At 43.4% G+C, this 63565-nt stretch overlaps 4 protein-coding genes and 1 long non-coding RNA gene across 6 annotated transcripts; 2 read left to right on the top strand and 3 right to left on the bottom strand.

Moving 5' to 3' along the window:
- The first annotated feature begins 11528 nt into the window (after positions 1-11528).
- LOC131331313 (subtilisin-like protease SBT1.7) lies at positions 11529-14466 on the top strand. Its single transcript, XM_058365198.1, has one exon. It carries the CDS (start codon positions 11855-11857, stop codon positions 14156-14158), a length of 2304 nt encoding a protein of 767 aa, XP_058221181.1. The 5' UTR covers positions 11529-11854; the 3' UTR covers positions 14159-14466.
- A 36-nt stretch (positions 14467-14502) lies between these two features.
- LOC131331316 (uncharacterized) lies at positions 14503-16779 on the bottom strand. The gene is made up of 2 exons (XR_009201349.1): positions 16400-16779; positions 14503-14813 (listed from the first exon to the last, which is right to left on the bottom strand). It is a non-coding gene; the product is annotated as an uncharacterized LOC131331316 (long non-coding RNA).
- A 2566-nt stretch (positions 16780-19345) lies between these two features.
- On the bottom strand, positions 19346-20710 carry LOC131331310 (cytochrome b5-like). The gene is made up of 2 exons (XM_058365195.1): positions 20352-20710; positions 19346-19888 (listed from the first exon to the last, which is right to left on the bottom strand). Exons 1-2 carry the CDS (start codon positions 20433-20435, stop codon positions 19529-19531), a joined length of 444 nt encoding a protein of 147 aa, XP_058221178.1. The 5' UTR covers positions 20436-20710; the 3' UTR covers positions 19346-19528.
- A 31114-nt stretch (positions 20711-51824) lies between these two features.
- Positions 51825-56620, bottom strand: LOC131331312 (protein TRIGALACTOSYLDIACYLGLYCEROL 5, chloroplastic). 2 transcript variants are annotated; one of them, XM_058365197.1, is made up of 5 exons: positions 56412-56620; positions 56211-56280; positions 56058-56102; positions 52354-52386; positions 51825-52185 (listed from the first exon to the last, which is right to left on the bottom strand). In XM_058365197.1, the coding sequence occupies exons 2-5, from the start codon at positions 56248-56250 to the stop codon at positions 52007-52009; spliced, it is 297 nt and encodes a 98-aa protein (XP_058221180.1). In that variant the 5' UTR covers positions 56251-56280; positions 56412-56620; the 3' UTR covers positions 51825-52006. The 2 variants fall into 2 exon arrangements, with proteins under 2 accessions (XP_058221180.1, XP_058221179.1); XM_058365196.1 differs by having other exon boundaries at positions 56211-56275; positions 56412-56613.
- A 177-nt stretch (positions 56621-56797) lies between these two features.
- LOC131331309 (uncharacterized) lies at positions 56798-61876 on the top strand. Its single transcript, XM_058365194.1, has 2 exons — positions 56798-57018; positions 61245-61876. Exon 2 carries the CDS (start codon positions 61346-61348, stop codon positions 61721-61723), a length of 378 nt encoding a protein of 125 aa, XP_058221177.1. The 5' UTR covers positions 56798-57018; positions 61245-61345; the 3' UTR covers positions 61724-61876.
- Positions 61877-63565: the final 1689 nt, after the last annotated feature.

Raw genomic sequence — 63565 nt, 5'->3', positions numbered from 1 at the left:
AGATAATTTTATTGAAACTTCAAAATTGAGTCTGGCTCATTATTACATCACAACCTCCATAAGAGCACTTTCATTACAAAAGAGAGGGAAACTAGGGTTTCTAACTACAGCTCCGCTTGCTCCTCCATTCTAACCAGCTCTTCAGCTCCAAAAGCTTTCAAGGTGTAGAGGTCACCATGTTCATCTATAAGATCTGACACATTATACCGGCGTTGCCACCAATACAATATGTCAGGGTCACCAAAGGTAACACCGTGAGCAACGAAAGCTCAATAGAGTAAACCATACCCACTAACCCTTAACTTACAAACATTAGATCATAATATTAATGATTTCCACGAAGTACATGCATGTCTAACAAAAACAGTTAACAATGACACATCCGCATTTACTATTCAAACTATCGTTGGTGTCCATGATTTTCTGAGTTTCTCCTACGCGACTTATCGTAGACCGTGTCACCATTCATATACCAAATCAACATTTGCAAAATCATTTTCAACATACCCAACCTCGGTTCCGCCGTTCCGAGTTCCCGAATATTCTCACAATGGTTCCGCCACACTGCGTTCCCATTGGCTCCTCTCCGCGGATAACCAAGCCATACCTCACCCTGGTTCCGCCACTCTGGGTTCCCATGGGAACGCACACAACCTCACAATGGTTTCACTATTCCGGATTCCCATTGGAACACACGCAAAACTCACACCACACAATGGGCTACCACGTCCGGCCGCATTGCGGTTTCCAAAATATTTCACCCTTTTCAAACACGTCTTTTCATTAACCACACCCTAAGTGCCATGTTTCTACTTTCTCGATTTTCGTGTCTCGTTTTCATTCATAGACTCCGCGGTAAGACTTTTTACAAAAGTAAACATAAATCATTCATTGTAATTTTGAAACTAAACTAACAAGTTCATCCAACTCTATATTGTTACTCATGCTCAATTCCATACTTAAATATCACAATACGAATACTCCTAATCGAACGATAAGGTCTTAACTATCGAAAACCTTTCTTTTCTCCTTTTTGAGAAGTTTTAAACAACATATGTTTATTCGGAGTTAAAAGTTGATTATTTCAACATGCTCATACTTCCATTAGCAAAAATAAGTTTGTTAACTACCATGCATTTCAAACATTATTATCTACTTAAGGAAATAGTTAAGGATATTCTACTTGTATTTAGAGATAGGTGGTAAGAGTATCCTACCGTTCTTCTTAACGGCGGTAGTAACGGCTATGGAAGGTGAGTCGGCTATCGGACGGAGTAATTTCATACGGTGATTTTCCGGTAGTTTCGAAAGAGAAAAGTTTCTCTCGAAACTAGATCTTGACTAATACTACTAAAACTTTTGGATCAAAAGGGTGGTTGAGTGGCAGTTTAGTGGCGGCCTAAGATGAATTTCTTGAAGAAGTTAGAAAGAACTTCAAGAACACCTAAGAACAAGAAAAAACAAAGTAAGAACACTAGATTTTCTAGAGAGAAGTTGGAGGATTTGAAGGTGTGAGTTGAATGGTGCATGGAGGGTGCTATTTATAGCCAAACTAACTTCTATTATCCAATGAATAAAATTTTTCCTAGCAAATATTGTCTAATGGTTAAAAGGGTAATTATGAAAGGTATGGTCTTGTCTAATCAAGCTTTTCATGCATGCCAAGACTTGTCAATCCAACTTAGGTGTAAGAATAGGTAATTATAAAGATTTTCTAAGATTTAAAGGCAATCCTAGGTAATTATAACCTAGGTTGGTAAGTCTTGCAAGTAAGAAGGAAATGATGGCTAGACTAATGTGTAGTCTTCCCATGTTTAGTCATTCATAGGTATAGGTTTGCAGTCAAATTCTAGGGTAATGAGAGCTAGGTTTAGGATGATTAAAGGCTAGGATTCTATGCTAGAAATTGACTAGAAATGGGTTGTCAAGTCATAAATAGGCTTAAGGCTAAAAACTAGGTGTGCATGCATGGCATGGCTAGTCTTGCTTCTTTTGGACTTAAAATGATGGCTATGACTTGTCTAGTCAAGTTATACACACTTTGGCAAGTCAAAGGTTTATTATCCAAGGAATAATAATTCCCTTAACATTTATTGTCCAATGGATAAGGGAATATTGGTGATAATTAGGGTTTGAAATGACTTGTCATGGGAGTAAAATGATTACTCCTATGGTCTAATGGTTCAATAGGGTTCGGAGGGGTTTATAAGGCTCAAAAATAGTCAAAAAAATCCAATTAGGGTTAGGGTAATGTAACTAGGTGAATCGGTGGTCCGGTTCCTTCAACTAATCGGTTGGAAACCAACTTTACTTGCCATATAAGATTTCTAGTCAAGAAATATAATTTTAGAGGACTAAAATCTAATTATGACGGATTATAGAAATAAAAATAAATAAATTTTAAAAGAAATCCAAGTAATTAAAATAAAATTTAAATATTTAACGAAATTTTTATTTACCAAAAATCAGGGTCGTTACACACACACACACTCTGTGTGTGTGTGTGTGTGTGTGTCTATATATATATATATATATATATATATCTGAATTTGCTATGTAAGATTGTAATAGAGCTCAATGAAAATCTAGATGGACATCATATTGGATTTTTTCTCTCTATTTCTCTGGCACGACTGTTGGATCTGGCACGGCTGTCGGACGTTTCTCTTGTTTGATTCATGCGAATCTGCAATTTCTTGCTAGTGTTTGGGCATTGTATTGTTCTCCTGTTGCCACTACTTTATCACTGTGCTGCGAACTTTTTTCCCCCCTTATATCTATGTTGAGCAAGAGCGGACCATAATCTCGGCTATTTTCTTTGACGTTCAAAAGAGTAGACTGTGTCTAGAAAAGACAGTGTGACTATGTCTAGTGTTGGGGCTCTCATCTTCCAAGATTCGGACCTACATTGCCTTCTCGTGGTTTTCTTCTTCTCCTCTCTATCGGACTCATCGTTCTTCTTCTTCTCGACAGTTTTTGATCATGATGTGGCTGACAATTTAACAAATGCAATTAGGACGTTGAGGAAGCTGTGTAAGGGAGGCGAAGGAAATGTAGTTTTGCGTCGGGATCGTAGGCCTAATTCACTCTTCGACCACTATCGGTATTAGGTCATGGAGGGCTGCAACTCTACTTTGGTCTTGTAAACTTATAAGATTGAAACTTACTGTGGTATTTTTTTTATTTTTCGTAACTTTTTGTTTACCTTTTCGTCATAATTTTTAAGATTAATCGTTCATCTTGATGAAACGAATTGGAAAAGTATAAAAATATGAATCGATATTGAAAAAATTTAAATAAGACGGTACTTTAGACAAATAAGACAGCTGTTTAATACTTTTTCCATCTTTAGTGAATTTTTTTTTGCTTTCGGTCATAATTTTATTCTTTTTGGACTTTTCTCATCGAGACGGATGATTAATCGAATAAATATCATGCAAATCTAACAAAAATTTCAAAAAAAACCAACAAAACACACTAAAAAAAAAAGAAAATTAATTTTATATAGCCTCGTTATCAGCTCCTTAGAGCATGTACACCAAACTAGGTTTACATGCATTTAAGCTACTTTACCTAGTCAAAACACGAAAGTGGACACCAGATTCGGTAAAGACCTCGGTAATTGAAGCGGGGAAATTGATTTGGTGTTTGTCGACCAGACAGTGAATTGGGCTGCGTTGGTTTGTATGTGGTTGCCGGATTTGAGGAGAGAGAGTTCTGAGCGTTTTCCGTTGATGGGTTTGTCGCGATTGGCTGTCCAAACGACGGTGAGATTGCCGTCGGATGTGGGTTCAGTGAACCAAATGGAAAAGCAATAGGAGTTTTTGCCGATGGAGTGGAAGCCGGCAGAGAAGATTCCGTTTAGGGAAAATAGGACGTCGAATACCGAGAGGGATAAGGATGTGAGCAAGGTATGGGGAGAAGAAATTGAAAACAGAGGTAGTGATGATAGGAGAAGGGAAATGAGGAGGATTGGAATTGGGGTATCCATTGTCAAGGTGTACTATAGTAGTTGTAGGAATTGTGGGTGCTGTATGTGGATTTGTTCGTTTTCTTGGGATGGCGGTTGCAAAAATACATAGAGATAGTATAAACCGTTGGGGACGTTGACTCTTGGATTCTGAATATTATCAAACTTCACAACCTCAACAGACACATGAATCTTATAGAGATAGTATAAACCGTTGGGGACGTTGACTCTTGGATTCTGAATATTATCAAACTTCACAACCTCAACAGACACATGAATCTTAAGAAATACTGTCACTATCAATCAACAGGCTTTGGGGAGGGGATTGGTGGGACCCATGCGGGGTTTATTTTGAGTAACAATTATTGTAAGTATCCCGAGAAGTTACTCCAAAAATTATCCCAAAAGTGAAATTGATAATCGAAATTCACTTTGATGTACGAGACCCAAACATCCAAATGAATCTGAACCACTAATTTCTTTTTCAAAGACATTTTCGGAATACCTAGCATTATTGTTTGAGTAATCGGTCATGTTGTTGAACTAGTCATGTTGATCGTGAATGTGAAAAATCAAGATGATTAGATAGTCATGGTGATATGGTTAAATTTTATCCTTGTATTTTCATGAAATATTTCTGCAAATTTACCATGAAAATGGATGGTTTCAACCTCATTTTCAATTTGGAGAGAGAGAGAGAGAGAGAGAGAGAGTGTGTGTGTGTGTGTGTGTGTGTTCCCATAACAAATAAGGAAAAGAAAATCCAGACAGAAAAGGAAAAAGAAAAATGATTTAATAAATAAGGGCATAATTGGCCATTCTATGAATTACAGGATGAGAACACAATTATTTTAAACTCATTAGGATAAGGACATTAATAAGTTCCCCAAATAGAATGATTATTTAATTTTTCTTAAATAGGAGGAGTATATACCAAGAAAAAAATTCATGTTATCAAAAATCAGTTCAGTCAAATATGAAGAAAAATTGAAAACAATCTTCTACTTTGGAAAATTTAACCCTCACGCAAGGGGGGAGTTTGAATCGGACTTTTACCAATGTGAAATTACCACTGATCTATTCGGCCTGCGAACCTCATTTTGATTTTGTTCGCACTTCATTGACAATACTCAACAGATCTAACTTTTGTACGCTATTCATTAAATGTATAGCAAAAAGTGGTGCGAGCTACGAATATACTCATTCAACACAGTAGCGAAACACTCATTCAACACAGTAGCGAAACAACGTAAAATTTGTGTCTTTAGTTACTGTTACTTTCTTGAATGTTTTTTCATGCGTTGTGTATTTGTTCGTTTGACCTTTAAAAATTCCGAACGATATGATTTTTTATAATATATCAATTATAAGCATATCTAGACTTACAAAATGAACGACTTAGATCGCCGAGGGAGACCGTGATAAAAAAAATTTCTTATCCCGTGAGGGTAACGTGAAAGGATTTAGATTCCATAAATTTACATATGATGGCATCTATTTTACAATTTTTTTTTCTATGGTTGCAACTTTAGTTTACAGATTCTGCTTTCTAGATTTGTTTTCAAGTAAAATAATTTTTTCCATTTGACAGTATTCGAAACTGATTTTCAGGGAAAAAACGAGTCATTAAAGATAGGACAAATTTTCGTAGTCGTCCCTCTAGTTTTACAGTTGTCTCAATTTCATCCCTCTAATTTTAATTGTCTCAATTTCATCCCTATAGTTTGTTTTACGTTTCAAATTGGTAAAATAGTTAACACCGTTAATGAAACTAACGGAAAAAATATGATTAAAAAAATTAAATGCTCCAATTTTCAATCCGGTTGAACCAGTGCGAAGATCTTATTTTTTTGATCATTTTATCCTAGATGGTCGTAATAAATTTTTGGCTCTAAGACCTTTCAACGAGTACCCGAACACTCCTTATTTAGTTTCAAGGTTCTCTTAGGGTGCTTATTGAAAGGCCTTAAAGCCAAAAATCTATTATGACCATTTAAGATAAAATGATCAGGAAAATAAGATCTTCGTACCAGTTCAACCGAATTGAAAATTGAAGCACTTAATTTTTAATCATATTTTTTCCGTTAGTTTCATTAACGGTGTTGATAGGGCTATCCACCAAACCGACCCACCCGACCCGACCCGGAAAATGACACAATGGACGGTTCTGATCGGATGGATCGGTCGGATTCGGGTCCAAAAACCTGAAAATTTCTGGGCGTCGGTCTGGTGTCAGATGCATAGGATAAAATCCCATTCCACCCGACCCGACCGAATTAAATATATAAAAGGGCAAAAAAAAAACCCCTAACTTCATTTCATTTCTTTCTCCCAGTCGACAGCAACCGCAGCACCGATGCTTTACATCCCAACAAACGACTCTCTCTCTCTCTCTGTGGCCATGGGAGAACGAAAAGTGGAAAGCAGAACAGAAGAAGTTACCACTATAGCAAGGAGAGACTTTGACGCACTGGGTGGTATCTCTCTCTAGATCTGGCTATCTCTCTGCTGACAGTGGTTCTCCTCTCTCTCCCCGTCGATCCGGCTGTCTGTGTTGTGTAATATTTTTGTATGTGGCTTTCACCGATCACTGTAATCGGTTGACCATTTGTGTCCACAATTGTGTGTAATGGGTTTTGTGCGACGATTTGTTCCACCATTGTGTAATGGGTTTTCGATTTGTGTGTGATTCGTGACTCTCTCTCTCTCTCCATTTTTTACTCCATATCTATGATTTTGAGGGATTTTAGTATTTTACTGTGAATTTGTGTTTTTGATTTACAACCCGACCGAACCAATCAACACTTGGTTCGGTTTGAACCCGACTAGGGTTTCGGTCGGGCTCGGGTGACCCTTCGAACAATCCGACAAAAATTGGGTTGGGTCCAACCCGACTCGAATCCGACCAAACCCGACCAGTGCACAGCCCTAGGTGTTAACGATTTTACCAATTTGGAATGTAAAACAAATTACAGGGACGAAATTGAGACAATTGAAACTAGAGGGATGAAATTGAGACAACCATAAAACTAGAAGGACGACTACGAAAATTTGCCCATAAAAATATACCAAGAAAAAACGCGCATCTTCTACTTTTCAAAATTTAGCCCCCACGCAAGCGGCAGTGTGAATAGGAATTTTACCAACCACTAATGTGAAAGAACCACTGATCTATTCGGCTTGTGATCCCCCAATTTGATTTGGTTCGCGCTTCATTGACTGTACGCAACCGTCGATGTAACTGTTGGAAATTGACTAGAATTCTTAAATTGACTAGGATTCCTATTCCTATTCGGTTTAGGTTTATTTAGTGCTTTCCTATAAATAGGGACCTTGGGGGTTCCTACGGTTCTGGTCTTTTGTTTCAAGGGCTTAGATATTAGAGTTTTGTTCATCTGTTAGGGTTCCACCAAGGGTTTGTGTCTCTTTTTTGGGTTCCACCAGAGATTTGTCCCTAGATATCTGTTTGGTGCTTCAAGTAGAGTTACGGGTATAGCCGGCTCTTTGTTTCTCTCCCCGTTTATAGTGAATCCTCTTGCTCTTTTCCCCGTGGAGTACGTTCTTACTTTGTGCTTGAACGGAACCATGTATATCCTTGTGTTCTTGTTTATCGCTTGTTGATTTGTTATATTCTCAATTTCGTTTTTCGGCACAACAAATTGGTATCAGAGCTCCGGGTTTTAATCCGAGGCTTTTATTTTCCGCTACGTATTGTGCAATTGGTGATCGTTTCAATGGCAACTCGTTTTGAAATTGCGAAGTTCGATGGGCAGAGCACTAGTTTCAGTTTATAGCGTATTAAGATGAATGCTTTGCTTGTTCAACAAGGATTACACAAGACTTTGTTGGGGAAATCGAAGAAGCCTGCTGATATGCAGGATAGTGTGTTTGAGGATCTCGATGCGAAAGCGCTCAGTTCTATTCAGTTGTGTTTAGCTGATGATGTGCTTCGCGAGGTCGGGGAGGAGGATACGACTGCCGATATTTGGTTGAAGTTGGAAAGCATCTATATGACGAAGTCTCTTACCAACTGGTTGTATTTGAAGAAGAGCCTTTATACGTTTCGTATGAGGGAAGTTACGCCCGTAAAAGACCATCTAGATGAGTTAAATCGAATTATTATGGATTTAAAAAATATTGATGTTGTGATTGATGCTGAAGATCAAGCCCTTATTGTGTTATGTTCTTTGCCTGTGTCTTATGAGCATTTTGTTACTACCCTTTACGGGAGAGATACGATTTCCATGGAGGATGTTAAATCTAGTTTATATTCAAAGGAATTAAGGAAAAAAGTATCCGGTGAAAATGAGGTTTATGCTGATGGATTGGTGGAGCAAGGAAGACCTTTTGAGAGGGATAATGGCAATAGAGGGGTTTCTGGCTCTCGTTCCACAAATTAGGAAGTAAAGTGTTTTTACTGTAGGAAATACGGGCACATGGTGAGAAATTGTCCTAGGTTGAAAAATAAGGACAATTTTGAAGAGAAGGTTGTTGCTGGTATTGTTGAAGAGGATTCCGACGATTCACTTATGGTTCTTTCTGTGAGTGTCGGTGATGTCTGTTCGAATACCGAATGGATTCTAGACTCCGGATGTTCTTACCACATGTGTCCGAATGAGAATTGGTTCGATACTTATGAATTGGTCAGCTGTGGTACAATTCTTATGGGGAATAATATGCCCTATAGAATTGTTGGGATTGGAACAGTTAAAGTCAGAATGCATGATGGATTTGTGAGGACGTTGTTTGGTGTTCGACATATATCAGATTTGAAGAGGAACCTTATCTCTGTGGGTACTCTTGACTCTTTGGGTTGGAAGCATACCGCTGAAGGTGGAGTTTTGAGGGTTTTGAAGGGTGCTCGTGTTTTAATGAAGGGTCGGAAATCGAATAACCTCTATGTGTTTGATGGTAGTACAATTGTGGGTGCTACATCTTTGGGTTCTTCATCGGTGAATTCGAGGTTGACTCAGTGTTGGGTTTTTAACTCTGTGGTGGAGTCGGTAATTAACTCCGTGTGGAGTTTGAGCAGATCTTCGTGTGTATCCGGAAGGGATGCGTTGGGTGAGAGGTGCCTGTTGGAAGATAGAGGCTCAATTTGGAGGCATGTGCGGCTGGGTTTCCAGAGTCGCATTTACAAGGTCAAGCAGGTGTGCTTGAGTCTTACTCGTTTGTGCCGTTGGTGATGGCCCCGTGGGGGGCTTTTGGGGGAGATGAGCGATTAAAGGAAAGGATTGCCTATAGTGTTAAGTTTGATGAAATTCAAGTCAAGGTGGAGATTTGTTGGAAATTGACTAGAATTCCTAAATTGACTAGGATTCCTATTCCTATTCGGTTTAGGTTTATTTAGTGCTTTCTTATAAATAGTGACCTTGGGGGTTCCTAGGGTTATGGTCTTTTGTTCAATGGCTTAGATATTAGGGTTTTGTTCATCTCTTAGGATTCCACCAAGGGTTTGTGTCTCCCTTTTGGATTCCACCAGAGATTTGTCCCTAGATATCTGTTTGGTGCTTCAAGTAGAGTTACGGGTATAGCCAGCTCTTTGTTTCTCTTCCCGTTTATAGTGAATTCTCTTGCTCTTTTTCCCATGGAGTACATTCTTACTTTGTGCTTGAACGGAACCACGTACATCCTTGTGTTCTTGTTTATCGCTTGTTGATTTGTTATATTCTCAATTTCGTTTTTTGGCACAACAATAACTTTTGTACACTATTCATTAAATAGATAATGAAATTTGGTGCAAACTGCAGATGTACTCATTCAACACAGTAAGGAATTGAAACAAAATTTTGTGTGTCTAGAGTCATCAATTAGTACTTTTCTTGAATGTTTTTCGTGCATTGTGTGCTTGTTCGTTGTTGACCTTTATCGTCAACAGGAACTACTGCCACCTGAGGAGTTGATGAGAAGCCGACCGCTTAGGGCTCATTGAATTTTTTTTCTTCCAAATTATAGGCCCGACTTAGGTGTTTATATATTGACGTTAGATTTATCCAATGGTATTTGAGAAATGTGTAGCAGAGCAAAACTTAAAATTTACCTCCCTATGGTTTGGGATTTATTAGCTCATCACCTTCCTAACTTTTGGAATGACCTATTTGACTCTCCTCAAGGTCATTGCACCTCGAGTCTTGACTGGTGGGAAGAATTGAAGTCGTCTTCGACTTGACCTCGTTCCACATTCCAAAATAAGTACTTCAAAAATAATGACCTATTTTCATGCTTAAAAATAATAGATTTACGAAAATAATTTTTTCACTTTTTTTTTTTTTTGCAGGATTTGAAAGATCTCATCGAGATCTCTCAAACAAAATCCATATAGCATATTTTTTTATTTCAATAAACTTATTATTTTTAAGCTCAAAAATTGCAAATAAGTACGGAAACGAAGAGAGATGAGGATGTGGGTAACGTATCATGTGGTGATGAGATTGAAAACAGAGGTGGTAGAGATGATAGGAGTAGGGAAATGAGGATTAGAATTGTTTTTCTCAGACAGAGATCAAGCACTACACTTTTTTTTTTTTTGGCTAAGCATCAGGCACCACACATGCAGTAGGGTGAACATCAACCACAACCAGTTGCCCGGGAAAGGATTTGGTGGGACCCCCCGCGTGGGATTGGCGGATGTCACTGTGGAGTAATAAAGTACGAGAACAACAAAATTCAATTGTTCACTTGTGGCCGACTTAATTTCAAAACAGAAAAGGTAAAAGGAAAAAAAAAAAAAGACTTTTGGAGGACTAATGAGTGACCACCATTCTAATACCCTGTTTGGATCAATCCTTAAATATCCCATCTTGCAAAAGAAAATTCAGACCGCAAAAATCTTATTCAAACAAGGTTCAACGAGACAGTTTGGGTTTCTGGATTGAAGAGGACGTTTTTGAATTCAAGGCCAGAACTAAACCATGTTAACTCCAAGTACCCTTGGCTGGTGGGAAGAGAATATTGCACATAGATAGATGTATTCCATCCGGCTCACCAGGGAAACCATATTTTTCCGCCCCACCAGTCAATTATGGACAACTCAGTAGTTAGTGGGTACATTTCACTGACACCACCTGGATTCTAAAATACACCCATTACTCTCCAAAATTACAATATACTACTCCCTCCGTCCCAATTTGTTTGTTCAATTGTCGAAATTCGTATCTTTCAAAAATATACTTATATTTTACATTTTATAATTTTTTTTTATGATTTTGAAGATTTTATATAATAAAACTAATTGAGATCTATCAAATAGGATCCATATTGCATAATAAAAACATTACAAATTAAAAATTATAGACAATTTTTTTAAAGGTCAAACGCTCTCAAAAATTCAAAAAGGGGACAAACAAATCAGGACGGTGGGAGTACCTTACATTATAGTAACTCTTTGTAACCAAACAAAAGTTCATGACATCAGCTTACACGGACTTGTTAATAATTTTTGGAGTGAATTTGGGCCAATAATAATGCCACCCCCTTTTTTTTTATCAATGCCACTCCTTTTGTCTTTTAGTCAGGTGAATTTACTAATTTACCCCTCAATGCAATAAACTTGCACAAAATGCATGGACTATTGTGTAAATTCATACACTATAAGACAAAAAGGGAAGTGACATTGGTAAAAAAGGAAGTGGCATTATCATTCCCCATTTGTAAGCTAGTGAAGAGCAAAAATTATTTTCCTTTTTTGTTTTCTAATTACTCTTATTGAAACAAATTCAAAAAATCAAGATGTGAAGTTTAAAAAATATCCAAGTCTCTCTCTGGTCCTATGTGGAACTTAAAAGAGGTTTTCCTAAATATAGCCACAAAAACATTCCTAGAGAAAACAGAGCCAGCCCAATTTTTCAGTGTTTTTGGCCACAGGGCTTCAGAGGCATTCTAAACATGAAACCTTTTTCGAGGTTCGGGCCACTGTTACTACTGATACTTCTTCTGATTGCAATCACCTACCGTTCATTCGCGGTTGCAGAAAAAAAGACTTACATCGTTCACATGGACAAATCCACCATGCCAACGAGTTTCACCGATCACTTCGAATGGTACGACTCAGCTTTAAAAACTGTTTCAGATTCCGGCAACATGCTTTATGCCTATACCGATGTAATCCACGGCTTCTCCGCGAGGCTCACAGCTGACGAAGCCAAGTCGCTCGAATCCCATCTTGGGGTTCTTTCACTCCTAGAAGAAGTGAAATACGAGCTTCACACTACCCGAACGCCACAGTTCCTTGGACTCGATGCAAGCCAATCACTCTTCCCAGATTCTACCACGGCTAGTGATGTTGTTGTCGGGGTTTTAGACACGGGTGTTTGGCCCGAGTCTAAAAGCTTCGACGACACGGAGCTCGGGCAGGTGCCTAATAGCTGGAAAGGCGAGTGCGAAGCTGGTAATAACTTCAACACGTCGCACTGTAACAGGAAACTAATCGGGGCAAGGTTCTTTTCCAAAGGGTATGAAGGAGCTTTTGGGCCGATTGTTGCGAAAACCGAATCCAAATCACCGAGGGATGACAATGGGCATGGTACGCACACGTCGACTACAGCAGCGGGGTCTGCTGTAGCAGAAGCTAGCCTATTTGGCTATGCTGCGGGTACAGCGAGAGGGATGGCTAGGCATGCCCGTGTAGCCACGTATAAAATATGCTGGCAAGGCGGTTGTTTCAGCTCCGACATAGTGGCCGCGATGGACGCGGCTGTTAAAGACGGCGTAAATGTACTGTCTATGTCCATTGGTGGCTCGGTTACCGATTACGATAGAGACAGCATCGCCATCGGAGCATTCGGGGCGATGACGAAAGGAATCTTAGTATCATGCTCAGCCGGAAACGGAGGGCCGGGTCCCATGACTCTGTCCAACGTTGCGCCGTGGATAACCACCGTGGGTGCTGGAACACTCGACCGCAAATTCCCAGCTTATGCTATGCTTGGCAGTGGGAAAAATTTATCTGGCGTTTCACTTTACAGTGGAAAGCCATTGTCTGATTCTTCCTTGGTGCCACTTGTGTATGCCGCAAATGTGAGCAACTCCTCTTATGGAAATCTATGCATGACTGGCAGTTTGATTCCTGCAAAAGTTTCTGGGAAAATTGTGGTCTGTGATAGAGGATTGAATTTTAGGGTGCAAAAAGGAGTGGTGGTAAAAGATGCCGGTGGCATAGGGATGATCTTAACAAATACTGATTCCTATGGAGAAGAATTGGTGGCCGACGCACATCTCATACCCACAGTAGCTGTAGGTCAATTGACAGGTGACGCGATAAAGAAATACATACTTTCAGATACTAAACCAACAGCCACAATCACGTTTGCAGGCACCCAGTTGGGTGTCCAACCATCACCAGTCGTGGCAGCTTTCAGTTCTCGAGGTCCGAACCCAATAACGCCAGACATACTCAAACCGGATTTAATAGCCCCCGGTGTTAATATCCTAGCAGGTTGGACTGGTGCAGCTGGACCTACGGGGTTGCAGGAAGACACTCGGCAGGTGAGCTTCAACGTCGTTTCCGGGACATCGATGTCGTGCCCCCACGTGAGTGGCCTCGCGGCGCTAGTCAAGGGAGTCCACCAAGATTGGAGCCCGGCCGCTGTAAAGTCTGCACTGATGACCACAACCTACACCACCTACAAAGACGGCAAAACAATAAAAGATATCGCAACTGGACGTCCATCAACGCCGTTTGATTATGGTGCTGGGCACGTGAATCCGGTAGCGGCCCTTGACCCGGGCCTTGTATATGACGCCGGAGTTGATGATTACCTAGGTTTCCTGTGTGCCTTAAACTACACTTCGGCCAGAATTAAGACCATCTCACAGCAAGATTATACATGCGAATCAGGGAAGAAATACAGCTTGGGAGATTTTAATTACCCGTCTTTTGTTGTTCCTCTACAGACAGCCTCAGGCCAAGGCGGTGGTAGCAGTGCAGCAACCGCGGTGAAGTACACGAGAACATTGACTAATGTTGGTACTCCGGCAACATACAAGGCTTCCGTGTCTTCTAAGACAAGGGCAGTGAAGATAACAGTAGAGCCGGAATCACTAACTTTTAGCAAAACTAATGAGAAGAAGACTTTTACAGTTACATTCAGTGCAAGCTCAATGCCATCAGGCACAAATGAATTTGCTCGTATGGAATGGTCAGATGGAAAGAACACAGTTGGAAGTCCAATAGCTATCAGCTGGACATGATCATAGTAACACCCAAGTGATAAGGCTGTAAATCATTGGAGGTGAAGTTCCTCAAGTTGAAAAGGCTAAAGAGTTCCTCTGTTCAAGAAGAACCAGTTTATGTATGACTATTGTGTTTCTTGTTTTAACATTCTTATGAGGGTTCTACCAGATGTCATGCAGATATGACTTAATGTTGCAGGAAGAAATAGGATGCAGGGGAGGGGTCAAAATAATTCTGTAAAAGATGTATATGTGATTGGAATGTGGTATAGATAATAAAAAATCCATATCCTTTTCCTAGTTCTAATGCTATGTTCTGTTTTTTCATCATTAGCGAAGTTAAAATTTCCATTTCCTTTTCCTTTTCCTAGTTCTGATGCTATGTTCTGTTTCTAAGAAACAAACTTTACATGGAGGACTATTGGCCAAACTTAATATGTATTCTAACGCAAATACTTGTTTCACACCCTTCCAAAAAGTTCCTATACAGACAAGGTATTAATTATGTGGTTTGTTACAAACTCTCAAGTTCTAGAGAAACTAACTTACAGTAAAAGGTGTTACTGGAAGATGTCGAACGAGTAAATGCTGCCATGTTTGAACAATGAAGCAAGATGTCAATGGAACTCTCACATATCTTGATGATACACCCCTTAGGTGTCAAAGAAAGTACCTGAACAAATCAAACCAATGATAACCAGGGTTATCACAATGACAGAGTCATTAAACTGTATGGCATAAAAAAAATGCTCAAACTAGCTGCCATTATTTTTTAGTAAATGAAAGGAAAATGAAAGATTTTTTTAGCAGAATCCAAACTAGAAACTGTTTACAGACGTAAACAGGAAGCTATTTATCCACCAAGTAGGTGGGGATAAGATAGCTCAGGTCTGTTGAGTTAAGTGGTTGAAGGAGATGCTACTCTTTAGCAAGAAGCCCAAACAAAGGCCATATACGCGGCCTATGCCAGGGTTTGCATCAACACTACTGTAACACCCTTAGTTCATTACTAATCCAGGCCCACAAAACCGAACACATAATGCATAACCTCTAACAAATTGACAATATTGTTGGAGTTCATCCCACATTGGTTAATTATCTTCTCCAAAATTAGTATATGAGCTTAGGCGGCCTCTCCATTCATTGTCAATTGGTTTCGAGTTGGATGCTTTAACATGGTATCAGAGCTAGGTTTTCGAAGGCTTTTGGACAAGACCATATGTCATTGATGGTTGGTTCCCTCTTTGTTGGCCGTTAATAGTTGATTGATGTCGTATGTGTTGAATAGTTTGTTTACCTCACCATATGCGAGTAAGGGATCGCACGTGCGGGGAAGTATTGGAGCTTGTCCCATATTGGTTAAATATAACCTCCAAACCTAATATATGAATCTAAGCAGCCTCTCCACTCATTACCGATTGGTCTTGAGTTGGATGCTTTAACATGATATCAGAGCTAGAGTTTCAGAGAATTTGTTCCCCTTGTTTGTGCCATAGGTGCGCCGTTGATTGTTGTGATCCACGTGTTATGGATCCTTTGTTTACCTCTTCACGTGCGAGTCGGGGGTCGCACGTGCGGGGGAGTTTTGGAGTTTGTCTCACATTGATTAATTATCTTCTCCAAAACTAGTATATGAACCTGAGTGGCCTCTCCACTCATTGCCAATTGGTTTCGAGTTGGATGCTTTAACAACTACCAAGCAGGATGCATGAAATTGATCCAAATTAATCTAGACAAATGTATTGTCAACAACACTGATATTGAGCTATTAAATTTCTTGCTAAATATCCAAGACAACAACAATATCAGTCCCCCTTGGTTCAGTACGATCATGCTCCAATGTACTTGCTCAAAATCAATTCACGAAGAGCATCTTCAGCCCTTATTCTTTCCGTTCTTTTAATTGACTCATAACCAAATTCTGAGTATACTTAGCGGAAAGCGTGGACAAGGCCGAGCGCGTTCAATCATTGCTCCAGAGTGCCCGCTCAAAATTTTACCAAATCAAGGGAACCAGGAAACTACTGTGTGTTATTACTACGCTCATTCCTTTCCTCCAAAATCCCCTCTTCCACCAACCACTTTAAATACCCCATTTCCAACCCTTCCTAACCTCCGTCTTATTTCTCCCAAAAAAAATTCTCTTTCTCTGTGTGTGTGTGTGTGTTAAGGAAGAAAGAAACAGAAACCCGATGAGGACAAGCTGTAATGCCTGCAGAGTCCTCCAGAAAGGATGCAGCGACGAATGCAGTCTCAGACCCTGCCTTCACTGGATCAAATCCTCCGATTCTCAATCTAATGCCACCATCTTCCTCGCCAAATTCTACGGCCGCGCCAGCCTCTTCAACCTCATCAATGCCGGCCCCCACCACCTCCGCCCTGGTACGTATGTATATGACCATTTATTAAGTTCAAATCATCTGTATCGAAAATGCTATACTCTGTTTCTTTACAATTTCAGTCATAGAATCACAAAAAAGATTTAAGGGTTGTTTGCTTTTGATAATTTACGACTCTGCCATTAATGTAGCTTTTACTCACATTTGTGCTTACATTCGGATTTGTCCATTGAAGTACTTCATACCAAATTGCCCTTACCCAAATTTTTATTGAATTAGAGTAAAAAATTGAGTAAAAGCTTCATTTGATATGAAACAATCCAATGGAAAAGCTCAAATCTAAGCATAACACTAGTGTAAGTAGTTCATTAACAGCATATTTGTATATTTGTGAAGAAGGAAATGCCCTAGTAAAATATTGAGTCTTTTTTGAAATGGAGTAAAAGTTTGAGTAGAACTCAATTTGATATAGAAGTAGGTTTTAAGCGGCATATGCTAGGGTTTGCATCAACTAACTATTGTAATACCCTTAGTTCCTCACTAATCAGGGCTTAGAAAAGTAAGAAAACCCAACACATAATGCATAACCTCCAACAACTTTGAAATTAGTACGCAGGATTCATGAAACTGATCCAAAATAATCTTGACAAAGGTATTGTCAATAGGCCTGCAAACGAACCCAGCCGCTCGCGAGCGGCTGGTGACTCGGCTCGCTAATAGCTCGTTCGAGCTCGGTTCATCAAGCAAATGAACGAGCTCGAGCCAACATTTTCAGCTCGTTTCATAAACGAGCCGAGCTCGAGCCACTTGATGCTCGGCTCGTTGAGCTCGCGAGCTGCCATATACAGTACATACATATACCAAACGAGCCATTCGAGCCGAGCTCGAGCTTACATATACATATATATTGGTGTGTGTGTGTGTGTGTGTGTGTGTGTGTGTGTGTATAACCATACATGTACCGAACGAGCCATTCGAGCCGAGCCGAGCCGAGCTCAAGCTTTTGAATATATGTTCGAGCCAAGTTCGAGCCCACATATTTCAGCTCAATTCGAGCTCGAGCCAAGCTGAAAACTAAGGCGAGCCGAGCTCGAGCAAGGCAAAACTCGGCTTGACTCGGCTCGTTTGCAGCCCTAATTGTCAACAACACTGATAGTGAGCTATGAAAATTTCCAGCTTTAATAGGAAATAAGAAATATGTTTGATTTGGTTTCCAAGGGGAACAATAGTGGAAGATTAATTGGCAGTATACAATAAACCATATACTTTTTGAATATTGTCTCTACGTAAATTATGGGTGGTCTACATAAATTAAGGAATGGACATCAGTTATCTAACACTAGCGGATGCTAGTGCCTAATGGCACGTTGAAATGTATCATAATCTCAACTTAAATAAATTGACCAGCTCTACAGGATAGTTGTAATATCTACCAAACGTCAGTTACCATTTTGAGATATTTTTCTATTTGATCATATAAGACAACATTATTTTACATAGAGATATATTGCCTAAAAAATGAGAATAGAAAGAGATAAATTTATTCTTAGTATCTTTTAAAACAAAATGATCCGATGGCTACAAATTTAACATGAAGTGATCTAACGGTTGTAGATGTTGCTCTGATTTATATGCCTAGACATTTTTAACAAAAATCGCACTGTTTTGTAATATAATTTTTCAAATGCAACTCTAATAGGTTACTTGACCTTTCTCAATATATAAATGCCGCGTGTCGCAACCATAAGACTCCTCATTGGTGCCACGTTTTTTTAACCGTAGGCCTCCTCACGAATTATGACTTTGCTTTAATATATAGTTTAGATATAGATTTCAAGGACTTTCAACTCCAAACAGACATGGCTTTTACGTAAATTCCTTTCATCTCACCGGAGGAAAAGTAAGGTTCGTCATATTTGGCGGATACTCATGATAGACAGAATGCTCATTGGACAATAATATAGATTACAAGCTTGAATAAGTTCTTTGATGTTCAAAAGAGTAGACCCTGTCTAGAAAAGACAGTAGTGTGATTATGTGTATATGCAGGTATTAGATTTGTTTTTGGTGAGTGAAGGCAAGTATTTGTTTTTTGGGGCTCTCATCTTCCAAGATTGGGACATACATTGCCTTCTCGTGGTTTTCTTCTTCTCCTCTCTATCGGACTCATCATCGACGGTTTTTTATCATGATGTGGCTGAAACAATTTAACAAATGGCCAGACATTGAGGAAGCTGTTTACGTAAGGGAGGTGAAGGAAATGTCTGTCTTGCGTCGGAATCGTATGCTTAATTCACTCTACGACCACTATCGGTATTAGGTCATGGAGGGCTGCAACTCATCATCAGCTCCTTATCGCGATATAAATGTCAGACTACAATGTTAAAGTTAGCTAGTTTTTGGTTACTTTTTGGTTGAAACCTAGTCAAAATACTTTTACTGAAAAAACCAGAAATCGAACACCCCAAATGACTGCGAACAAATAGATGCACTTTTGCCTGGTTGATACAGAATTTGCATAATATAAGAGATTTCCCCCTTTGGTATGAAGTAGAAGTTTGTAAGGGGAAATGAAAATTTCCCTCTTCTTCCTCTGATAAGTGTATAGTTTTGTATTTGGAATGTTAGATTTTATTGAGCAATTTTCTCAGAAAAGGGAAAATGACTGATTACCTCATCCGGCTTCTCTGCAATTAACTGCAGAGAAGATTCTGCGGTTCAATCTGAACCGTTCATTTTGAAAATCAATGGTTCAACCTTGTTGAATGTATTATTGGTAAAAGTCTTTTAGTACCGGTGAAAGATTGAAAATAAATCTGGACCATTAAAAACATCATGCGACGGTTGCGATTACTTAAACTGCACCTTTGCTGTCCAAAACTGGACTACAGACTAGCGAGATTCCATTTCATTTATCTTACTAAATCTTTTCTTCCCCTGGAGGATTCATACAGACAATAAACGCGAAATAACAGATTATTAAACCGATCACATGATCAGATACTAATTGAAGACCATAGCTACCATTCTAAAATATGAGATCTCAAAATCAAGATCCGATCTGGGTTGCTCCGGTCAGGTACCGGTACCCGAAGAAGGATCCGGCGACAAGCAGGGGCACAAAGAACTCGACAAAAGCCTTGTATTTGGGCACCGGATCGTCCTTGATCACAAACGCTTTCATCTCTTTAGCCTTGTTGGATTCCTTAGAAGCAGCTACTTCGGACTCGCCGCCTCCGCTGGGGCTGTAACCTTGGAGGACCCCTACCTGGTATTTGAGGAGCATTTCCTTTGCAGCCTTGCTGTGGCCAATTTCATCAAACTCCTTGGTTGCGTCTTTCCCGGCCGACTCGATCAACACCTCCTCTCCTCCCGGGTGTTCTTCCAGAAACTTGGTCACGTCCACCACCTGCAATTTTCACTCGAATTTGTACGAAGTTAGCGTCTTTCAAGTGCAAGTGCAGTTTAGAACAGGGGAGAAAGAAAACACAACCGAGGTGTAGTGAAGTTATAGCAAAAGGTGCGGGGTGAAAGTCCATCCCTCTTAACGCGCGGTCGTGAGTTAAAAACCAGCTCACGATAATAATTCTCGTGAATCAGATGCTGGGTGTGCCGGAATACTTATCGGGACTGGGTGTTGTGGTGACGCCCGATGGGGACCATGATGCTGGTCGCCCTTTCCTAACCGTGTTTTTTTATTGCAGGACAAAAAATAACCAGGAGTAAAAATGGATGGACCGACACGCCCGAGTGGATCTGATCAATTAATCCATTTTGAATTCTGGGCAGTGTTGTAGTAGAATATTTAACATGGCTGATTTGGAATTAAAGATGAAACAGGAGCAAATCCCCAAGGGGAATCAATTACGTACCCTGCCATTGATGACGAACCAGCAATCCTTCTTGGACTTGTGTTGGGCAACCTGGGAAAGGGTGAAAATTCTTCCTTTCTCCATTTTTGGTTAGTTGTGTGTGTGTGTGTCTGGAGAGAGAGAGAGAGAGAGAGAGAGAGAGAGAGAGAGAGAGTTGAATTGGGAGTCTAGAGGAAATTAGTCCATGCAAAGAGTATTTACCGTCCTAATATATAGAGCTATACATACTCTATATAGATGGGAAAGAAAAGACAGATGGGAAATTGAGGGATCCAATGCCCATAAAGGTAGGACTAAGATCCAGTCATTTCCAAAATGGGTAACCTTCACTTACACCCCCTATGGTTTGGTCGATACCCGGATGAATCTTCTAAATTTTACTAGTTTGTAGCACATAACTTCCCTGTGATTATGTATTATGCACATTTTCAGTTAAAGTTAATACTCCCTCCGTCCCACTTTTGTTGCACCTGTTTCTTTTTTGGGACGTCCCAAAAAAATTTCTATATCTCACAATCTAAAATGTTTTTAATGATTTCGAAAACTTGGTTTAAAAAAATAAATTGAGATTTATCAAATAAGATTCATATTGAATATATAAAATATTATAAATTGTGAGATATAAACAATTTTTTGGGACGTCCCAAAAAGGAAACAGGCGAAACAAAGTGGGACGGAGGGAGTAGAAAATTTGATCCGAACTGTTTATATTATACAAGTTGACGAGTACTATATTCGTACCAAAATTCAAGTTGATTCGACAATGAGAACTTCATGGTGAAATATAATTTATTAGGAAGGTTTAATTTTTCATTTTCAATTTTTTTTATTTTAATGTTCTCTAAGAGTTGTCTATGTCTTGATCGGTCAGATTTTTTATAGAGATATTCTACTTTTTGATTAATACATTATAAATGGCTCGAATTAAATTTTTAATATATTGGTTAGATTCAAAGAACATGATGATTGAATGGAGATGATGAAGACATTTATGTCCAATTTCTTAAAAGTGTGAAATTAGACGGAATTTGGTGCTGGATGCAATCTACCACAAAGTACAATGTGGATTATGTACAACAAATTGAATACAAGAGATGATTTCGCACATAGACCAAACTACATAAGGTTTAAGTAAAGTTTTCCCTTTTAAATTATGTGGTTATGATATGTTATGAGGTAAAGTAAACCCATTACATCTCATCTAAGTTCGTTTTTTTTAAGTTTTAATGTGTCTATCATCAATGAAAAAGATCGTGCATGAGTTCAATCTTACAAAGCTCAGAACAGAAATGAACTGCTGGATTTGATCGCTCATTTCTCTTTTACCAAATATTATTTGACCAGATGTTTATCGATGTTCAATTAACCTACTTTTTTGTATGAATGAAACGTATTAATTTTTTCTACAAAATAACGGCTTGAATTGTGAAATACAAACGGGATTAATTTGATTTTTGCATATTTGATTTCTTTAATTTCTGTCAGATATGTCCTAATCTTTATCGATGTCTGATTAATTTAATTTTATTCATGAATGAAATCACATTAATTTATATAAAATAAACGGTTTGAATCGTGAAATAAAAACACTATTAATTTGGTTTTACAAATTTGATTTGTCCTAAAAAGTAGTTGAATGCAATTCTTACCCCTTGATAAAAAAAAATTTAAAAAAGGGGAAAAGAGAGCTGCACTATCATTTTTTGGGGGGTAAATTTATCATCACTTCTCCTATGAACCCGGCTTCTTTTATAGTTTGAGTTTGGATTGCAGAAAGTATTTTCTTAGAGGGCGCCGCTATTCGCAGCCTTTTATTTTCTCCCATAGCCCACTACATTTCGGTAAATGGTTGTTGAAAATCATAAATAACATTTCGGTAAATTGCTGTTGAAAACAAGATTATATTTCGGTAACTACCTGTTGAAAATATGTTCAACTTTCGGTAAACAACTGCCGAACATACATTTTCGATAAATAGCTGTCGAAAAAAATATAATATTTCGGTAATTGGATGCTGAAAATATATCTCAATTTCGGTAACTAACTGTCGAGTATAATTGAAAATTTTTAACGGGCTATGGAAGAAAATAGAGGGCTGCAAATAGCGGCGCCCTTCTTAAACCTTACCTTGTTGACGATCAAAAATTTTCATAGATTAAATTATTGATTATCGAGACGGACGAATGAGATTAGACCGGACTGTTTCTGTCCGAATCCGAATAGCAAGCTGGATTATCTCCTAAGTTTGTTACATCTCCATTGACTGTGTGGTTGAGAGGAGGAAAGGCAGTAGCTCCCGCATGGCACGCGCTTCCCACCACACTAATTGAGTTCGGTTTGAAGGTTAGGTAGGACGATTTTCGTATCAAATAAATGCTACATCAAATTTGAAACTTATTTGTCAATGCGATTTCGTTTAATAATTGAGCTGTTCGAGCTAATTTACGCTCAACTCGACTAATTCTACGGAATCGATCTCACCGCCTGCTAGCCAAAGGAGGTTGGCCACTAAGCCAACCCCTCGAGATTGACATTTTTTTTTTCCTTTTATGGTAAGGTAATTCGGTTAGTCACCTACTGGTGTTCAAACAACGTCATATATTTATACAAGGCAATGTAAAGATCGTTTTCTAAAATTTGAACGGTTGGATCATTACTGTCATATCTCAATCTCTTTCATTTTTACATCACAAGAGAGTTGGTCAAAACTTTTATTCTTTTTAACAAGAAAAAAATACCACAACAAAATTTAACTATAGGAATATAAACATAATTTTCGCTCACACTTTTGAGGGCCATACACATTAACAAAAGTGGACTCCTATCAAACATTGTCACTTTCAAATTATAGTTCTGGCTCTACCGGTGCTTATTTTTTTGGCTAACTAAACCGCTTGGGATTCAAGTATATGAAAAACCATATATAAAATACACACGAATAAAAAATAAATAAATAAATAAAAAAACCTCACCCTTCTAGTTTCTTCCATCTTCCACCTCGAACCTAACTCAAAATCACCCAACCAATCAACAACCTCTTTTGCCATTCCCTCTACCGACCAGTAGCCACTTTCATGCTCACCAAACAACTAAACAAAGGAAAAACAGCTGTTGTAAAGACAGAAACAGTCTCTATCTCAAGGAAGAAGACAATCCAACAAGACCCAAATTAATCCAAAAAATATGAATCCCAAACCTTCCTCGGCTTAGTACTTTATATGAACGTAAATTCAGTTACGCGTCATGCGATGGATCAGAGGTGATAGTTTAATACTATTTGTATGTTGTTTTCTTTATTAACTTGTTACCACGTGCCGAACATACTTGTGTATGGATTTGTGCACGAACTTTTGTGTCGGTAACATGGGTGAAAATCGTTTCAAGCAGGGGTGAAAAGAAAATAATTGTCTTGTCCGTATAATCTTTGAGTCTAAGTTTCCATTAGTATCTAAATGGGCTAAACTACATAAAAATACGGATTTCGAGATAAGTCATGCTCGTCACATCATTTTTTGGTGAAAATCTCTTAAATTATACACTTTTTTTTTTTGGTAAGAAAACCACCTTTTTTTTTTTGAACGGCAAAAACAAATTTTATTAATCTCTTAAATTGTTACAAAGATTAAAAGGACAAGAAAATCACCTTAAAATTATAGAGTGCGTTCGCAGATCCCATGTGATTGTGTGATAGTTGAGGAAACACATTGTGGGATTCGGAAACCCTGTAGTGCTGAACTGGAGGAATTTGTTTTAAATTCGGACTGTTGATTACTAAGATGAACGACTAGAATGATGCACTACAATCCTGTAGGGCAGCCCCTGCACAATCCCTTGATCCCACATTGTGAAGGTGTCTTTTGGGTAGGCAATGCATTGAATAACCTTAACCTATACAAGAATTTGAATAATTGCCTTAACTCTTCTTTGCTTCAGTTTTTTACACCAATCTCAATCCGCAGGTTCTCGTGGCCGAAAAAATCTTCAATGCAACCGTTATTTGTAACGTCTTCTCACATGATGTGGACCCCCTTTGTATGTGTAGGTCTCACAGTGAGATAGGCGTTACAAATAGCAGTTGCATTGAAAATTCTCTGTGTGGCCACTGCTTCCTTACAAATACAAAAACCAATAATGATAGAGTCTTCATGGTGAAATGGAATTGTGAACTAGATCCGACAGAACTTTATTATTGATTGATTGAGAGAAAGAATTACAGGAAGAATTGTAAAAGGAAAGAGTTACAGAAGAAGAAGAGAGAAGAAGAAAAGAAATGAGCAACATCAACTCCCCTTTACTCCTAGGCCACTTTCCCCCTTATAACCGACTGACGGATTAACCAACTCTTCTCCATCCGACACAACTCACAATTACAATATTACACATAAAGCCCTGAATACAAGCTACAATTACAATTAACCCCCTGTGCTTATCAATCCCACCCCCTTAAAAACAACCTTGTCCTCAAGGTTGGAAATGAGGAAAACGCTGCTGGAAATCATACCAATTTTCCCATGTTGCATCTTCCGGAATGGAATTAGACCACTGAACCAAGACTTCGGTAGAAGGTCTGTTATTTCGTTTGACCAATTTTCTGTCCAATGTAGCCAAGGGCTATAACTGTATTCGGCCATCCTCCCCAATTAGTGGAAGCTCAGACTGTATCACAGCATCATTTCCCAACTTTTTCTTGAGAAGAGAAACATGAAAAACAGGATGGATTTTGGAATGAGGAGGGAGCTCAAGTTTATAGGCAACATAACCAACCTTTTACACACCTGATATGGACCAAAATACATAGGGGCCAGCTTAGCATTCCTGCGAAAAGCTACAATCACTTGTCTGAAAGGTTAAAGCTTGAGGTACACCCAATCACCTACTTCAAATGCCCTTTCTGATCTGTGTTGATCCGCAATTTGTTTCATTCTATGCTGTGAAGAAGCTAAGTATTCTTTGAGCAATTTGAGAATGATAGCTCTATCCTGTAACATGGCATCTACTGCTGCAACTGCAGTGCCCCCAACAACATAATGCATTAGATTTGGTGGGTTTTGACCATACAAAGCTTCATAAGGAGTGATCCCAGTGGAAACATGAAAGGTTGTGTTATACCACCATTCAGGTAAGGGAAGCCATTTAGTCCAAGCTGTAGGTCTATCACTAGTTAGACACCTCAAAAAATTCTCTACACACCTGTTAACCACCTCAGTTTGCCCATCTGATTATGGATGATAAGCTGTACTCATACACAAAGTAGTATCCTGTAAACGAAACAACTCCTGCCAAAAAGTGCTAACAAAGACTGTATCCCTATCTGATACAATGGACTGTGGCATACCATGGAGCTTGAAGATGTTGTCTAAGAATACTTGTGCCACAATGGCAGCAGTGTATGGATGAGTGAGTGGCAGAAAATGGGCATACTTGCTAAGCCTATCTACTACCACAAAGATCACAGTTTTGTTACTAGAACTAGGCAAGCCTTCAATAAAGTCCATAGAGATGTCACTCCAAAGTCTTTCTGGAATGGGTAAGGGTTGAAGTAGACCAGGAGAGGCCATAGTCTCATTTTTTGTGTCTTTGGCAAATACCACAACTTGCCACATATTGCAGCACAGCCTGTTTCATTCCCTTCCAAAAGAAAGCTTGTTTCAACCTCTGATAGGTCCTCTCACCCCCACAGTGACCCCCAACTGGACTTGCATGGTGCTCATGGATCAATTTGAGTATGAATTGGACATCATTTCCTACCACCAATTTGGATTTAAAGTAGAGCATCTGATGCTGCCATGAAAAAGAAGGATGGCTGGCAGGATCATGCTGTAAGTCGTGGATGAGTTGCTGGAGTTCTTGATCTTGTACCCAACTAGCTTGAAGTTCCTTTACCCATTGACATAGAACCACAGTCATAGTTGCAAGAGTCCCTTGGTTTGATGTTACCAACTGAACCTCTTCCTTTACTCTTGAAAGAGCATCTGCTGCCACATTAGTTTTACCAGATTCGTAGACAATTTCATAGTCAAAACCCATGAGTTTTGATAACCACTTTTGTTGCATAGGAGTGGTGACTCATTGTTCCAAAAGAAATTTGAGACTTTGGTGGTCAGTCTTGATAACAAATTGCCCTCCCAATAAATAGTGTCTCCATTTGGTAATGGACATCACTACTGCCAAAAGCTCTTTTTCATAAGTGGAAAGTCCCAACCTAGCAGGAGACAATGCGTTGCTGTAATAAGCTATAGGCCTACCCTCCTGTATTAGGACTGCTCCCACTCCTGTTCCTAAAGCATCACATTCGAGTACAAAGGGTTTGATGTAGTCGGGTAATGTCAAAACTGGTGAAGAGAAAGGGGATACACTGTGTCTAAGTACTCCAGTTGCCATCATTTCCTTGACTAACTTCTCAATCTCATTTTTCTAAATATAAGGATATCTATAAGGTCTGATATTGGGGGGTGGAGCACCAGGAGTAAGAGGAATCTGGTGGTCATGGGATCTAAAAAGAGGAAGACCTTTAGGTTCCATAAAAACATCATCAAAAATATGCAAAAGCTGAAGCAAATCTGGATGTACCTCCTTAGAAGGCACAACTTGGATACTGCATAATCGAGCCAACATTCTTGGAGATTGTTTGTTTAGTAAATGCTGCATCTTCTTAGCATCCACAAGTCTCACATCTGTAGCAAGATCCCAAGTAAGAGAAAGCTTTTTTCCAAAAACTGAAAACTGCATCTGTAGGTTCTTGAAGTCCCAAAGTACTAGCCCTAGCGTGGACAACCATTGTACCCCCAACACCATGTCACAACCCCCTAAAGGCAATAATTGCACCTCAGACGTAAAATCAGTACTCTGCATGGTCCACTAGAGGTTTTTAACCAAAGCTTTACTACTAATTTTAGTGCCATCTGCCACAATAATGGTTAAAGGATTGGTTGGTTGGATTTGAACTCCTACCCTTTTAGCCACCCTTGGATCCAAGAAATTGTGTGTGCTTCCAGAATCAACAAGTATATTGACCTCCGTTTTCTTGATAACCCCTTTTAATTCTCATAGTTTTATACGATTGAATACCTGATATGGCATGTACTGAGATATGGAACTCCTCTGAACTGTCATCAAGAGCCATTTCTTGTTGGGCTTCTACAAATTCCTCATCATCATCCTCAATGTCAATCATAAACAACTGTTTTTTCTTGCACACATGGCCTCCAAAATACTTTTCATTGCAACCAAAACACAACCCTTTTGCCCTTCTATCATCAAAGTCCTTAGGAGTCATCCTTTTTGACAACCCCACCTGATTCTGCAGTCTTAGAACTTAAAGCTTGAGATGTTTGTGGGGTAGTGGGAAAAGAGAGAACTGGTTTCATTAGGGCCCTAGTTTTCTTATTTAAAGCCTCAACTGTATCTTCTTGAAGTCGTGCCAAACCCATAGCTTGGGATATGAAACTTTGTTGGAACATCTGAACTCCACCTTTTATTTCTTCTTTCAACCCACTGACAAAGCAACTGATAAAAAATTCCTCTGTGAGGCCTGTAGTCTTATTCGTTAGCTCTTCAAACTTTTCTTGGTAAGTTTTGACAGAGGACCACTGTCTAAGTTTGGTTAACTGCCCCATAGCATCCTCAAAAGCACTATCCCCAAATCAAAAGAGCAAAACCCTAGAAAATTCCCTCCAAGTACATAGGGTGTGGGATTTCTCAAACCACTGATACCAGTGCATAACCTTATCCTCCATGTGTAGAGAAGCTAAACGTAATTTATGGGTTTCGTCTATGGCGTTTGACTCAAAAATTTCTCACATTTGTAAATCCAAGCCTCGTGGTCTTCCCCAAAGAATTTAGGAAAATCTAATTTTGGTTGAAACAGACGAACATGGCCCGGATTCTGATTAGGATTTGGAAGTAGTGGAGAAGAAGAAGTCGAAGATACCTTTTCTTGAATCTTTTCATACTTCAAGTTCAGAGTGGTGATCAGATTCTTGAGCCCATCCATCGTGTCTTTGAACCCATCCATAGCTGTCGCTTGACGATCCGTAACATCTGTCAGTCGTTGAATGGAGTCATTGGTTGCATCTGTCAACTTTCGAATAGATTCTTCCAAACATTTAGTCTCCTGCGCACGAGTTTCGGCCATGATTTCGATTGCCCACAGTCAGAGGAGCAAGGCTCTGATACCACTGATAGAGTCTTCGTAGTGAAATGGAATTGTGAACTAGATCCAACAGAACTTTATTATTGATTGATTGAGAGAAAGAATTACAGGAAGAATTGTAAAGGCACAGAGTTACAGAAGAAGAAGAGAGAAGAAGAAAAGAAATGAGCAACATCAACTCCCCTTACTCCTACGCCTCCTTCCCCCTTATAACCGACTGACGGATTATCCAACTCCTCTCCAACCGACACAACTCACAATTACAATATTACACATAAAGCCCTGAATACAAGCTACAATTACAATTAACCCCCTGTTGTAGACACCCCATTCTGGACTGTCCAGATAACGTTATTTGTCGATCTTTTATTTCCCCAATGATGATCTTAGTCGAAAACAATGTAAGGACAAAGGTGTGGTTAAGCTTTGAGCGTCCAGAACCTCACTCAAAACCCCTTTCAAACCCTTCAAACCAGAGCCAAACAGCCCCAGCAAAACGCAATTGGCATACGCCAGCGTCCAGAAGGCGTACGCCAGTCATCTGCCATGTGTCAGTCATCGACCAATGGCCCATCTTTTACTGGCGCACGCCAGTTAATAATGGCGCACGCCAGTCAAACCCAGTCAAATCAACTTTATGCAGCAACTTGGGCGGGACTTTTGTGCCACCCTGACGTCGGCTACAGCGTCCCTGATGATTACTTTCGGCAGAGACGTTCCCTCTCTCTCCTACACCCCCCATCAAGGCAAGTCCCATGCATTTAATGCATGGGAGGCTCCAACCTTGTCTTAACCAGCCAAACAGGCCTTAGCACCAGACTGATCTCAGTCACTCCCCCTCTATAAATACCCCCCTTGCATTCATTTGCAAGGGGTTAGTCTTTTTAAGAAGCATAGAGTTCCCTTCTCCTCTCTTCTTGCTCTCTTCTTCTATTGAAAGAGAAAAGAAGGAAGTCCACTTCCATACACCCACTGATGTTCAGTCACCATACAACCTCCATCTTCAATCTCTAAAGCTCAATACAACCACCAAACCTCAATACCAAGAGGTATACCACCTTTACGTTCTTTTCTGTTTTCGACCCCTGAGGGGAGCCGTTGAGGCCCAGGCTAGTAAGTAATACTAGTCCTGGCCTCAAACTGGTAAAATATGACGATCGTATCGGATCGAACATGGCGCACGCCAGTAACCTATGCCGTACGCCAGTTTTGGCAGTACGAGCACAACTGGCGTGGGGATCATGGATCGTCATTCTTTTGTTCTGTTTTTCTGTCAATCACTCTTGCATGCTAAATAACCAGTTTACCGCTTTCCGTATATTTAGAACTGTTTAGATGTAGTAGTTAATACTCGCTTCTTATCTGCTTAAAAGGCCTCTGAGATCCTTCTGGTCACGTTCCAAAGCCCAGATGATGTAAAAGTCAAGCACTGGATCAGGATCAAACCTGCGTACGGCAGTTAAAGCTAGGATCCAGTGGCTGGCTCTTGCATCTTAGTTCAGTCTTGGCCTCTTTTCTGTCCCCACTCTGTTTAGGGGGTTTCTTGTCTATGTTCGTGGCTTCAAGCCGTCTCATCTGTCTGTAAATGTATATATCCTGCTTATTTAACTGCATGGTTTGTCCTGGGTGTGCGCTGGTCCTTTTCCAGAGCCCAGAGGGTTACAAACAAGGACTGTGAAACCAGATGAGTGGAGTACGCCAGTCTCCCTGTGGCGTGCGCAGGTCGTATCAACATGCGGTGGCTCGGCCAGTGCATGCTGGTAGAACTTGCTCACGCCCTTGCGGGGCAACGTACTGCAATTTGTTCAGTTTGCTCAGTGCTTGTTCTCAATCTATATTTTAGCATTGCAATCAAGCCATCCATAAGCATTTTGCCATATAAACTGCAACTTGTTAAAGTTTTAACCCCCGTTAACTGTTCCCCCGCCCTACCTGGCTAAAAAATGATCAAATGAGAGAAAAATGCAAGCGCTTTTACAAAATGCCCGAGTAGAGACCGATCTCCGGATTGGGCGAGAGGGGTGCCATAAAACCCTTCCCCTCTCGTAACCTGGCTCCCGAACCTCAGATATCGAAGGTGACGACGGACCGGTCTACAAGCCTTTTCAAAATCAAACAAACGTGGCAAACGTTTTTCGAGTTCAGTTCCTTGGGTGCTTTCACCGCTAAAACCCGAGTGGCGACTCTGAATCGAGGCGTTTCGCCGCGCTTTTTCTAACAAAAAGGGCCGCACCCGATTTTCACAAATTAGAAATTTCCCGGGGCGCGTGCCCACAGTGGCGACTCTGCTGGGGATCTATTGCGTTGATTGATATTTGGCGATTAATACATAATTGAACAATTTTCAAAAAGCTTGTCAAAACAGTACGCTCCGCGCTACTGAAGAACGGAATGGTAACATAACAGGATCTCAGCATCCGACCAATCCGAACTGGGGCTTTTGCTATTGTTCTCTTGTGTAGTTTTCTCCAAATATCAATTAACGAAAGTGAGCCAAGCTTCAAAAGGCATTTGTTTTCAAAAGCGTTGCGTTTTTCTCTCATTTGATCATTCTTCGGCATTCTCCGTTCGTATCGATGGTTGATCAGCCCCGTTGAGGTGTTTTGGGTAACCGGCACAGTTTACTGGAGCCCGGGGTCCTCGAACGCCCAACAACCTTGGACGATGATGAGTCGTACTACCGTTCGACCATTGCTTTGCTCTACGCGTTGCAATGGGAGGTATATCGCGGCTCTAGTCAGAGGAACCCCTTTAAGCCAAAACCGGCCTCTACAGCGTTTACAAAGCACTAGAACCTTTCAACATAAGACAGGAACCCGCAGGGTAGGATTACTTGTTTCTAACCCCATGTCCTGTTTATGTGTTACCGCTTTTCCTATCGCATGCTTGTGCATACATCCATGATCGTTTTGCGTAGGAGCATGCTAGGGCGGCTTTTAGGATGTCTTTTGTCGAGTCTGTCTTGCGCCCACTCGGCGTTTGCCTTGGACCGATGACGAGTCGTGCATCTCGATGTTGCACGTTACCAGAATTTTCAAATCCTTAATCAATGAGACTTCGGGAAATCGATACTTCCTAAGTCCTTGTCTAAATCCCCATCGAGGTTTCAAACCGAAAACTAGGAACAACGGAGAGAATGGCATGATGCTTACACCACTCGGGTTAAAAGTGCTAATCACTTACACCAGGCTCCGGCACAGTGCTGCTTACGCCATTTCGGTTACGGTATCATGCCATCTACACCGAGTTGTTCCAAAATCAAACTTTGAAACTTCGAGAAGGGAGAAAGTCAAAGACTTAGGCTGTTTTGGCATCTCTTAGTAACATTCGATTCAATCAAGGATGCACCGTCGAAAAGAAAATCCGAGGATTCCATGGCAACTGTCCGAGTGGCGTAAAGCAGACTCCCCCTAGTTCTAGAGTCTAGGAGGACACCGACGACGTTGGCATGATCATTTTTCAATTCCCGTCTATTCTTTCAAATAAAATGACTGCAGGCTGTCACTGAGCTCTTATACTTTGCCGTCTAGTCATGCCGATGTCAAAGCAGAATTCCGAAATCAAGAGCCAAACCTACTTGGGACCGTCCGTCGAGTCTGTTTGAGGATCTGATTTAGGGGTTCGTCTTTCAGTCAACCGCAACGGAAGCTCTGGCCTGCACTGTGTCACGAGAGGACTCACCACCGACTACTCCGTATGAGTCCCCTCCGTCTACTCCATCTCCGCCAGCATCTCCCAAACTTGTTAAAACAGAAGTACTAACCATGGCGGATGTCCCACCTCCGAATCTTGCAACCGCCCTAGCCGATCTACAGCGCAACCTGGCCATCATGCAACAAAGAGCCGACCAGGCCGACGCCTCTATGGCCAATCTTCAAACCCTAATCGAGGAGCGACTTCCCCTGGTAGCAGGAGGGGAAGGAGGTGAAAGGCGTGAACAGGGAGCCGCCGGCCAGGAGGAACCGCTGGTTGAGAATCCCGCTCCAAGCCCAGAAGTGGCAGCTTTGGTCGCCAAAATGGCCAAGTTGGAAGAAGCCGTCGCCAAATCTGAAAGAAAAGGGTCGGGAGTACTAGACATGGACCGCCTCTGCCCATTTCCGAATGCCCGGCTGCCCGATCGGTTCAAAATGCCCGACTTTGCAAAGTTCGACGGTACTGGAGACCCGAAAACTCACTTGCTGGCCTATCATGGAGCCATGAAGCTGCATGGCGTCGAGGAGGATGCCATGGCTCAGCTATTTCCACAAACTCTTGCCGGTCCCGCCTTCCAATGGTTCCTGTCGCTCGACATCTCCAAGAGACGGACATGGGAGGACATTGGCACGGCCTTCAATGCTCAGTATAGCTACAACGCCCAACTCAAAATGACCACTCGGGAGTTGGAATCCACCAAGATGACTGCAAAGGAGTCCTTTGCAGACTTTATCCAAAGATGGAGAGCCAAGGCCGCTCTCATGCCCGACCGCCCAAGCGAGAAGGATCAGATCCGCATCATCTCCCGTAACCTGCAGCCCGACTTCGCCAAAAACCTCGTGTTGGTTCAGGGTGCAAACTTCGAAACCTTCTATGACTCCGGGCTGGCCATCGAAGAAGCCCTTCAAACCGGCGTTCTGCCTAGGAGTGACAATTCCTCCTCCACCTCAGCCTCAAAATCAAAGCCCCGTGCGTACACCGGGAACAGCACTGCTTTGTTCGGTGGCAACAGCTACGCCAACGCGAACTCTGCCAACAACCCCTCTACCCAAAACTCTAACCACATTGCCGACATTAACCAAGTTCAAACCCCTCAAAGACCCCGAAATCGCAATCAACCCCGTAACTTCGCCAACTTCGAGGCGCCTCTCTCCTCGGTGTTGGAAAAGCTAATCAAAACCGGACATCTCAGGCCTCTAGCCCCAACTCCACTTCCTCAAAATCCACCCCCTAGCCATAACCCCAACGCTTTTTGTGCGTATCACCAAATGCCCGGCCATTACACCGATTCCTGCTATCGCCTCCGTCATGCGATACAGGATTTGGTGGACAATGGCACCCTTCCAACTCCACCCACAAAGCCCAATGTCATCTCTAACTCCTTGCCCAAACATGACCCTAACCCTCAAGTGAACCAGATAAACCTCAGCTCCACCATATTCAACCCCACTGACCATATTACCTCAACCTTCAACCCAAGACCAGTTGTACCCTTCCCCTCCGAACCAAGCATTAACATGATGGCGGCCGGATGGGCCATGGAGGACAGAGCCAAGGAATGGGAAGAGCTTTGCAGTGATTGGACTGAACAGTATAACATGGGGTTCCCCGCGCACCCTCAGGTCAATCAAATATGGCTAGACCAGTGGCAGGTAGAATGGAACGCGGCACAGGCTGACCCTCTGGATGGTCTCTCTTTGTTCGCGCTCTTTTACCAGCTTGAATTAAACCCAGTCGAAGTAGAAGCCGAGGAATACGTGTGGGATCCACAGCCTGGTGGATGGCAATTGGGTCAAGGTCTCGAGACTGATGTGGACCAAAACGACTTCGATGAGAAGTACTGGGACCAGTTCCAAGAGGGGGAGGTTGTGCCCGATGTTCGTCGCCCACTAGGCGCCATGTTACCCTTGGTAAATGCTATTGCTGACACGCTCGACCGTCGCATCCATGAATTCGATCCTACTCTCGACTTCGTCTCTGTGGAACAGCCTTGCCCTATTGTTTCTGCTCCCGGGGACGACTGCTCAATCATGGTTCTAGATGCGCTCCCGGCCGACCTCTGGGACGCGGAAGAAACCGTTAAGACCTCACCGCCAGCTGATATTTGGGACGTCGACAACATTGTCGACCTAAACATGGGAAACGAAGTGTGGACCGTCAATGCTGCTCTCGTCGATGGAGGATTTTGGGACGTTCCGTTCGTCACTAACCCGGGAGCGCCATTTGAAGAAGAGGCTGCACAGGATCCCGCCTTTTGGGAAGGCCTAGTGATGGAGGACTTGGAATGGGACACCGCTCTGGGGACAGACTCGGCTGCAACGATGGCATCAACAGACAGAGGGAAGCGCAAGCTGGAAGAAGTACCGGCCGATCTGTGGGATTCTGTTGACTCATCATCTTGGTGGGACGTGGCCAATGTCACTAGGAGCGGCCGAGTGTTTCAGCCCTCCAACCTCCAGGCTGGGAGCTCGTCCAATCCGCCCGATCAGAAAGCCACTGTTCCCACTGCTCAGAGAACTGATCCGCTCTTTCCAAATGGGGTTCCAGAAGAAGACGCCATTTTGAAACAGCTCGAACGGATTCCGGCTGCTGTCTCTATCTGGGGCCTAATTTCGTCATCAAAAGAGCATCGAGAGAAGCTATCCTCCGCGTTGGCCCGGCTCACGGTACCGATTGACATCACTCCCGAGGCCATGATCGCCCTCGTGCTGCCACTCCTCTCCAAGCACTCTGTCACTTTCACTGAAAGGGATCTGCCCGTTGAAGGAACTGCTCACAACCGCCCGCTGCACATCACCGTCAAGTGCCGGGGACATTGGGTGCCAACCGTGCTAATTGACAACGGCTCGGCCATCAACGTTTGCCCGATGAGGGTTGCCTATCGTTTGGGATTCTCAAAGAGTGACCTAACGCCCTCCAATCTGGCCGTCAAGGCATACGACAACACACGCCGCATGGTGGAAGGAACTCTAATGCTGAAACTGGATGCTGAGAGTTTCGAAATGGATGTAAAGTTCCACATGGTCGACGTCCCCGCCACCTTTAACCTGCTGCTGGGCAGGCCTTGGCTTCATAGCGCCGACATTATGGCTGTACCTTCAACCCTGCACCAGAAAGTCATGCTGGGGCTGCCTACCGGAACCTTAACAATCTGCGCGGACTCTGGGATCCGCCCGCTCACGGATGACGGCACACCTGTTTTGGGCATTATGCACGGGGAAGAAGACTCAGACTTCGGGGGTTTCTCTTTCGACACGTTTGGCTCCGTCCTCGCCATTGCCATGGATGACGACTTCACCATAAGCTCAACTGTCCTCGAAATGATGAGGAAGATGTCATTCATGACGGGCCTAGGACTCGGGGTCAACCAACAAGGGATCGCTGAGTTCCTTGTCTTTCCTTCCAACAAAGGTCGTTTTGGTCTCGGTTACACTCCACCGGCCAAAGACGCCGAAAGGAGGAAAGACACGGGAAAACCTCGAACCCTTTTTGGTAACCCCGACAGCTACTTCGTGCGAGAGGGAGGAGGCTCTGCTTATTCGGGACAGATAGAGCCGTTTTGGGATCCGGAGACTTCCACCTGGCTGCCGGGATTTGAAATATTTGCTACGGACACCTGGTCCGATGAGGAGACGGCCGAAGAAAAACTGGCCAAACAGGAGTTCGAGAAGCAGCTGGGTCAGACCAAGGGAGAGTTTGACTGGCTGAAGGCTTTTGATCAAGGGGATTTGGAGATGCTGTTCTCCCAGGTAGGTTTGGTTGGCAAGGGCGAAGAAGCTGAAGTGCTGATGCTCGGGCCCGACTCCTTAGATGCTCTCAAGGATCCTACTTCTCTCATCGTGAAGGCACAGGGAAGTCTCAATAACTGCATTTTCACTCCGCGTCTAACATGCATTGACGATGAGTCTGAGTCTGACACGGAGTCTGTCAAGTCTAAGTCTAGCTCAGAGTCGGAGCTTGTGCCTCTTGGCCCTCCACGTCGTAGCTTTTACTTCGAGTTCGAGTCTGCTGTACTTGGCAACCCTGTGGGGTTTTATGAAATGCATGACCCTACTTCTGACTACTTTGCTAACTTCTATATAAACTGTGTCGACCCTGACGATGAAGGAACAGACTTCGACGGGGACATCCCGGCTGAGTTGCGTTCCCTCATCGAAAAGGAAGACGAAAGGCGTGCTCAGCCTCTAAAAGAAGAAGTAATTTTTGTAAATTTGAAAGACGAGGACGACCCCCGCATGATGCAAATCGGTGCAAATCTGTCCCCGGAAAATCATGCCGGAACGATCGAGCTCCTCAAGGAATTTCCCGAGGTTTTCACGTGGTCTCACAAGGATATGCCCGGCATCGACCCTGAAATAGTGCAGCATCGGATCCCGTTGGAGCCTGGGGCTGTCCCCGTCAAACAGAAGCTCCGCAGGATGAGGCCGGATTGGGTCCAGAAGATCAAGGAAGAGGTTACAAAGCAGATTGATGCAGGATTCATAAGGGTTGCAGAGTACCCTAAATGGGTGGCCAACATCGTGCCTGTTCCTAAGAAGGATGGAAAGATCCGAGTCTGCGTCGACTTCCGGGACTTAAACAAGGCAAGCCCCAAAGACAGTTTTCCCTTGCCACACATTGACGTGCTTGTGGACAACACGGCGGGGCATGCCTTGCTCTCTTTTGTCGACGGATTCTCCGGATACAACCAGATCTCTGTGGCACCCGAGGATCAAGAGAAAACAACGTTTGTCACGGAATGGGGCACTTACTGCTATGTAAAAATGCCGTTTGGACTGAAGAACGCCGGGTGCACGTTCCAACGGGCTCAAACGACCTTGTTTCACGATTTTATCCATAAGACTGTCGAGATCTACGTCGATGACATGATCGTGAAGGCAAAGGAGGAAAAAGACTATCTTCCGACACTCAGGCAATTTCTCGAAAGGCTCCGCAAATACAATGTGCGCCTGAACCCGCAAAAGTGCACGTTTGGGGTCACGTCTGGAAAAATGTTGGGGTTTCTGATCACCGCGAGGGGAATTGAAGTGGATCCTTCCAAGATCAAAGCAATTCTTGAGATGGAGCCGCCCAAGTCGGAAAAAGGTGTGCGAAGTTTTCTAGGGAAGGTCCAGTTCATCAGCAGGTTTATCTCCAAGTTGACTCTAACCTGCGGGCCGTTATTCCATTTGCTCAAAAAGGGGGTCCCATTCGAATGGACGGAGAAATGCCAGACCGCTTTCGAGTCTATTCAGAGGTATTTGCAGAGCCCACCGGTACTGATGCCGCCAACGCCAGGTCGACCTTTGATTCTCTATCTGTCCGTTTCTTCAACAGCCATGGGATGTCTGCTAGCACAGGAAGGAAGTAATGGGGTCGAGAAGGCTGTGTACTACCTGAGCAAGAAGATGGTTGGATCTGAGGAGCGCTATACCCCTCTGGAAAAGACGTGTTGGGCGCTAGTTTGGGCTACAAGAAAGCTTAGACACTACATGCTAGCCTATTCGGTGAGACTGATTTCTCGGATGGATCCTATCAAGTACCTGTTCGAGAAGCCTGCGCTCACCCATAAGCTAGCACGTTGGTTGCTTCTGCTAGCTGAGTTCGAACTCCAACATGTCACGAGGAAGTCTGTAAAGGGGCGCGCTGTGGCCGAATTTCTAGCCGATCACCCGATCGACGGCCCGGAAGACGTGAATTTCACATTCCCCGACGAAGAGGTCTTAACAATGGTCGAGGAAGTATGGACGCTCTATTTTGATGGGGCTGCTAACCAGAGGGGGTTTGGGATTGGAGTGTTGTTGATCACGCCCGCCGGGGCTCACATTCCGCTCGCCTTCAAGCTGAATTTCGATGTCACCAACAATCAAGCCGAGTATGAGGCCTGCATCGTCGGAATGGAAGCTGCTATCGCTTTAGGAGTCGAGAAGTTAGAAGTAATTGGCGATTCGAACTTGGTGGTTTCCCAAGCCAATGGAGATTGGAAGGTTCGTGAAGAAAAGCTGAAGCCTTATCACCAAGATTTGGAAGAACTGATTCCTCGCTTCAATAAGGTGACTTTCACCCATGTCCCACGATTGAAGAATCAGTTCGCCGATGCTTTGGCGACTTTGGCTTCAATGATCGAACTTCCAATAGGTGTTAAGTTGCGGCCAATTGTGATTGAACAGAGGGACCTGCCCGCTTACGAGTATATCAACGCCATTGATGATGTCGATGATGGCCTACCATGGTACCATGACATTTGGAGCTTTATGGAGCGCGGGGAGTTTCCTACTGAGGCCACGAAGAAGGACCGGATTGCCTTACAGAGGCTGGCTTCTCAGTACATCATCTGTGGGGGGAAGCTGTATCGAAGGTCGCACTGCGAAATGCACAAGCTCTGTGTCAACGGCGTCGAGGCAACAAAGATAATGGAGGAGGTCCACGAAGGAGTCTGCAGACCTCACATGAGCGGCGTCATGCTCGCTAGGAAAATCCTCAGGCAGGGTTATTACTGGTCTACAATGGAGGCGCAGTGCATCGACTATGTCCGGCGCTGTTATAAATGTCAAATCCACGCGAACTTGCAGCATGTCCCTCAGTCTAAGCTGTATGGCATGACTTCACCGTGGCCGTTCTCTGTTTGGGGCATCGATGTTATCGGGATGATCAGGCCATCTGCTTCAAATGGCCATAAGTTCATACTAGTAGCGATAGACTATTTCACCAAATGGGTCGAGGCTGAGTCTTACAAGACACTGACAACGGTTCAGGTTGCTCAGTTCATTCGAAAGAACATCATTTACCGGTACGGGGTTCCTCAGGCATTCGTATCCGATAACGGAAGTCATTTCAAGGGGAGGGTTCTGGAGCTCTTCGAGGAATTCGGCATCGAGATCCACCATTCAACGACCTATCGCCCGCAAACAAATGGGGCGGTCGAAGCTGCGAACAAGAATGTCGAGATGATCATCAAGAAGACTGCCGAGTCTGCACGGGATTGGCACGAGCAGCTGCCTCTCGCCCTCTGGGGATACCGGACGTCTATCCGTACTTCAACTGGTGCAACTCCTTTCTCTTTAGTCTATGGGATGGAGGCAGTACTTCCCATCGAGCTTGAGGTGCCGTCGCTGAGAATCATGGTCGAAAGCGGTCTTGAGGAATCTGACTGGTTAAGCGGAAGGTTTATTGAGTTGATGTTGTTTGATGAGAGAAGACTCCGGGCTTTGTATCATGTTCAGGGTTATCAGCGTCGAGTTGCTCGAGCATTCAACAAAAAGGTGAGGTCCAGGGGCTTGGTCGAAGGAGACATGGTCACAAAGGAGATCCGGGTTCCAGTATTTGATCCCCGCGGGAAATTCAGGCCGAAGCGAGCCGGGCCATACATCATCAAGACCATCCTATCCGGGGGTGCTGCTAAGCTCATCGACCTCGACGGCAATGAATTCAACACCCTGGTCAACCTGGATCAGCTCAAACGTTATTTTCCCTGAGAGATGCTCGTTGGATCGAAAACCACAAGGGTGGGCGATTCCAAGCAAAAGTTAGAGCAGCCTGCTAGACCGAAAACCTAAGGAGGCGGTTCTAGGCAAAAATAAATAGGCAAAAGTCGAAAGCTCGCTAGACCGAAAACCTGAAAAGGCGGTGCTAGGCAAAAGTTAGAGCGTAAAAGAAGAGGTAAAATACACGAGCGAACCTTGGCCTGAACTACGTTCTGACCTGATTCCCTGGAAAAAGGGATACGTAGGCAATCTCACCTTGAGATTCGGTCACATTCCATCAAAATTTCGATCCAGGTTTGACATTTTTGGGTCCACATCGCAGTTTGAGGAGGTCGATCACAAGTCAAAGGCAGCACTGAAGCGAATCAAAAAGGGGGAAACCCGTTGTCTTTCAACTTTATTGAAAATTACTACTTCTAATACATAAGCTGAGCATAAAAGCCTTTAAAAGAAAAAAAAAACAGTTGGAGCATGAAAAACAGAACAAAATGCTTAAGAAGCCTAACGGCTCGCAGTTTATTCTAAGCATAGCAAAGTGGCCCGGAGTCAGTCAATATTTTCTCTTGCATTCACCTTTGCTCTCAGCCACTGTCTGTAGCGGCTCCTCAACCCTGTTGAAAAATCCGGCATCTCAGCCTGAAGGGCTCTAAGGCCCCAGCGCCGTTGGTAACCATTGAGTGTTTGAGCGTTGAAATTCGGGACACGGAAATCCCCAATGCTGATGCGGTGGTTCTCTTGAGAAGCACCCAACTGTCGAAGAACACGGCCGGGGATGTAGAAAGTGAAGCTCGACAGGCCCGCGATCACCACCCTGTCGAACCCATCGGAGCGGATGGCCATGTCCGGGAGATCCAACCAGGGGCACCTCCAGGCAACCTCGTCAGGCTGCAGTTGCCGCATGAACTCGTACCAGCCTTCTGTGTCCATGTCAGGGTAGCGCATCTCCCTCTGATGAATCCTCTTCGGAAAGAGATTCCAACCCGCCACCGAAGGGTGCAGTAGATTCAATTTGTCCGACAGTCACAACTGCATGAGAGGAAAAGACAAGTAAGAAGCCAGATAAAACCTGAGCGAAAAGACAAGTAAGGAGCTAGGGAGCAGCCTAAGCCGAGCGTCGAGGTAAAATGAGAACGTGAGAAAAATCGGAAAAAGGTGAGCTGAGTGAGATTACCTGAAGCAAAAGAGGGCTGCCGCTGAAGACGGCCGACTGGCCCGTATACACCAAGTCCAAACCCAAGAGAGTTTCGGCCAAGACCAAAGGGACCACATTCCTTCGCGCCCCCATCTGTGCAGCAACGCTCACAAGCGAAGGGCTGACCTGCCCGTGGGCCGGCACGAGCAAATAGGCGGCCAGCAAGCAAATTACCAAGGCGAAGCGGCGGCGCGCCTGGGCGTCATCACTATCCAAGTCGCCGTCCGGGCTGTACATTTCGATCAACCGCAGGGTATTCATATGGCCGCCCTCGAGGATAGTATTCGCCAAGCCCCGGGAAATGTTGAGTGAACTGGCCAACAGTTTAAGCATGCTCGCTTGGTAGAGCGGAACTACAAGCGTAGGGGACGAGAAGGTCCGAAGGTACGCCTGAAATTCCTCGACAGTCGGGCACATCTCGTCGTCGCCAAAGCGAAAGACATGGACGTCCGGGTCCCAGAATCTGAGAGCAGCCTGCAAGAGCGCTGGGCGGAGTGGCACATGTCGAAGAAAGCGGAACGAGGCGAGGCCGTGGTATTGAAAATTGAGCCAGTCAACGCTTAGAAATTGCGCTAACCAGGGCCTAAGTAAGGTGGGGAGGGGGTTATCCATGGCAAATGTTGAAGTATACTGGGGAAAAGGGGAAGCAATGCAGTCCTGAAGACTACAGAACTTATGCCTCTGCTTTATAGGCCTTGGCCTTGCCCTTTCATCACCATTAAGCCACCAAGGCTTCATGCTAGCTTCCAAACCTCCCCTGTGCAAAGGACACTGCCTCCTGAAAACCCAGAAACCGTGTGCAAACCGTGTGGGAGTAAAAACAAAGTGGCCCCTGAAAAAGGACAGTTGGTCAGTCAAGTGGATCTGGCGTTCAAGAACCTGGCGTACGCCAGTTTATAACTGGCGTGTCCGTGTCCCCCACTTACTGGCGTACGGGCCTCAACTTCTGGCGTGCGCCAGTAGGTTTCACCAGAAACCAGTTTGCAGCAGCTACTGCCTCCGCATGTTCGTTTTTGATTCCGGGGTTGGTTTTTGCCATTTGAGGATTCATACAAGTCACAAACATCATTTAAGGCTATGGCAGCGCGTCGGATTCTAAAAGCCATGCCTGATGAAGATTTTGGACCCCCGGTGGCCCGTTTCAAGCTAAAATCAAGGATACGGGAGGTCAAGACTCATTTCCGGGGCTTTCGCCAAATTTTGTCATACCATACATGTCACATAGGTCTTGTGTGACTGTGTGGGGGTGTCGGTTTCAGTCCGGGACCATATCGAGTCATCTTTGGCGTCTTATGTCCATTTTTGCGACATTTTTAGCTTTTTCTTAGTATTTCTCTTGCACCGGGGCAAGTTCACCGGCTTTAATGGCTCGTGCAAGTCATTGTACATCTATGTCACCTTTCAAAAGGGTCAGTTTCTTTCCCCGGGGAGAATCTTGGAGTTTGGCCTACCGGCGCCCAAAACTCCCGTATCCCCCGCGTGTCTGGGATACGTGTCGTATCCTAGGACTTTTCTGTCCATCTTTTCTTCGAGCTAAGTCAATTATGTGCGTATTCAAGTGTCTGTTGTCGACTCAAAAAATTCATCAATGCATGTTAGATATTAGCGGATGTTTTGTTCTTTTCCTTTACCAAGTCTCACCAAAGTAATGGGAAAGCGATAAAACAGAAAATGCTTATGTTATATACTACTGTGTCAAAGCTAACGGTGGAAATGTATCAAGTATCAAACGGCACAACGGCCCGGGCAGAGCTAAATGTATCAGGGCACACTCGCCCAAAGGTCAAAAGGCACGCAGGCCCAATCCAAAGTATCCAAATGTTTCCAAGTATCAAAGTGCCGGCAAAATGGACTAAGGCTCGGTGGTAGCCCTCAGTCATCAAAAAGGTCTTCCTCGTCGTCATCGTCCTCGCTGTCCTCTACCTCCCGAGGGTCTATCCGGAACCTGGGGTCGCTCGCTGAGTCAGAGCCGCTGCTAAGGGACGTCCCCTCTTCCTCTTCTTCCTCTGCCTCTTCTTCTTCTCTCCTCTTCTTCTGCGAGGGTCCCTCGGCAGGCTTCTTCTCTGCAGGCCTCTTCCTCAGCTCCCGACGGAACTGGAGCTCCTCGCTGGCCGGAGTAATTTGCACTCCCCGTTCCACCCTTGCCGCTGGCCGGGAGGAGCTCGAAGCTGCTTTATTTGCTGGGGGAGGCCGCACGCTCTTCCTCCTAGGAGCCGCCCTAGCATGTCCCTGCATAGTCATTCAATTCAGTTAACATACATTGTGCATATTGTATATATTGAAATGCTGAGTGTAGGAAATGTCAAAAGCAATCCTGATCAAAAGTAAGAGGAAAAGTTATACCTGAGACTGCTCAACGGGAGCTGGAACTGGTGGTGGGTACTCCAACTGCAAAGAGGCGCCGCCGGCTATCCTATGGAACTCTTTCTCCATGGCCTTCATCAGGCGAGCTGCCTCCCGTACCCATTCTATCGGAGCCTGTGACAGATTTCGGGACAGAATCAGCATGCAAACCAAGTGTACATACTGAAAACAAATACGGGAACTACAAAAGGGTAAAAGAATGTCTTACCGGCCCTGTGATCTCTGCTGGGTCTGTCCTAGCGGGCTCGAACCGAACTACAGCCTCCTCTCCTGCCGTGTCCCGCACAGCTAGGGTCCAAGAAAGCCGAGGCAGCCCCGTCGCCGTGGCATAGTCGCTCCTCTCTCTCGGCTGGGCTGTCCTGCTCTCCCGGCTCCGCCTCTCCTCGCCAGCCTCAAGCGCCTCGCTCTGCACGGCAACATGCTCCAGCACTCCAAGCGGCCTAGCCAAGCGCTGCCTCCGGTAGACAGCATAGTCACGCCCAGGCCTCAGAAAAGCAGCAAGCCCGGCCGGAACAGTGAAACGCCTCAGCTCGGCCAGCGTGTACTTATCCGTGTGAGAAGCATGAGGAGGCAGTGGCCCGGGCACCTGGTACTCAAGAGAACCCAGTGACTGCCGTGTCACCCGGTCACCCAAGTACCACCGCCACCCGAAAGCAGACTCCAACAACACCCGGCTTGCTGTCACCACCCTGCTTTGTGCTAGGTACTCAGGCTCAGGCTCGGCGCTACTCCACGGGTTCCAATCCACCTGTAGGACAATGGCACAGATTTTAAAACATCAGTGACAGCATTAAAGCAATTCTAAAAGGCAGGATAATCAGTTTGGCATGTTACGTACCTGGGTACCCGACAGCTCGTCCAGGTACGACCGGAAGGCTAGGAGGCTCCCTCTCGACTTCTTCTTGCCGCTGTACATGGGACCCCAGATCATGGCACGAGGGAGCATCCTCAGGTTCGGGCACTTGTTCTCCGGTGGGTACATCTTCAGCACTTCATAGGCCCACAGCTGCAAACGGTCAGGCAATCAAAGCGTCAGAATACAGTTCATAGGCAAATTAAAGACAAGTGCAAGAAATAGAAAAACGGGAAGTAAATGACAAGCTTTGTTTCCTACCTCCCACACTCTCCAGTAGCCGGCCGTTGCCTTCTTTCCGCGCGAGAACTCTCCCATGAAACTGTAGCAGGCACCCAGAGCTGCTCCTCCCCAGTCAAACCTCGAAGCTGCGCCTAAGTCATGGAGGGCCGGTAAGTAGGACAGGTGCACCGTGGATCGCTTGTTCGGGTACAAGGTGGCCCCGAACAAGTACAACAAGTAGGCCCTCGCCATCTGCTCCGCCTCCAAGTCTGACTCCGGCTCCCTCCCGTGCAAATACCGCTTAAACTGGTCATAATGGACGGTCTCTGCCTCACCCGCTGGCGCCTGCCCTAAGAACCACTCCAGAGCCGCGGGATCCCTGTAAATCTCTGAGTCAAACGGGATAGGCTCTCCACCTACCCTCAAGCCCGTGAGCGCTGCAAAGTCAGACGGGGTCACCGTCATCTCCCCAATCGGCAAGTGGAAGGTATTTGAGGAATCCCACCACCTCTCGGCCAGCGCAGTCAACAAAGCGTGGTCGCTCTTCACGGCCGTCAGAGTAAGGATAAACGGCCGGAACCCTGCAGCATCAACCAAGGCCCTGACTCGCTCGGGCAAGCTCCTGTACAACTCAAGCGAGCTCGCTGGACCTCCATGGCCCCGAGTGCTGGCTGCCCCCCTCTGCACAGCAAAGACAGACAGCAGAAAGAATTTCATCAATAATTGCAAACCACACAGTTAGTCGAATTCAGAATATCAAAGAGTAACTCTACAGTCGAAACAGGTATCATAAAGGTCGAACAAAGCTACCAGGGCACTTGTATTCTCCTATCCAGTTCTGCTATCAGTCGAATCAGTTCAAAGGTATTTCTTAGTCAGGTTCCGAGCTACAGGGCCTCCCTTTTCTCAAGGTACATCTCTCAGTCGATTGCATGAGTTTTCAGTTTATCAATATGGTCGATTCAAGCTATTGGGCACGCCATCCGGGCGTCCGTCATGTCATGGCAATCTACTCAGTCGAATTCAAGTTCAAAGGACAGTCTTATTGATCAAAGCCACTTATGGTCGATTCTAGTTTGACACTAACCGTTTTCTCAAAGTTTTTGGGCATCCTGCAAGTCGATTCAACTACTTCAAGTGTTCTATCATTCAAGTTAAGTTTCAAAAGTCGAGGTACGCTATTCGAGGTTCTGCTTTCTCCGTCAAGTTACAGTTCAGGGTTATAGTCAACATGCATTACGAACTAAGCTACGACAGTTCAAAACTACCTTTGGATTCAAATGACAAGACATGCATATCAAAGGAAAAGTTCAAAGGAATACCTGCGCCCAATTCACAGACAGGTGTCTCTGAGGGTCTCTCAGAACAAGCTCTGCGTCGTAGCTCCCCCTCAAAGGTGCCAGGCTATCAATCCCAGACGGAATAAACACGTGTGGCTCGGGCAGAACGTACGTGGCCGCGTCGAACCTAGCACGGGGGGCCAGCCGTATAGACTCTGCAAGCGTCACTGCTCGCTCAAAGGACCACACCTCCCCCTGAGCCTCCTCTGCTGCCTCGGTCTCGCTCACAAAGGCCTCCTCCTCGGCCCTGGCCCTCTCAGCCTCCTCCCTCAGGCGCTCCTCCTCCTGCGCTCTCTCCACTTGCCGGGCCCTATCCTCTCGTGCTGCCAGCACTGCAGCCACCACCCCCGGGTTCTCCCGGAGCAACCGGCCGAGTTCTTCCTCGGACACAAACTCGGCAAAATCCCCTCGAGTGATGGGTACGTGTGCCGAAGACCCCACTGCAGGCCGGAACTCAGCCCCTTCCACGGGTACCTCTCCGGATGCTCCCTCTTCAACCACCGGGCCCTTGCCCCTCGCCGGATCTCTCACCGGCGTCTCCGGCCGATCACCGTCATCACCACTACCACTGCCACTGCTGCCGGCTCCAACTGAGCCCAGACCCGTGATCACTAAGCCCTCTACCCCACTGCTTGGATCCAATCAACGAACCTGTGGACCCACTATCACAACAGAACCTGGCGTACGCCTCATCCCTCCTGGCGTACGCCCCTCCTCGCCACCAACCACCTCTTTTGCATGGCCATCGCCGCCACTCGAGCCGCCAGAAACCCCTACACCAGTCGCCGACGGGGCTTCGCCTGGCGTTTGATCGTCGATTTGAGGGCCCTCGGTCTCCCCACTTAACCGAACCTCGTCACCACCAACGCCACCACCACCATTGCCGCCACCTTCGCCGGAATTATCCATGGGAGAATGTGGGTATGTGTGTGGTGAGAAAAGGATGAAAGATTAGGGAAAAGATTGGGATTTTGAGAGAGCTTTTGGGTTTCTGGAGTTCAAAACCGAAGGAATGGCGGTTCCTTGCCATCTGCAGCAGTTTAATCGACGTATGGAGCCACTGGGCCGGGTCTGGGCTCGGATCTGGGCTCGGATCTCTGAGATCAATGGCACACGCCAGTTGTTTGTACCGTACGACAGTACTTTGTGGGCCTCAGGCCCAATCCATATCCCATGCTGAAATTCGTCCTCCAATGAAAGCTCGACTTGTTCTGGGAAGCTCTGGACCCATCCCCAAGCAGAGGCCCGTCCAATTTCAAATCAACGACGATCCACTCGTCCAATTTCAAATCAACAACGATCCACTCGTCCAATTTCAAATCAACGACGATCCACTCGTCCAAATTCAAATCAACGACGATCCACTCGTCCAATTTCAAATCAACGACGATCTACTCGTCCAATTTCCACTCGTCCAATTTCAAATCAACGACGATCCACTCGTCCAATTTCAAATCAACGACGATCCACTCGTCCAAAATCAAATCAACGACGATCCACTCGTCCAATTTCAAATCAACGACGATCCACTCGTCCAATTTCAAATCAACGACGATCCACTCGTCCAAAATCAAATCAACGACGATCCACTCGTCCAATTTCAAATCAACGACGATCCACTCGTCCAATTTCAAATCAACGACGATCCACTCGTCCAAAATCAAATCAACGACGATCCACTCGTCCAATTTCAAATCAACGACGATCCACTCGTCCAATTTCAAATCAACGACGATCCACTCGTCCAATTTCAAATCAACGACGATCCACTCGTCCAATTTCAAATCAACGACGATCCACTCGTCCAATTTCAAATCAACGACGGTCTATCCGTCCAATTTCAATTCAACGACGATCTATCCGTCCTACCATCTGCTTTCCCGAGCAGAGTCGAAGCTTTTGCAAAAGGGATCATTCCCCAGGAGAGTCCACATTCCGTGATCTGGCTATCAAAGATAGCGAAGCAGCGGTCTATCCGCCCCTACGTCGAATCAAACAGGTTCTTCAAAGTTCTTGCATTCTGGATAGCCTTGAAAGAGGGTGTCTAGAAAACCTTTGACGTTACTTATCTCCAGTCAATGGTGCATCAAGTGCCGTCAAAGGGGGGCTTATGTAGACACCCCATTCTGGACTGTCCAGATAACGTTATTTGTCGATCTTTTATTTCCCCAATGATGATCTTAGTCGAAAACAGTGTAAGGACAAAGGTGTGGTTAAGCTTTGAGCGTCCAGAACCTCACTCAAAACCCCTTTCAAACCCTTCAAACCAGAGCCAAACAGCCCCAGCAAAACCCAATTGGCATACGCCAGCGTCCAGAAGGCGTACGCCAGTCATCTGCCACGTGTCAGTCATCGACCAATGGCCCATCTTTTACTGGCGCACGCCAGTTAATAATGGCGCACGCCAGTCAAACCCAGTCAAATCAACTTTATGCAGCAACTTGGGCGGGACTTTTGTGCCACCCTGACGTCAGCTACAGCGTCCCTGATGATTACTTTCGGCAGAGACGTTCCCTCTCTCTCCTACACCCCCCATCAAGGCAAGTCCCATGCATTTAATGCATGGGAGGCTCCAACCTTGTCTTAACCAGCCAAACAGGCCTTAGCACCAGACTGATCTCAGTCACTCCCCCTCTATAAATACCCCCCTTGCATTCATTTACAAGGGGTTAGTCTTTTTAAGAAGCATAGAGTTCCCTTCTCCTCTCTTCTTGCTCTTCTTCTTCTATTGAAAGAGAAAAGAAGGAAGTCCACTTCCATACACCCACTGATGTTCAGTCACCATACAACCTCCATCTTCAATCTCTAAAGCTCAATACAACCACCAAACCTCAATACCAAGAGGTATACCACCTTTACGTTCTTTTCTGTTTTCGACCCCTGAGGGGAGCCGTTGAGGCCCAGGCTAGTAAGTAATACTAGTCCTGGCCTCAAACTGGTAAAATATGACGATCGTATCGGATCGAACATGGCGCACGCCAGTAACCTATGCCGTACGCCAGTTTTGGCAGTACGAGCACAACTGGCGTGGGGATCATGGATCGTCATTCTTTTGTTCTGTTTTTCTGTCAATCACTCTTGCATGCTAAATAACCAGTTTACCGCTTTCCGTATATTTAGAACTGTTTAGATGTAGTAGTTAATACTCGCTTCTTATCTGCTTAAAAGGCCTCTGGGATCCTTCTGGTCACGTTCCAGAGCCCAGATGATGTAAAAGTCAAGCACTGGATCAGGATCAAACCTGCGTACAGCAGTTAAAGCTAGGATCCAGTGGCTGGCTCTTGCATCTTAGTTCAGTCTTGGCCTCTTTTCTGTCCCCACTCTGTTTAGGGGGTTTCTTGTCTATGTTCGTGGCTTCAAGCCGTCTCATCTGTCTGTAAATGTATATATCCTACTTATTTAACTGCATGGTTTGTCCTGGGTGTGCGCTGGTCCTTTTCCAGAGCCCAGAGGGTTGCAAACAAGGACTGTGAAACCAGATGAGTGGAGTACGCCAGTCTCCCTGTGGCGTGCGCAGGTCGTATCAACATGCGGTGGCTCGGTCAGTGCATGCTGGTAGAACTTGCTCACGCCCTTGCGGGGCAGCGTACTGCAATTTGTTCAGTTTGCTCAGTGCTTGTTCTCAATCTATATTTTAGCATTGCAATCAAGCCATCCATAAGCATTTTGCCATATAAACTGCAACTTGTTAAAGTTTTAACCCCCGTTAACTGTTCCCCCGCCCTACCTGGCTAAAAAATGATCAAATGAGAGAAAAATGCAAGCGCTTTTACAAAATGCCCGAGTAGAGACCGATCTCCGGATTGGGCGAGAGGGGTGCCATAAAACCCTTCCCCTCTCGTAACCTGGCTCCCGAACCTCAGATATCGAAGGTGACGACGGACCGGTCTACAAGCCTTTTCAAAATCAAACAAACGTGGCAAATGTTTTTCGAGTTCGGTTCCTTAGGTGCTTTCACCGCTAAAACCCGAGTAGCGACTCTGAATCGAGGCGTTTCGCCGCGCTTTTTCTAACAAAAAGGGCCGCACCCGATTTTCACAACCAATAGTAATTATGTTCTCATCCTATATAATAAAAAGAAGAAATTAAATAGTCATTTTGTTTGAGAAACTTATTTATGTTCTCATCCTATATAGTGAGTTTAAATAATTATGTTCCCATCTTGTAATTGATTGAATGGCCAATTATGGCTTTATCTGTTAGTAAATTACTTTTCTTTTTTCATTTTGTGTCTGGATTTCTTTTCCTTATTTATTATGGAAAAACTCTCTCTCTCTCTCTCTCTCTCTCTCTCTCTCTCTCTCTCTGTCTCTCTCTCTCTCTCTCTCTCTCTCTCTCTCTCTCTAAATTGGAAATGAAGTTGAAACTGTTAGTTTAATGGACATGAAACAGTTTAAATCGACGGGAGCCTCTTTTCACACCCCCTGACACCTCCACCCCCCTCCGGACCCCACCACCTTTCCCCCCTTGCCCTTCCTTTTTTGTTTTTTTAATTTTTAATTTTTTTATTTTTTACTTTTACTAGTTTTTTGTTTTTGTTTTACTTTTAAAAGTAAATAATTACTGTTTTAGTTTTTTTTTAACTTTTACTAGTTTTTTTTTGTTTGCTTTTAAAAGACTTTAATTACTATTTTTGTTTTTGTTTTTTTAACTTTTACTATTTTTTTCTATTTTACTTTTAATAGTTTTTTGTTTTACTTTTAAAAGACTTCTTACTATAATTTTAATTAATAAATGAATAATTAAAACATAACGCATACTGACATAAGTTGTACTAATTTCGTCGAAGAGTGAAAATACATGAAAATTCAATTTCTAATCAATGTTTCCACCAAATTCTGCTCATGTCTCTCTTGGTCTTGTATCCATTATTTCTTCCCGCAAACTAATTCGTGTTCCATAACGACCAGCCCATCTTTTAGCTTGGTTTGATGCATTGTTCCACCATCATGTTGGGAAGGGTGTTACAGAGTAATGAGGCTGCAAGAAAAGTTGCATAAAGTAAGGGAAAATGACGGCCCATGACGTTTTTTGATAATTAATACCCTCCAAGGACATGCTAAGAACAATTGTTAATACTGAAAATGTCATTGGCAATAGTTATTTCAATGCGCTTTTGGACTGGAACTGGAGGGGATCTCAATGGGAAGTGAGTAAAACAACCTGGAGGAAGCCCACAACCTCCAATAGTGTTAACCGGTACTCGTTGGTCCTGTATGTAGCATCAATGACCAATACGGATGGAAAGTTCACAAATTAGTCTAGGCTTTGAAAATAAGAAGATAACAAAAACAATCTGAATAAGTGGTTAGAAATAAAATAGATAAAAGATATAAATAAATACAAAATTAATAAATTCAATAACATAAAATAATTATAAAATTTAAAAAAAAAAAAATTTACTCAGGTATATAATATTAAATAATTTTAAAATACATATATAGAGTAAAAAAGATAAGTATTCCAATTTTTAATTCGTTTGAATCAGTACGAAGATCTTATTTTTCTTATCATTTCATCCTAAATGATCGTAATGAATTTTTGGCTTTAAGACTTTTCAATGAGTACCCTAAGAGAGACATGAAACTTAAGAAGGAGCCTTAGGATGCTTGTTGAAAGGCCTTCGAGCCAAAAATTCATTATGACCATTGAAGATAAAATGATAAAAAAAAACAAAATCTTTGCACCGATTCAACCTGATTGAAAATCGGAACACTTAAATAATATTAAATAAATAAAAGTGAAAAAAGATATAAAGTAAATAAATGAGAAATAAAAGAAAATGGGTTGAATTATTTCTGCCGGGTATTTTCGTCGTGGGTGGTGGGATCCGGGAGGGGCGTGTGTCAAGGGGGCGCGCAAAGAGAATTGCCGGGGGTGGGGCCGGGAGGGGCGTGTGTCAGGGGGCCGCGCAAAGAGAATTGCTAAATCGATCTGCAAAAACAATCAAAATCGACATTTAGAGATGAGGTTGAAACCATCGGTTTTAATGGACATGAAATGGTTTAAAATCGACCATGCTTCATGATTTCTGCAAAAACAATCAAAATCGACACCGAATCCTGCGTATTTTATGTATAATGACTACCTGTATTTACACATTGTTCTATTCCAATGATGTGACAATGAACATATGAAATTTTACCCTTCCGCTTGTACCGATAAAATCTAAACTTGCCACCATGGTGGTAATCTGTTATCAAATGGATCAGAGTTTATCTTGTCATAGCATTTGCACACTAACCTCATAGAATTCAATTTTCAAGGTTATCTTCCAATGTTCAACACAAACCTTTTCAGATCAAATTGAGGTACAAACAGTAGCAAAAAATGTACCGTGTTTGAGATAGAGATTTTAATAATTGAACATTTAAATTTATTGACCACCATGAACTTTCTTTGAGATTCTGGATGAATTTGTGGACTCTTTGCTATCAGTTTGACTCTGATTGGTAAACTCAATGCCTTGGAACATAACCCTAGAAGAGCGATACTGACTACCGAAAGCTGTCCCAAATCCCCATCCAAGGCCGAGCCCAACTCCACAGCCTCCACCTACAAATTCAGTAGCATGATGAAATTGTGCAGTCCATAAAAAGACCAATGGTAAGAAATAATATTACGAGTGCCTTGGGAATGGTAAGAAAGACTTTTTTAGTATAGCGATTTGTGAGTGATTTGTTGTGTGCGCAAAATTGCTGAAGAAAGCAATTTGTTGTTTACCTGCACCAAGACCCAAGAAATTTAAAGGCATTCCTGCACCAAATATAACACCAATGATTAGCAAAGAAACTGGTTGCGAATTACAATGTGCGCATTAGAACTAGCAAAGAAGCCCAGACAAGGGAATCTCATAAATAGCTGAAAAATTAAATTAGTTCTAAAACTTGAAGGAGAGTGCCACCAATTTGAACTATTTCATTTCTCCATATCAAGGTGTCAGAGCTTCAGGTCTTAGAATGAACCCAAGGATGAATGTAAAAGACCTTGTTCCCATCACAATCCAATTTAATAGATATAGGACCACCATATAGGAAGGGCAAATAGCATCATGAGTCCGCCAATTGCTACGCAAGGAAAAGAACACTCCAGTATCACCTGTTAATGAGCGCACATGTGTCTTCCTGCCAATTTAAGCACTTTACAATCGACCAAATTATGAAAAGTCTATTTGAGCACTTAAATGGCCCCCGTCGTAGTTACAACACTAAGGAGTATCCGCGCTATGCTGCCAGATTCCTTGTTAAGGTAAGCTCCCAAAGAACTTTTAGAACCAACTTCCAAAACCTCCGAGTATCAGACAAAAACAAGATGAACAATTTATCATCCCAACCCTTTGTTCCCCAAGTTGCTTGATGAGCCTCGCAGTCATTACCACAATAACACTCCATGATAAAGCATACTCGAGTCTTTGAGCTTTTCCAAGATTATCAACAACCCTTTCTCCATAGTAATCAGATATTAAACCTTCATGCATTTACCATTGGGAAAAACCAAATTTATCAGGCTCCAGACACACCAATATCATGAATGAATCCAAAACTAGACTATGCATTGACAAAAACTACAAGTGTATTCTCATTATGGATGATGCTACTTGAGGGTAGTTCACGATACCAACGAGATCCTGAAGGCTCGAGGTGCCGAAGGGGCAGATCCGAGAGAGAGAAAGAGTTTGTGTGTGTGGCAATAAAGAGACCAAGAGCAATGGGCGTGCCATCTGTTGGATGAAGGCTAGGGTCCTTTATATAGGAGAGCGATATCCAGCTGGGCTGAGGACGCATGGAGGTTACTCAATGGCTGGTCCTTTGAAGGTCGCAGGTCTCTGAAGCCAGAGGTCAGACCTCTGAAGTCATATTGATAGTAATATGTGATATAAAGTGTCTGAAGTTAGCAAATGTAGGTAGTAGTCATGTGAGGTCTAGGCCATAAGCCTGAGGGTCAGTGATTTAGAGGTAAGGTGGTAGGTATGATGCGAAGACCAAGGAATTGTCCTTCAATCAACATGTGTCTCTCTCTCTCTCTATAAGATTGGTCTGAAGTCCGAACTCTTGACTGAGGGGTCAATGAAGAGTTCGGACTACAGATCAGTCTTAGAGAGAGGGAGACCTGTTGACTGAAGGACAATTCATCGGTCTTCGCATCATACCTACCACCTTGCCCTTTGAATCACTAACCCTCAAGCTATGCCTAGACCCCACACAACTACTACCTATCTCTACAAGCTTCAGACGCTTTATATTACACATCACTATCAATCTTACTTTAGAGGTCTGACCTATGGCCTCAGAGGCCTGCGACATTCAGACGAACAGACGACCGCCATTGAAGACCCCCCACGTGTCCTCAGTCCAGCTGGATGTCAGGGCATCTTTCTACTATGTAAAGGACCCTAACCTTCATCCAACAGATGACACACCCATTGCTCTTTTGGTCTCTCTACTACCACTCTCTCCCTCTCGAATCTGCCTTGGGCTCTCTCCTCCTCCGCCTTCGGCACCCCGAGCTTTCAGGATCTTGTTGGCATCCCAGACTACCCTAAGTACTCAATCTACCTTACACACAAAGCCATCCCATTATGTACAAGGACATGTGCTACATAGTTTTCCTTCAATAGTTGTATATTAGTATCCCTAGATCACAAAGAAACTAGGGGGATGAACACTATCAAACACCCACTATTAATTGCTGCAAATTCCACTATTTGGGATTAGTTACAAGGATCGGATTTCTCTAATTAGCTCTATTCAAACACTGTCTTTACTTTAATTCGACACAAGTCAATCCAGCATTCCGTCATTAATCTATGTCTTTCTTGTCCTCTTTCGCACCTTCAATCCATATCAGATTGCTCTTCCTAATGTAAAAACCACATCAGATGACTTTCCTTATCCCAACTTCCATTAATAATTTGTAACTTCCATGTATGCATTCATTTTTTGTTCTGAAATCCAGTACCTTGCAGACATCCTTTTTCAGCTGTACTCGTTCTCTAAAAAGGATTTGTTTGTTAGTTTAATTTAGTGCCATAACACAAAGGTACCTTTAAAGCAACCCTATACAAATTTTCACTTCGACTCAGCACAAGCTCGTCATTCACACAAGCATTTGAGCCACTTATATGTTAGATTCCACTCTAGATCGATCGGCCGAATTCTCCTCTAACTCCAATACCTAAATGGACTATTAATGGCCACTTAATCCTATCTTGATCATCTTAGTGGAGTTTTTTTGGTTAATTCTTTCATAGTGTATGAGAAAACAATGAAAGTAAACATTAGGCTCCTAGATTCAGCACCGGAACCAACTAAGAACAGCCAGCGCTAAAAGTTAGTTACTGGGAGGCATAACACTAAGATATCTTCTTTCTTATCGAACGCTATTTAACTACATTCTGGGGAACACTCTAGGTAAATTCGTACCTACAAATCGAGACAAATAGATGCCCAGTTGAGACTCTCAGACATGAAGGCGTTAGCCAAGGTTTTCCCATCTAAGAGATTGGTATAACCCAAGTTTGTTGTTTCCAATTCAAGTAGTAACCAATGCTTTGATCTAGCCTCCCATATTCTCCAATTGGCAACAAACCCTTTGGATCACGGAAAGAATCGGCAATCCTTGCTTCCATTACTCTCGGAAGAGGTGCTTAGACACCACAATACAATCATGCAAAACTTGATATTTACAATCCTCCTATTTCCAGATGTAGAACCCTAGGATACCGAAACTGATGGTTTCATAACATATATCGAAGAGGTAGTCACTTGACAATTGCAACAAATCTTAATATTTCCATTTCCCACCCACCGTGCAATGAATGTTGGTTGCCTGCCAACATAAAAAAGGACCCAACAGTGATCCCAACATAAGAATGCCATACGTAAATTAGAAGATTCATGTTTCCTTCGAGTATGTTGTATGCTGTTGTCGGGTATACCCAAAAACATTCTCTAAACATTCAACTTTATGTTGAGGAGCCATTGATTTACCAAATTTTGGAAAAGGATAATCATAACTTCATAAGACCTCCAATTGGGCCAACAAGCTGCAGAATCATTCAAATGAAGACGCAAATACCCTGATCACTAATCTTCAGTATTAACACGACATTTCGTAAGCATCATTTGGAAAACCAAGCAATTCAGAAAACTGAATCATGACCACCATTCTCATATCTCAAACATGACAAAACGTGGTGATTCCAACTTCCCATCAGGATCAGAAAGTTTGTTATTTTTTGCTTAGAAATTTCTTTTCTTTTTGCTTAGAAATTTCTTTCCAACACAACATGTGATACAAAACCCTAGTGCAAATGTCATCTCACATCCAAAAAAAAAAACCCATCAAAAACCCAGGCCAATTCCAACACATCCAATTAATTTCTAATCAGGAAAACGAAAGATGCAGAAGGAGATTACGATACAGACCTCCAAAGCCCCACCCGACGCCAAATCCGCAACCAATTCCAAAACCTAGACGCATTCCACAAACACGATACGGAATTATCGCATATGTAATATACGTAAATAAACACACACACACACACACACACACACACACAGATGATTCGTTACGCATACCGAATCCGACGCCGGTTCCATCGAAGTTTGTAAGCACCATAGCTACCAAGCAAGTTCCTATGATCCTACACTTGTATACATGGCCAATAAATTAGGTCAAGTTTTGATTGTACAAGAAGCTACTGAACACCACACAAAAAAAAAAAATAAATAAATAAATAAATAAGAGAGAAATTGGAAGGGTTTGCTTTGTGGACTTACAGAGAAAGAGAAGCAAAAATGTCAGAAATCTGCGGCAATTGCAAGGAGAGATAGAGGCATCGGATAAACCTCCGGATTGAGAAAACCAGTTTCTTTTTTTTGTTTGGTTTTTTGGGGGGTTGGGGAGAAAACGAGGAGTAGTGAGCACTTTGTTTGGAATTTGAGAAGAGTGATCGAAAGTGATAAGAGAAAGAAAAATGGGGAAAAGGAAAAAATAAGAGGAAAATTATAACAATTTAAGGCCCTGTTTGGGTGCAGTTAAAAGGGGGGGGGGGGGGGGGGGGGGGGGGGGGTGGTAAAAGACCGGTAAGCCGGTGTTTGGGAATGAAAAATTCACGGGTCTTCATTTTTACCCCCTCTTCGTTTTCACGCGTACAAGAGTTTCTCCGGTTCAAAATTTGGGCTTCTCTTGGGTTCCCCAAATTTAATCAGGCTGTGGAGGGGAGGAAGTTGGACGAAATCACCCCTGGTTATCCCCTTTTCCCAACCCCAGGTCTCGATTTGTGGCTTCATTTCTGTTGCCGACTCATTTGTTCTCTGCGGAGGAGAAGAAATAGGGTTTTGGGTGGCGATTTCGAGTGCAGTCGAACCAGCTTCCTCAACTCAGGTATGGCCTCCATTTTTTGCAGAACTCTTTTTGTGTCTGTGTGTACGGGGTGCTCTTATTTCTGTGTGTGTGTGTGTGTGTGTACGAAATCACCCCTGCGTGTGTGTGTGCACGCAAAAATAGCTCCTCATCTGACCTCTGCTTAGTGTGTCTTCCATTTGAGCAGATCTGTGTGTGTGTGTGTGTGTGTCGACGGGGTCCTCTTCTCTGTTCTCTGTGTGTGTGTGTGTGTGTACGGGCTAAAGTTTGAATCTGGTGGCTCTTCTTTTGATCAGATCCGTGTGTGTGATTTATGGTAAAAGGAGCCTCCTTTTTATGCAAGTCATGTCTGTTCTATTATTAGTGGTATCTGTAAAAAGTATAATAGAAGCTGTGATTTCTTCTTCACTCATTGTCTTTTACTTACACCTTTGCAAAATTCTTCAGTGATTCCATGGCCTTTTATGCTGGCGGGTAGAATTTCATCCAAAGGGTTCAATGATGAGTTGGATTACATCAATCTAACATCCATTGATAAGTTTTTACTAATAAACAGGGTTTTCAGTTAAATCAATTCATTTTGCTTGTACTAATAAAGAACTAAAGCCAACGTTTGAAATTGTTTCTGTTCTAGACTGGTTTCGAAGTTAATATGTAAAAAGATTAAGAAAAAGATTAGATAGACTCCGAAAGATCCTATATTTACATTCTACCGCACTGATCGTTCACGTAAAAATTCCAAACCCAAAACTCTCAAGTATCATACGTATCTACTTAACTCTTTTTTTTTCCTTCAAACTTATTGGATCAGCTGCCCTAGAATCTTACTCCTACTTCCTGGCCTTTGGTTGCTTTTGATTGTGAATTTTACTGCCGACTACACTTTATTAGTAGTACCTTTGGAAAGATCATTTGGCCATATTATAAAGATGAACCACAATATCTACGAAGAAAAACAATTATAAATATATAGTAACAAAAGTTTGCAAAGAACAACTACTCGAAAGTGCACAGACGGGTAAAAGGGCAGCAACCTTCAATGTAGGCAAGAATCTGGTAGTAGTTTCTATTTTTTTCCTTTTTCAACTTACACTGTATATTGTTTATTTTTTTTGGTGTTGAAATTATTTGTTTACTTATTGTTTGAAAGTTTATCTAAAGTTGTTGTCATTGTCTTGTTAGTTTTTATGACATAGACAGTTGAACTAATCACAAGACCATAAAAAAACTGTTGTGTGACTGACTATGTATTGTGTGTAGATAACTCGGATTGAACAAAATAGTTTCGTTTAAGATAATAAAACAATAAATAAGTATTTGTACTTTGTTAATTAAGAAAATGTGTTTTTGTTCTATTCATGAACCCCTTGTTAGGTTTTTTACAATGCCAAGATTAAACAGAACAGAAATAAGGAGAAGAGAAGGAAGAGGCCTTCATCGCCTTAAACACGTACATTCGTGCTGCAATGGGCGTGTTTCGACTTTATTGCTTCATCGTGTCCACGGCACATTATCCCTGTCCTGAGTTGTCCCCAAATCCAAACTACTACCAGACCCAAGTAGATGCTGTGAATAGGTTAGTCAATGGTAATTAAGTAGATTGTCATGAGCAGTTGAGGGTAAATAGGCATACGTTTTTTAGGCTGTGTTGTCTTCTTCGAGGTGTTGGGTTAGGAGACTCGCGCAATGTTTGTCTTGAGGAGAGGGTAGCCATTTTCTTGTATATCCTTGGTCACCATACAAAACAGAGGTGTACGAAATTGCACTTTTGGAGATCGATTGAAACTGTAAGCAGACATTTCAATGTCGTACTTCAAGGTGTGTTGCGTCTGTTCGACATGCTCCTAGTAAGACCTGAGCCCGTACCTCCTAACTACCACGACAGTAGATGGAGTTGGTTTCAGGTAAACTTCATTTCAATTGTTTGTAAATCTTCCACATGGTTTTCTCTACTCCACCATGTCAAGATAGTTGCAATAATGTATTCATTTTGTCGTAGAATTGTCTCGGGGCATTGGACGGGACGTATGTACCAGTTAATCCCCCCGCCGTTGACAGGCCACGCTATAGGTCAAGGAAGGGTGAGATTGCCACAAACGTTTTAGGTGTATGTAGTCAAGACCTAAAGTTTGTCTTCGTCTTGTCTGGTGTGGGCAGCGTGCCCTTGGAATTTCCGGATTCCAAAATGCGAGGGCCCAGATCGAGGGAGCGCGAGCGGCGAAGCAAGCGCTCGCAAAATACAGAGTCGCCACTCGGGTTTGAAGGTCCGACACCCAAGGAACCGTATTTCGAAGCACTTGCCGCGCTGTTTATTTTGAAAAAGTTAAGGAACCAGTCCGTCATAACCATATCTGGGTTCGGGAGCCAGGTTACGAGAGGGGAAGGGTTTTATGGCACCCCTCTCGCCCGATCCGAAGATCGGTCTCTACTTAGGCATTTGCGAAAATGTTTGTTTGCGATTCTGTTTGATTAATCAATTTTTTAGCCAATTAGGGTGGGGGAACAGTTAATCGGGGATTAATACTGTAACATGTTTGCAGGATGTGATAGATAGCATGGATGAACAGTTAGTATAGGATGAGAACAGACTGCTGTGGGAGTTTAAACAAACTGGAAGGCCCCTGTTTTGGAGTGACGTGCGCAGGAAGAAACCAGTATGCACTGAACAAGTCACTACATGCTGTTCACTCCTGCGCGCACAACTCCAAGACACGTGCGCGCCGGTGAGCTCAAACCCACAGCTCTTATTCTCAAACTTTCTGGGCTCTGGAAGGACCAGTGCACACCCAGGACAAACCACGCAGTTATAAGCAATATAATATACAGTTTAAAGCAATGTTAAAGGCTAAAAAGCCCTACAAATTAATAAGAACACCCCATAAACAGTATGGAGACAAAATAATGGCCTAAAACTAAGCTACCCGTGCAAGGCCACTCACTGGTCAGAGGCATACTATCGCGCGACGGAGTCAGTCTGGCGCGCGAGGATGCGCCCTGGCGCATTGTCGCGCGATGGAGCCAGTCTGGCGCGCGATGGTGCACCCTGGCGCGGACCAGTATTTGGTTTACACATTTCTGGGTTCTGGGACAAGTCCAGAATGATCCCAGGGGTACTCCAAAACCGCAGACATGCAAATTGAACTATATACTAGCAATTTCTAACAAAGGAAAGCAGTAAACTGATTTTTAACATGCTTAACAGTGATCTATAACATAATAAAGGATAAAACAGTAGGAAACCAATCCCCACGCGGTCCATCGCTTGCAACAACGGAGTGTCGCGCGTGAGAGTGGGACCATCGCGCGCTGGTCCTACCATGACGGTTTTTGAAACCTTGCTAGCTTTAGGACCAGGACCGGTATTGATTACTAGCCTTGGCCCTGCCAGCCCCCCTCAGGGATCAGAATAGAAAACAGTAGGTAAGCTATACCTAAATTGAGTTTGAAAGAGTGCTTGAGCTTTGATGTTTGAAGGCTAGATTGAGTCCGAAAGAGATTGAGCTTTGAGTGAGAGGTTATTTGTGTGGTTGAATGATTTGAGGAGGAAGAACAAGCTTTGTTCTTGAATGGTTGAAGTGTGAAAATGGAGGATGGTGACCCAAGGTGTACTCTTTTGAAATTCTTGAACCCTTTGAAAGAGAAACAAAGGGGGATATATATAAAGAAAGATGGAGGTGAATCTGGTTGGTGCAAACAGAGGAGTTCAGCCAGTCCACAAGGCCTGGCTGAAATTGCATTGGTGGCCAACTGTCCTCCTTCAGAAAGGTTGGTGGGAGATTGGTCTGTCGCGCGACAGAGTGAGTCTGTCGCGCGATGGTGCGCCCTGGCGCACAATCGCGCGATGGAGTGAGTCGGGCGCGCGATGGTGCGCCCTGGCGCGGGATGGTTGTGCCCTGGCGTGCATCAGTAGAGTTTTTGGTTTTTTGAAATGGCTTAGGCTAGGTTAGGTTCAAGGGTTTTACAAACACTTAAAGCTCAAACACTCGACATTCCCGGGGTGTTCTTGATCCGTTTCATCATCGGAGAATCAAATACCTTAAGTAAACTAATCTGGAAGCCCAGATTGGGGTGTCTACATCTGGTTGGGAAGGGTCGGCCACTGACTCTAGGATCCTGGCGAACGCTATTTCAAGACCCGATGGTTTTAAAGTCCCTCGTGGTATGTGGCAAATCCTTAGTTCACCTTCCCTTCACTCGCTTCCTAGTATGAACCCTTCTTTTAATGCCTTAACTTCCATTTCGTACAGGACATTACTACCTTGTTGATGCCGGATACCAAAATGCCAAGGGTTTTCTAGCACCATACCGCGGGCAACGATATCACCTTAATATTTGGAGGCAAGGTCATATGCCGACTACGAAAGAGGAGTACTTCAACATGAAGCACTCCGCTGCTAGGAATGTGATTGAGAGAAGCTTTGGTGTATTGAAGATGCGGTTTGCAATATTGAGGTCTCACTCGTATTACCCCATTAGGACTCAAACACGTATCGTCACAGCATGTTGCCTTCTCCATAACCTCATCAAAAGAGAGATGCCCAACGATCCCATTGAGAACGAGTACACGGCATGGGAACGTGACCACATACACGAGGTCGAGGCAGATGATCACATCACTACCATAGAGACTTCCAATCAATGGACCGGGGAGAGGGATGCGTTGGCTACAGCCATGTACAACCATTGGCTAGCAAATGGTGGGGGACAAGAGGTTTTCCCACCATGAGGAAGTTTGTTTAGTGTATTTGTATGAAGTATTTGAAAAACTTTTATGATGTAAACATTCTAATTGCGGTTTCAATAACTTTTAAGGTGTAATTGAATTCTATTTGAAGAACATTGTATGAACTTTATTGTAATTGAATTCCGGTTTGTAGTTCATCATAAACTTGATAAATAATAATTTGTTGTCCAACTTCAATCCATTTTCAGCAATGGATACCCAACAAGGTCATGTGCCTAGAAGAAAGACTGGAAAGACGCAAGGGTGTGGAGGAAATCTGAAGAAGATGCCCTCATGAAATGCATGCTAACTGAATTGTATGACAAATGGAGGGCTAAGAATGGGTTCAAACCCGGGTTCTTCACCTTACTTGTGAAAGAGATGGAAAAGGTGATGCCGGAGAGCAAACTTAAGGCCTCCCCACACATTGACTCCAAAGTCAAGTATTGGAGACAAACATATGCCAAACTAACCGACATTTTAAAACTTAGTGGGTTTGGGTGGGACCATGTCAACAAAAGGATTGACGTGGATGACGAGGTGTAGAAAATCTACGAAGAGGTAACTTCCAATGCTTCAATTGATATGTTATGGCATGAAATCATGTTCTAAACTTCCAATGTTCTTGTAGGCCTACCCTAAGAAGGCGAAAGAGGTTGGTGGGAAGCGTTTCCCTTACTTTGAAGATTGGGAAATCCTATTCGGAAAGGATAGGGCCAACGGGGACGGAGCGGAGGTTCCGTCTGAAATGGCGCGACCGCCACAAAATGAACATGTCATGCATAATGAAGAAATTGAGGAGAATGAGGATTGCTACTTTCCATACTTCGGTGAAGAATTTCATCGCACGCCCACAAGTGGACCGACGGGGATGTTAAATGAAATTCCTTTAGGCACGACACCTCCACTCTCCACACCTCCGGCCTCCACACCTTCGGCCTCCATGACTTCAAACTCCGCACGTCATACGTCACTTCCGACATCCACTCCCCGAACCTCAACACCTCCGACCAATGCCGTAACTCAAAGGGGGAAGAAGAGGACATGAATGGGTGATGTGGGATCCCTTGCTGCAAGTATGGAGGTATGGCTGGAAAAAAGTGATAGTCATATGGAGAAAATGACCGATGCAATGGGGTATTCGAACAAACTATCCGCTCGTCGCACCCAAGTGCCTCTTGAGCTTGAAAAGCTTGACCTTACCGATACCCAACGATTTAGGTTAGGTGCCATCATTTGTGCAACTGAAGATAGGTTGGACATATTCTATGGCATCAAAGATCATCAAAAACAAGCTTGGGTTGAGGCCGTGCTGGATGGTCTCATATTTGGTCCCGTTTGAAGTTTGATTAATGGAACGTTATTTTTTGTAGTGGCCGCTCTTTTAACTCTATTCATATGGCCTATTTTTGAAGTGGCCAATCTTTCACTCGTATACATGTGGGCCCTTGTAATATTAATAGCCTTTTGGTCTACAAACAATGGTAGATTATATCTTCTAATGTAATGTAGGTTATGTGAACAATGTATGGTATGTACTACTAAAACAGTTGTCTTTGAATGATATTGACGTTGATGCTATACAAATGCAGGTTCCTGGGTGACTCAAGTTGCACTGTACTTATGTTTGTGGGCAATGATGAAACATTTTCATTATTAAATAAGGTTGATACCTTGGCGGGGTAACAATAGTTGCAGCCATGCGTACCCTTATGATTTTTATATATTGTCTGAGCCCAATCCATTATGGCCTTTGTTTATGGGTGTAAACTGCAGAGTTTTGGATCTGTTTTGTTACTGTTTCTGTGGTTCAATTGTGGTATGAAACATGCAGGTTTTTGTTCT

Source organism: Rhododendron vialii, chromosome 6a (assembly GCF_030253575.1).
Source record: "Rhododendron vialii isolate Sample 1 chromosome 6a, ASM3025357v1".
Lineage (NCBI taxonomy): Eukaryota > Viridiplantae > Streptophyta > Magnoliopsida > Ericales > Ericaceae > Rhododendron > Rhododendron vialii.
The sequence above is the reverse complement of the archived record's forward strand: the minus strand, read 5'-3'. Positions and strand labels throughout refer to the sequence as shown.

Excerpts from the sequence above, each read along its gene's own strand:
- LOC131331313 (XM_058365198.1), top strand. The coding sequence starts at position 11,855 with ATGAAACCTTTTTCGAGGTTCGGGCCACTGTTACTACTGATACTTCTT.
- LOC131331310 (XM_058365195.1), bottom strand. The coding sequence starts at position 20,435 with ATGGAGAAAGGAAGAATTTTCACCCTTTCCCAGGTTGCCCAACACAAG. Across the intron at positions 19,889-20,351 it reads GGTTCGTCATCAATGGCAGG|GTGGTGGACGTGACCAAGTT; the intron begins GTACGTAATTGA and ends TGAAAATTGCAG.
- LOC131331312 (XM_058365197.1), bottom strand. The coding sequence starts at position 56,250 with ATGGTGCTTACAAACTTCGATGGAACCGGCGTCGGATTCG. Across the intron at positions 56,103-56,210 it reads TGGAACCGGCGTCGGATTCG|GTTTTGGAATTGGTTGCGGA; the intron begins GTATGCGTAACG and ends GAATGCGTCTAG. Across the intron at positions 52,387-56,057 it reads CGTCGGGTGGGGCTTTGGAG|GAATGCCTTTAAATTTCTTG; the intron begins GTCTGTATCGTA and ends TATTTGGTGCAG.
- LOC131331309 (XM_058365194.1), top strand. The coding sequence starts at position 61,346 with ATGCCGACTACGAAAGAGGAGTACTTCAACATGAAGCACTCCGCTGCT.